At 38.8% G+C, this 72089-nt stretch overlaps 1 long non-coding RNA gene across 5 annotated transcripts; it reads left to right on the top strand.

Moving 5' to 3' along the window:
- The first annotated feature begins 6628 nt into the window (after positions 1 to 6628).
- LOC114275981 (uncharacterized) lies at positions 6629 to 25083 on the top strand. 5 transcript variants are annotated; one of them, XR_014335365.1, is made up of 5 exons: positions 6629 to 6855; positions 7091 to 7278; positions 8877 to 9125; positions 9221 to 9267; positions 24650 to 25083. It is a non-coding gene; the product is annotated as an uncharacterized LOC114275981 (long non-coding RNA). The 5 variants fall into 5 exon arrangements; XR_003634019.2 differs by lacking the exon at positions 24650 to 25083 and adding an exon at positions 7591 to 7665 and having other exon boundaries at positions 9221 to 9478; XR_003634025.2 differs by lacking the exon at positions 24650 to 25083 and adding an exon at positions 7591 to 7665 and having other exon boundaries at positions 7091 to 7246; positions 9221 to 9478.
- The last annotated feature ends 47006 nt before the right edge of the window (positions 25084 to 72089 follow it).

Raw genomic sequence — 72089 nt, forward strand, 5'->3', positions numbered from 1 at the left:
TAGGCTTTAACAATTATTTGCAGATTCAAAAGAGGCGCGTGAGGTCTAACGCATTTGGAGGCGTGTCTCAACGCCTTCTATTACAAAACGGCACCGTTTTATTTACTGAAATATGCGACGTTTTTAAAACGCCGCTAAATATTACGAAAAGCGACGTTTTAAAAAGTGTCGTTAAAAAAACGCCGCCAAAACCTATATTTCTTGTAGTGAAGGTTGAATTGGAGTTTAAAGGGTGATAAAAACACTAAATTTTTTCACATCACTGCTACAAAAAGACAGAATATTAATGCAATTGACTCTATGAGAGTGAATGGGGCAGTAGTGAAGCATCCTATGGAGGTGAAACAAGCTGTGTATAACCACTTCAGGTTTAGCTTTAATGAACAATGGAAGTACAGACCCAAACTACGGGGGCCATTTAAACTGATTTAATAGAGCTAGCATTTCAGTAGTTTGGAAGTGGTATTCTCTAAAGATGAAATTTGGGCTGCAATCTCAGATTGTGATGGCAACGAGGCACCTGGTCCTGATGGGTTCAATATGACCTGTTACCAAAAAGAGTGGAAATTCATGAAAGGTGATATTCTTTCTTTCCTGCAGGAATTCTTTATCAACAGCAGTTTGGTTAGGGGTTTAAATAGTTTCTTCATTACTTTGGTCCCAAAAAAAGATAACCCTTCAGGCATCTAAGACTATAGGCCTATTAGTCTTATAAACTCCACATATAAAATTCTTTACAAGGCTCTTTCTAATAGATTGAAACAAGTTCTTCCTGTTGTTATAGATACTGCCCAATCTGCATTTCTAGGGTGAAGGAATATTTTGGATGGTGTATTGATAGCTAATGAGGTGGTGGTCTGGTGGAAGAAATCTAGAAGAAAGGTTCTGATATTGAAATTGGATTTCTGAAAAGCATATGATACAGTCAATTGGAACTTTCTTGTCCAAATGTTATCCAATTTTGGGTTTAGTGCTCAGTGGGTGAATTGGATCCATACTTACATTTCTTCAGCTAAAGTTTCTGCATTGGTAAATGGCTCACCCACATCCGAATTTTGCCCAAAAAAAGGACTAAGGCAAGGCGACCCATTATCACCTTTCCTATTTAATGTGGTGGCTGAAGGTCTAAACTTACTAGTTACAAGAGCAAAAGAGTTGGGCTTGGTTAAAGGGATAACCATTGGGTTCAATGGCACTAATATTTCCCATCTCCAGTTTGCAGATGACACAATTATTTTCGGTGAAGCCAAGTGGTTTGAAGTGTTAATTGTGAAGAGATTACTCAGATGCTTTGAGATTATTTCTGGGCTGAAGACCAACTTTTACAAGAGTGTTGTATGTGGTGTAGGCATTCCTGATAATACTGTGTAAACCTTTGCTTCAAGATTAAATTGTACCTACCAGAAGCTTCCTTTGAAGTATCTTGGATTGCCATTGGAGGCCAACCTATCAATGAGAGCAACATGGAAGCCTGTGGTGGAGAAATTTAAGAAGAAACTAACAGGTTGGAAAATGATGTTGTTGTCCTTTGCAGGTAGAGTAACACTAATCAAATCTGTACTATCCTCATTTCCTATTTATTACATGTCTCTGTTTAGGTTGCCTAGAAGTGTGGGAAAAGAGATTAATAAGATTCAAGCAACTTTCCTTTAGGGAGATTCTAAGGTTAAGAAGAAAGTCCACTTGGTGAAATGGAAGGATTTAACTAAGGATAAAAAAACAAGGAGGGTTGGGGATTCGAAACTTAAGAGTTGTGAACAATAGCTTGCTTGCTAAGTGGTGATGGAGATTTGAGATGGAAGACAACTCTTTATGAAAACAGCTCATCTGCAGTAAGTACAAGTCAGAGGGGGGTAGATGGTTTCTTTTTATGTAGAGGCAAACAATATTTCAAGATTGTGGAGTGACATTCTCCTTGTTAATGAATCTAACAACAGTTTGTTCAACCATTATTTGCACAATACTGAAATCAAGATTGGCAATGGTGCAAGACTCAGTTTCTGGGTTGATAATTGGATGGAGACCAGTTGTTTGAAGTCCCAATTTCCTAGATTATACTACTTATCAGTGGACAGAGACATTTCCTTGCATATGCAGTGGTCTAGGTCCAGAAATCAGAACAACTGGGCATTCCATTTCAAACGACCCTTATTGGCATAGGAGGAAGATGAACTACGGAGACTTCATGATGTTCTAGGTAAGGGCCTTGACTTGAGATTGGATTCTAATGATAGGTTTTTTTTTTTTTTTTTGGTGGAAAGCTGATCTTGCAGGTATTTTTAGTGTTAAAGGCATTGTTAACTGGTGTGAATCATCTAATGGTCATGCTCTACAAATTCCTGATTTGATCTGGCACAATCCCTTTCCACCTAAAGCCCAATTTCTCTCTTGGTTAGTTTGGAAAGGGAGGTTAAAGACCTCATATTATTTACATAGAATTGGTGTCCTCAGTAATGAAGTCAGTAATGAGTGTGTGTTTTGTCATGCGGATATTGAATCACTCAATCATGTTCTATTGATCTGCCATTTTGCTTGGAAAGTATCGTCCACCATAATCAAGTGGTGAGGGTTGCAATGGGCCTCTCCTAGCTCCGTGGACATGCTTATGCATTGGTGGTTAGGTTGGACTTATAGAAAAAATGAGAAACAACTATGGAGATCAGTTTTGATTGTTGGTTTATGGCTCCTTTGGAAATACAGAAATGATTGCTTGTTCAATGCTTTGTAGCCCATTTGTGATGACCTCCGTGAGTTAAATAAACTAGAGTGGCCCTTTGAATGAAAGCACATTCATTTAGGCAAGGGTATGCGGTGGATGAGTTTGTCTACAATATTCAGCAACTTAGAAGCTGCTTATAGTTCCTCTACTGAGTCTGTGTGCTGGGCCTGTGTGGGGGAAGCGACTTATAGTTCCTCTGCTGAGTCTGATTTGCTGTTATAATCTATTTGCTGTCAGCAGAGGTGATCTGTTTGCTACTACCTGTTCAACTAATTTGCTGTTTTGATCTGTCTGTTGCTGTGATCTGTATTGTTGCTGTGTAGCAGAGTATTACATTGAATTAAGGTGAAAGTTACAATGTGGATCAAGTCTATCCTGCTTTGTGATATGCTCAGCTGCTAGTATGCTCTGCTGTTGTTCTTGTCTTTGTGGTTTGCTCTGCTGCTCAACTGTGGTCTGCTGGTTTGCTCTGCTGAACTAATATGGTTTGTTGATCTGTGTTGGTTTGCTATGCTCAGCTGTGGACTGTTTTGTTGAGGTGTTTTTGTTCAGTTTATTTGGTTGGTTGCTCACCAACTCTGGCGATACTAGCAAATGATAGGATGATCTTTTTTGTGCCAACCTAGTTGAAATGATTTAGCTCATCATGATACTTTTGCACTTGCCTTTCTTTATTGATGTATCTTGTCTGTACCTTGTACTTTGCTCCTACATAAAAAAAAAGGTTTTTTTTTTTTTCTGCGGATAAAAAAAAAAAAAAAACTTTTCAATAAAATTCATCAAAAAATTAAAAAATTAAAAATAAAAATTTATATGCTAAAAGGTATTTGAATAATTTAAATTATTTATCTAGATTTGTTTGATACCTTATGAAAATTGTTATTTATTTCATAATTTTCATTTGAGATAATAACGGAGGTGAAATTTAAATTATTTTTATAAGTTTTTATTCTTTGACAAGTAATTTTTTTCTTTCTTTAAAAACAAATTGAAAGTAGTTTTATACTTCAATTGCATGACTATTTAGTATATAAATTTATATTTAATATTATTTGTATTTATAAATATAAAAATAATTTGTTTAATTATTAATTTTAAATTAAAAACCGTTGAATAGAAACTATGCACGGGTTGAAAACTAGCATATATATATATATATATATATATTAATGATTGTCATACGTGATGCGTACATAATTTAAATAAATAAAAATAAAATGTATATTATATATTGTGGATTCGTTAAGTGATAAAAGTTTTTTTTATTTAATATATATAAATCTAAGGTTCAAGTTCTCTCCTCTTATCTATCTAATTTTTTTAATTTTAAATAAAAAAAATAGACACATAACATCATAAAAAACCAAGGTTTAAAACACCGCATATAAAATATAGAAGATAGATATATATTAGTGGGAAATGGCCTGGTTGATAAGTGTCAAGTTTGACAACTGCAAATATTTATGTTGTAAACAGAAATTTAATATTTAAATTTTTAATTCAAATATTTATGTTGTATTTACATTTAATATTATTTGTATTTATAAATATAAAAATAATATATTTAATTATTAATTTTAAATTAAAAACCGTGAATAGAAACTGTGCACGGGGTTGGAAACTAGCATATATATACATGGAAAAAGCTTCGGACCGCCAGTGGCATACTGGGATCGCGTGTGATTGGTCAAATTTTTTTTTTTTTTTTTTTTTTCCACCAACCCTATGCTACCACGTCACTGGGGTGCAACCCCCACTGGGGTCCGAAGCACGGCTCTCTATATATATATATACTAGTTTACACACGTTTCTGCTAGGCATGAGTTATTATTAGTAGTATATTTAAGTTTTGTATTTTAATAATTTTTTTAAAATTTAAATATTATTTTTATGAAATTGAATAGAATAAATTATTAGATATATGATAAATTTATGTGGCATGATATGTATCATTTTTTGATTTGTTATACACCTTATATCAACTCTAATTCTATTACCATATCATTTTGGGTGAATTTATAATTCTTTAACATATCTTCCAAATTTATAAAAAAAAATAAAAAATAAAAAAAAATAAAAATTATAGTGTGTAACTTTTCTCAACAGATAAATATAAAACAAATATTAAGATAATTCTCTCATATGATTCTTTAACATATCTTCCAAATTTTTTTTAAAAAAAAAATAAAAAATAAAAAATAAAAAATTATAGTGTGTAGCTTTTCTCAACAAACAAATATAAAACAAATATTAAGATAATTCCCTCGTCTAAAAGAAACTACTAAGATAAGTCACTGAGAAGTAGAATGAAAGACACATATATATATATATATATATATATATACAAATGACAAATTTTAGGGCTGGGCGCGGGCTGGTTGCGGTCACGGAACCTCCAATCCGCCATCCGTCCGCTAGATTGGCAAATTGGAGAAAATCAATCCGCATCCGTCTGCCAATCCGGCGGATGTGGATTGAGCGGATTGGCGGTTTGGCAGATAGATGCGAATCGGTTTGGCAATTTAAAATTTTATAAATTTTCAACATAATTCAACTTGTGCACTTCCTCAAAAATATATATATATATATATATATATTACAGTCAATGACTTAAAAAATATTATAATCACTGTATGCCTTATCTAAAGAAAGAAAATTTAAAACTTTAGAATATTACGATCACTGAATGCCTTATCCACATATTACAATCACAGTATGATTCATCCACATAAAGTATTACAATTTGTGGTTCTTAAAATATAATAACAATTCAAACTATCAAAACCATAAACAGAACAATAGTAGAGATTGTATGTCTCTGTATTGTTACATCTATATATGTTTTTAAAAACAAAAACTAACCAGCATATATCATATTTTCTATTTATTATTTTTAGAGTTAGATTTAAAAACCAAAAAATATAGATAAATAATACGTTTATTTTTTTCAATTCAAAAAATATATTCAAGTTGAAAACTTTTTTTCAACAAAATATTTAAACTCTTTTTCAATTGAAAACAAAAATGTAATATTTAAACAAATTGAAAACACAAAGTCTTATAAATTGCTAGGGGTGCTCGCGGTTTGGCGGTTTGGCGGTTCGGTTGCGGCCAAAGAAATCTTAAATCCGCTATCCGTCCGCCAAATTGGCGGATTGGAGAAAATCAATCCGCAATCGTCCACTCATCATCACGCATCCGTTCAAAATGCGGTGGATCGGTTCGGTTCGATCGGTTTTGGCAGATCGGTATATCCGCTGCTCACCCCTAACAAATTTTATTAATACATAAATCATACTCGGATAACAAATGATCAATTTTATTCATAAGTAAATCATTAAGTAAATTAATAATTTTAATGATATGAAAAATATTTTTCAGCTAACCATTTTGTTAATTAATAAATCATTAAGTCCATTAACAATTTTTCATGCTATGAGAAATATTTTTTAATAAATAATTTTAATAATTTATGATTGCATAGGAAAATAATTTTTTTTCCCCCTTGGGTATCACTACAAGAAATTAAGATTTTAAAGAAAAATTTTTAAAGACAAAAATAATTTGTTTGCAAAAATTATACTTATAAAGATAAAATAAAAGAATTTTAAAAAAAATATATATTTAATTATATTATTATATTTTCTAAACAAATTTATTTAATTGTAAAAAGATCAATTACTTTTACCTACAATTTTAATAGATCCCTGATAAACCCAAAGAGCAATGGTAGAGGGCCCAATTTCTGTGGCTCAAATGTGGCTCAAATGGTCAAAACGACGTCGTTTTGAGTACAAAACAACATCAAAATGGCCAAAACGACGTCGTTTTGACCATTTGAGCCACATTTGAGCCACAGAATTAGGGCCCAAACATTTTTCAAACCCAAATCATATATTATTTTATTTTATATATTAATTTCTGAACTCAATAGTCGGGACTATCAAAAACAAAGACAAAAGCATCCAGGTTCCATCATTCTCTCTCTGTCTCTCTCTCTCTCTCTCAAATCCTTAACTTCTTTTTCTCTCGCAAATTGCCTCTGAGACCTGAGAAATTCATTCACCTCATTCCTCTTCTCACCGTCCTTTGCTTCCTCATCCTCTACCTTTCCTCTCACGATCCATCTCAAGAAGGTAAGTGGATTAGGCACTACTATTACTACTGTTCCTCCTCATTACGATATGCTTTTAATCTAGTGATTCTATGTTTTTTTTATTCAAATTTGGCTCAATTTAGTGGATTTACTTGATTGTCAAAGTTTATAGGTATAATGCAGATTGCAATGCGTACTGCTTTTGTGTTTTTTGGAAATGCTTTTTTGGTGTTTTGTCGTTGATTATTGAGTTTTCTTTGCTTTGTGCTATGTAGATTCGATAGAGATTGATGATATCGGACGATTTTTGAATATCAAAAAAGGAGATGTTTTAGCTATTCGGAGCCTCAGAAACTTGTAGGAGATCGGAAAACATGCTCCGTTTGCTGCCCCATCTCTCCTCGATTCTCGGATTTCCCGGCGACTCTCCGGTAGCGATTTCGATCAAGTACCACATATAAATGTATATATATATACATGCATATATCTATATAATCAATTTGATATTTTAGCCCTCGGTTTCATACATGGTTTTGTATACATGTATAGATTCATGTGTTTGTTCAATCAATCTGTTTCAGTGAGGTGTTTATAGTAATTGTCAATAATTAAGCGTTTTTTATTTTTAGGGTTCATAGTATAAGAAAATCTCTAAATCGTGCATTTTTTGATCTTATCACATCATTATCAGCATTTTGTTATACAGTGAATGTTGTTGTTATTAGAAGCAATCCCAATATGTATTAGTTGATTAGTTTTCGCAATTTCTTGACAGGGTGATGAACATATATGGCTTCAACACTGCAAGTAAATGATAATTAAGCAATGACGAGATCAATGAAAGATTGATGTGTGGTTTCAATTCTCTTCATTAATTTCAATTTCGAATAATCAATATAAGTGCGTACAAGTATATATAAATATAAATATAAGAACATGTATGTGCATATAGATACATACCTGCGGCCAAATTTGTGAGGAGAGAGCAATATAAGATAAGTATTAACAATTACTATTAACCACTTTGAATTGGGAAAATTCAAGTTAAGAAAAGTAGAACAATTATTGTAAAGCACTTTGGATTTTGAAAATTCAACATTTGTCAAATTTACACCAAGCCAAAACTCAAAGGTGACTATTTTAACTACTTGTCAAAATAATCATTAATATAATTGAATTAATTTATAGTAATCATAACTTTTCAGTACATTTTAAAATTTTTATTTTTGTAATATATACACTCACAGTGGTGACCGCTTTAAATATTAGTAAGGATAAATTACAAATATATAGGATAGCAATTATGAATTTATTTTTTTAGTTAATTATTTTAAATAAAAAATTCTAACAATAGAGTATTCGTAATTTTTCAAATCATAAGGGGCAATCTGTACTTTAAGCAAACTTCAGGAGGTGCATTTGTAATTTACCCTATTGCTTTATATATACATATGGAATTAGATGCTCCCCAATTGGAATATGTAATTAGACGGTTTAGTCTAGTTAGCTGTAAGCTCATTTCAAGTCCGTCTTAAAATGGTCTGATCTAATCTTGATTTGTTTGATTTGATTATATTTGTGTTATTTGGAAATGTAGATGCCAATTCAATTGATTGCATTGTTACATTTATTTTGATTCGCTTGCTTTATTAGAGTCGAAAATTCTAGTATCATATTTCCTATTTTTAGCATCATATATATATTTTTTTTAAGTTCGAATCCAGATCCTGTTCACTGCTCTCTGCCATACCGATGCTTATACTTGGAGCGAAAAGGTATATATATTTACTATAGCTCAGAAGAACTATGTGAATTGTCGTAGTTTAACTTACTATGCCTTGGATTTATACATAAAACAATTGTATACTCTTCTCTGTTTGTTGAGTGTGATCTAACTGGTGGTTTTGGTATATATTTAGGGCATTATTTGATTATGAAATTTGGAATTTGAAGTTTTTAAATAAATAAATAAAAATGTTATTGGATTGTAATTTGTTGTAATTTTGGGACATTTTCTTGAGGGGATTACGATTTCCTTTGTTTTTGCCATTGGCTTTGTAGGTAGAGTTTGTTTTGTAACAAGTGTCCCGGTAGGACTTGCACGAAGTTAGGCTGAAGGAATGCTGTGGGCTTAACTAGATTTTAGTGGTTGATGCATATCTTCTTGGCTTTTTGAATGGGATAATGGGAAGGAAGGGAGTGGGATAAGGAATTGATAGTTTAACACCTGGATTTTATTTCATCACTAGCATTACTTCTTTGGTTTCGTCAATTGTATCTTGGAAGCTTCAGGCATTTTATGGCTTTCAGGTTGTGGTTTTTATGTTTATTATTTCTAGTGTGGTTCAGATTTCTATAATATTCATTATTGCCTTGTGATTTGAGTTGGAAAATAAATATTGCAGGATCCTGAAGGCCTTTTTCCATGTATTCTTGGTCATGAAGCTGTTGGGTACGTACTTTGTGTATTTCTTGTCAGTTTATTAAAAATTGTGGTGTCTTCGATGCTGGAAGATGAGAGTATGGTTGTGAAGAATTATTGAAAGCTTCTTCATTAATCTCAATATGTGATTACATGTATGTATTTATACAATACATCTAACAAACTGATAATATCTGTAACTAACTAACTAATCTAGCAAACTCATCTATCTTCTAGCTAACTATGACATCAGTTGTAGCTTTAGTTTTGGCTTTAGTTGGTTAGCTGTTAATGGCAGCTCCTGTTGTGGCTTGAGCTGCTGATGTAACTCCTTTAAATGTTGTGGCTCTGTAGTTGTAATATTATGTGTGTTTGGAAAGTGGGTTTTTATGTAGATTTTTTTAGTTGTAGGATATTATTGGAGAAAATTTTTTTAGTGTTTGGAAAGATAGTTGGGTTTTTTTGTGATTGGATGTGATGTTTATGAGAGAAAAAGTGAAATGATTATGGGGTTGGATGTGATATTTTGTTTTTTTTTTTTTTTTTTGATTTTGCAAAAAGTTTGTCTTTTAGTGAAAAAAATATAAAAAAACCCAACTATCAAACTTTCCAAACACCACCTATATGTCCCCTGCAAGCTGATGGGAGAGGAAGTGACCAACAGCCTGGTCTTGAGAAATTGGAATCTGGAACTGGATAAAGGCTTTGAAAAAATGTCAGTGATTTGATGAACAGAAGGAACATACTTGAGAACAACTTTCTTGTCTGCAACCTTCTCACAAATAAAGTGACAATCAACTTCAATATGTTTAGAGCGAGTATGAAACACAAGATTTGAAGCAAGGACAATAGTTGAGAGGTTATCACACCAAAGAATAGGAGAGGATGTAGTGGAAAGATGAAGATCATGCAGTAGCATCTGCAACCAACTCAACTCTGCGGTAGCATGAGACAAAGCTCTATACTCAGCCTCAGTGCTGGATCGAGAGACTGTCGGTTGTTTCTTAGCAGACTAGGAAATGAGATTAGAGCCACGATAAATGCAATAGCCGGAGGTAGATCGTTTATCCAAATGATCCTCAACCCAATTAGAATTAGAGAAAGCTTGAAGCTTAAAAGAACTGGGAGAAAAGGTGAGGCCATGAGAGAGGGAACCTTTAACAAATTGGAGAATACGTTCAACAAAAGCAAAATGGCCGTTAGTGGGATCATGTATATGTTGGCAGGCTTGGTTAACTGCTAAAGACAGATCAAGGCGTGTAATGGTTAGATACTGCAAAGTACCAATAAGACTTTTGTATAACTAGGGCTGGGCAAAAGGCAGAGAAGAAGCAGGAGTGACAGAAGGCTTGACTGAAATAGGTGAAGTGCGGGGTTTACAAGAGGTCATGCCAGCCTTGAGGAGAATGCCAGAAGCATATTTTTGCTAGGACAAGAAGTAATTAGCTCCCACAGTTTGAATAGAAACACCAAGAAAGTAAGAAATGTTGCCCAATTCTTTCATGGCAAAGGCAGTATGCATTTGACTAATGAGTTCTTAAAGAAGAAAAGAACTACTGCCAGTAAGGAGAATGTCATCGACATAGACCAAGAGAATGATAATGTCATTGGAGGTCTTCTTAATGAACAAAGAGTTGTCACAGTAACTGTTAACAAAGCTATGAGCTAATAAAAACTTGGAGAAGGTTGAATACCAAGCTCTAGGTGCTTGTTTCAGGCCATAAAGTGCTTTCTGGAGTCGACAAACATGATTAAGATTGGTGGCACTAGAAAACCCAATTGGCTGGAGCATATAAACCTTTTCATCCAAGGTACCATGAAGAAAGGCATTGCTAATGCCAAGTTGTTTAAAGGGTCACTAATAATGCAAGGCAATGCAAAGTAAAATTCTGATAGTAGGTTGTTTAGCCACTGGACTAAAAGTCTCATTATAGTCCACACATTCGTGTTGTAAAAAACCTTTGGCCACCAACTTGGCTTTATATCGGGCATATAGCGATCCCGGTCTTTTACCCGACTCTTGTGATGTTCCGGGCTCGGGTTTAATGTTTTCATATCGTCGTCTACCTCTTTCTTCCCATGTATACCTTTGAAATTGGTCTTTGGGTTGCGTGGTTGTGTTTGGAACAAGTTGGTTACTTAGTTTTCAAACTTTGTGTTGCCAGATTTTCGGTCTTATGCATCGAGCGGCAATTGTTGCGCTCGAGCGGGCTATGTACATTTTGGTCCTCTGCTCGAGCGAACCTTCTTGCACTCGAGCGGGAGTTGCAAACCTTCAGTACATTACACGTCTGCAAAAGTGCTGGAGGAGTGTCTTTCACGCTCGAACGACGTTTCCTACGCTCGAGCGGGTGGGCGCTCAAGTGTCCTTTCTTGAGCTCGAGTGGTTAGTCTATCGTCTGCAAAAGTTCTAGAAGTGTGTATTCTACGCTCGAGCGAGTCGTGCCCTTGTTGTTGTGTCTTGGTGTTTGAGCGGCCTTTCTTGCGCTCAAGCGGAACAAAAGTTTGTGTCTGGCGCTCAAGCATCAAACTCTCCGCTTGAGCAGATTGCGCGTATATCAGATCGCAAAAGTGGCATTTGAAATCACTTTTTCATCATTTTCTTTCTCTAAAACTTTCCAAAAACTCATACTGAGATTTTCTCTCTAAAATCCCCTCTCTACATTTTGGCCTAGATCAAGTGATCTCTACACCCTTGTGCCTTTATGAAAAAGTTGGAGCATCTCAAGATCTATCTTTTGAACTGAATAGAGTGGGATTTTGACATTTTTGGAGTTTCTCTCTTGCTTGGCTCATCTTCTCTTCTTGAGATAGGGATATTCTACACTTTAATATGATTTTTAACCTAGGTATTTGTTGTTTTGTGTAAATGGTGGGGTTTGAAAGAATTTTATTAAAGTTAAGGTTTGAATTCAAAATTGAAAGAGGGGTTTTCCATTTTTTTTTTTCACAAAATGACTATGGGATTTGTATATGAGATTCTCTAGTGTTAAAATGGTGAAATTTTAGTCGTTGGGTTGATATTTGAAAAAAATGGGAGGGGGGAAATTTGTCCTAATTTGAGTTGGATAACCAAATTGTATAAATAATGAAATTGGTATGGGAAATGTGAAATTGGAAGGGTATGTGAATGAATAGTGTAGTTGGATTTGTAAAATCACTCACCTATAAAAATTTAATAAATTATCTGTTTAAAAGATTATGTATCTGTTTGGAAATATGTGTTTTGGGCTATCGGTAGAGGATAGCTATGATTGTTGTAGAAATTGCATGAGGATTAGGTAAAATTGAAACCTCTTATTGAAATTGTGTCATTGAATATGACGGTATGATTGAGACATTGAACATGTATTGTGGATGGTCATTGAACATGGTGACACTTTAATACATTGTATATGTATAGTTGTTTGGGAGAAGAAAGGGGATGAACTCCACTGTTTGAGAGGAGATAGATGGTGGACTCCATTTAAAACTAAGTTGGTGGGAGTGTCTAGGGTGAAAGTCTCGAAATCTCGTGAATACAAGGGTGCCTATCCCGCGGACAAAATTTTCGTAAAATGGCAAGGTTGAAGTGTTTGTATGATGGTTATGTCGATAGAGAACCACTGAGTTGCAGTCTCAGTTGGATCATTTGGAAAATTTTGTATATTTGTCATATAACTTGGAATGAAATGAATTAACTCGAAATGAATAAATGAGAATGGGTTGGAGTATGATTATTAGTATTGAATGGTTATGAGAAGAAAGTAAGTTGACCGTGAGTATTGAATATTTATCTGACACTTATATCTTAGTTAAACCCCATATACTGTGTTAGTTTATCTCTTCTGGGCTTTAGCTCACCTTACTAGGGAAAACATTTTCAGGTACTGGTGGCATGCCACCTCCAAAGACATAGCTTGGGAAGATGGAGGGTTGAAGGCTCCATTTTTGTTATAGTTGTGCTTATATGTTTATTCAAGCCAAGGGCTTAACTTGTATAGAGCTTGAGACTCTTTCTTTTGTTATAACCAAGTGATATCTTGGAAAGATGTACGCACGTAGGGCGTTTATTTTGTTATCGTTAATCTACACTACATACTGTAGATTCAGAATGAATGTTCATCAATATAATGCATGCGATTCCTTTTTGTAATAGAAATCTAATGAATGAAGTGGATCATTTTATGATGTTCATAGATATTATGGAGTGGATTATTGTATTACATTTTGGGGGCATTACAACTTGGTATCAGAGCGTACCGAGTTTGAATACTTTAGGTACGTGGGAAAGTGGTTAGTATCATAACGGGTTTGCCTAGCTTGTTAGAGGCTAAGGTATGGATGATATGTACTTGTATGATAACATGCTTATGTAATTATATGTGTATGAGATTTAATTTCTAAGATGTTGATCGGGTCCATGGGTTTCTTCTGGGAGTCCTGTTGGAAAGGCACTTGATCACTGTCGTTTTTAACTAGAACTCTAGCAACGCCACGGGACGGTCATTATCCAAAAATGAAATTCATGTGTTTATGTGAGTATATGCTTATATGGAGTGAATTACAGTTGTCTATCGTATTAGGATGCGAGTGAATTAGCTTCGCCACATTTGTAAATGTGCTAATGTTTATTGTTACCTTTACTACGATGTCAGGAAGTGGTCATGGTGGTAGGCGTGGTAGGCCTAGGAGGCATGAGATGCCTATACCGGATGAAATTCCAGGGCAGGAGGAAGGAGTTGGTTAGGCCAATTTGTCCGAGCCAGTTGGTCAACAGGCCATGGGCGTCTTAGCCCGTGAAATGGCTGGAGCATTGAGGGAATCCATGGACATTCTCAGGGCTGAGAATCAAGTCCAAGCCCAAGTAGTTGAAGCTGGGCCGTCCTTTCTGAAGAGGGAGTTCTTCTGGTCGAATCCAGATAAGTTTTTAGGTGATCCTAAGGAGCCACTGAAGACTGATGAGTGGTTGGAACAGATGGTGAAGATGTTTGAAATGCTCGGCATCAAAGACGGAGGTTTGAGAGTGACCTTGATGTCCTTCCAACTAAAGGGAGACGCGGGTCAGTGGTGGAAGTATGCGCGGGGGCGCATTGGAGTGACTTGGGAAGCCTTTGTGGAAGCTTTCTAGGACAAAGTACTTACTTGCTACAGTAAGGGAGAAGCTAAGAGATCAATTCTCCAAGTTGGTGAAGTTGAATACACCAGTGGCTGAGTTTGAAGCCACCTTCACTAGTTTGTCGAGGTTTGCACCAGAGTTAGTGGGGACTGAGGAGCGTCGATGTTTGGAATTTGAGAAGAGGTTGCGGACCAGACTCATGTTCAGAGTGGCCAGGTCCATCATTAGAGACTATAGGCGCCTTGTGGAGGCTGCAGCCCATCTTGAGACTATCATACACGCGGAGGAGGAAAGGATGAGGGGCTCTAGGAGGAGTCAGGATGGTCAGGGGGATAGTAAGAGGTAGAGGGGTTCTAACCCTTAGTAGTTCCAGGGAGCGTATTTGAGATCTACCTTTCCAGTGTCGAGTTCGGGTTCTGGGAGAGGTGGTCAGGGAGACATCACTTGTTTAAAATGTGGTTAGTTGGGCCACAAGTCTCCAGCTTGCCCACAGAGGAGAAGAGGACAGCGAGCAGCTTCATCTTCGGCTCGTTCTCAGGGCCAGAGTCAGGGCAGGTGCCAGCCGCTCACTTGTTATCAGTGTGGGCAGGCGGGGCACTGGAAGACGTTTTGCCCACAGTTGGGTGGCACACCTGGTGCGTCTGGTTCGAGGCAGACACAGAGTCACCAACCAGCGTAGTCAGTACAGGCCTCGAGGGCCAATTAGAGAGCCTCTTCGGCTCAGTTAGTGCAGCAGTCTTATGCTTTGAGAGGTGAGCAGGTAGATCAAAGACCTATGGGGTACGTGTATGTTGTTACCATGCCTGATCTTATATCGGCTCCATCTGTTGTGAGAGGTACATTTTTGTTTTGTAACTCGGTTGCTAATGTGTTGATTGATACGGGTGCATCACATTCATTTATTTCGTCTGCATTTGCATCTGTTTTGGGGTTGGAGTTGGCACAATTAGAGTCTCCTATATGTGTCATGTCACCTGTTGGGGGTGAGATGATTTTGAAACAGGGGTGTCGGGGCTGTGATATAGAGGTTGCCGATCGCCAACTTCCTTTTGCTTTTGTATTGATGGACATGTCTAGTTTTGACGTTATTTTGGGTATGGACTGGTTATCGTCATACCGGGCTATTATAGATTGCTACCGTCAGAGGGTTACTGTATGTACCTTGAGTAGTGATTGTTGTTATTTCTTGGGAGACCGGGTGGATAAAGTCTTATCACTGGTGTATGGTTCGCGTGGACAAAGTGAACTTAATTGTCTTCTTGCTAGCCTTTTGAATAGTGAGTGTGATGAAGTTCGAGTTGAGTTACCAATAGTGGTTTGTGAGTACTGGAATGTCTTTCCCGAGAATCTTATTAGTTTACCACCTCACCGAGAGATCAAGTTCTCTATTGATTTAGTGTCTGGCATAGCACCAATTTCTATGGCATCGTATCGGTTTGCGCCAGCTGAGTGGAGTGAGCTGAAGATTCAGCTCTAGGAATTACTAGATAAGGGCCTTATTCGTCCTAGTACTTTGCCTTGAGAAGCACCAGCCCTCTTTGCTAAAAAGAAAAATGGAGCCTTGCGACTTTGTATTGACTATCGAAAGTTGAACCGGGTTACGGTTAAGAACAAGTATCCAATGCCTCGTATAGATGACCTATTTGATCAGTTGAAAGGGTCTCGTTGTTTCTCCAAGATAGACCTAAGATCACGTTTCCACCAGTTGAGGGTTAGGGAGGAGGATATCATGAAAACGATATTCCGTACGCGGTATGGCCACTATGAGTTTCTTGTGATGCCTTTTGGGCTAACCAATGCCCTAGTTGTGTTTATGGATTTGATTAATCGAATCTTCTGAGAATTTTTAGACCGTTTTGTGGTCGTCTTTGTGGACGACATCTTAATTTACTCACCCTCTGAGGAGGAGCATGAGGAACACTTGCGAGTGGTGCTTGAGTTGCTTAGGGCTCATAAGTTGTATGCTAAGTTCAGGAAGTGTGAGTTCTGGCTAAAAGAGGTTAATTTCTTAGGCCATGTAGTATCCGGAGAGGGGGTGACTGTGGATTCATCCAAGATAGATGCAGTGCAAGATTGGGCCCAACTAAAGAATACTTTCGAGATTCGTAGTTTCTTGGGGTTGGCTGGATATTACCGTCGGTTTATGAAAGATTTCTTCAAATTAGCCTCGCCTTTGACTAGATTGACGAGAAAAAGGATCAAATTTGTGTGGAGTGAAACTTGTGAAAAGTCGTTCCAAGAGCTTAAGATTAGACTTACCACCGCTCCGGTCTTGATTATTCCAGAGAGCAGTTTGGGCTATTCAGTGTATTGTGATGCTTCACGGAAATGTTTGGGTTATGTATTGATGCAAGAAGGGAAAGTAGTAGCTTATAGCTCATGGCAATTGAAAACCCACAAGAGAAACTACCTTACTCACGACTTAGAATTGGCAGCAGTGATATTCGCCTTAAAGATTTGGAGGCAATATCTGTACAGTAAGACATTTGAGGTATTTTCTGATCACAAGAGTCTGAAGTATCTGTTTACACAGAAGGACTTGAATTTGAGGCAGAGAATATGGATGGAGTTCATAGAAGATTATGATTTTAAGTTACATTACCATCCGGGGAAGGCCAATGTTGTGGCCGATGCCCTAAGTAGAAAATCTGTCAGTAATGTAGCGTGTATTGCTATCCGGGAATGGGAGATGTTGGGTGCCCTTAGTGAATTTGACTTGTATCTAGGCAAGTCTGTTAAGTCTGCGGCCTTATTTTCTATAGTTGTACAGCCTACACTTGTGAACCGAGTGTTAGAAGCACAGAAGGGTGACTTTGAAGTAGAATTCCTCTGGGAGAAGATCTCTAGTGAGAAAGCAGAGAAGGGCTTGACTGTGTATCCCGATCAGAGTGTGAGATACCGTGACCGTTTGTTTGTGCCGGAGTCTTGCCGAGAGAAATTAATCCGAGAGTTTCACCATTCACACCTTGCAGTGCATCCGGGAGGCACAAAAATGTATCACGACCTTAGTCACCAGTTTTGGTAGAGGGGTATCAAAAAGAATGTAGCAGTGTTTGTATCTAGGTGCCTTACTTGTCAACAAGTGAAGGCTAAGCATCAGAGGCTAGCAGGTTTGTTACAGCCCTGGCCTATAGCTGAGTGGAAATGGGAGTACGTCACGATAGATTTTGTTGTATGCCTTCCGAGGGCTCAACAGGATAGTGATGCCATTTGGGTGGTAGTTGACCGGTTGACCAAGTCGGCGCATTTTATTCTTATACGCGTAAGTGATTCGATAGACTATGTTGCCGACTTGTATATTAGGGACATAGTGAAATTGCACGGAGTTCCTGTGACTATTGTTTCGGATAGAGATTCGCGTTTTACAACTCGGTTATGGCAGAGCCTGCAGAGTGCCTTGGGCACTAAGTTGACTTTTAGTACTGCGTATCATCCTCAGACTGACGGGTAGTCCAAGCGTACTATTCAGGTCCTTGAGGATATGCTTCAAGGCTGTATCCTTGACTTTAAGGGGTTGTGGCAGAGACACTTACCCTTAGTGGAGTTTGCCTACAATAACAGCTTCTAATTAAGTATTGGCATGACACCGTTTAAGGCCTTGTATGGTCAACCGTGTAGATCTCTACTGTGTTGGGCCGAGGTGGATGATGCACCTTTTTTAGGTCCAGAGTTAGTTCGGGAGACTACGGAAAAAGTGACACTTATTTGTAAGAGGTTGGTTATAGCCCAGAGTCGCCAAAAGAGTTATGCCGACTGTGGGAGGAGACCCTTGTCATTTAGGGTGGGTGATCATGTCTTTTTAAAGATATCACCTAGACAGGGTTTGATGAGATTTGGGAAGAGTAGGAAAATGTCCCCTCGATTTATCGGGCCTTTTGAGATCCTTGAGCGAGTTGGAGAGGTTGTTTATCGGTTGGCGTTACCGCCACAACTTTCCGAAGTGCATGACGTGTTTCATATTAGTATGCTTTGGAAGTATGAACCGGATCCATCGCACGTGTTGAATTTGACCGACTTAGAAGTAGAGGAGGATGCCTCGTATGAGGAGAGACCGGCGAGAGTCTTGGACAGACGGGACCGAGTCTTGCGAGGCAAGACAATTTCCTTGGTCAAAGTATTGTGGAAATATCACGGGGTTGAAGAAGCGACTTTTGAGCGTAAATTAGAAGTCCGAGAGAAATATCTGGACTCGTTCGTTAGTGCGTGAATATGTATTGAGATTTTAATTATGATGATGAAGAGTATGTAAACATTGTATATGTTTAAATTTTGAGAACATTGTATATGTTGTTTACACTTTGGAAACATGTATTTATTATAAACATTGCATATGTTTAAGAATATGGAATATCACATGTATTATATCACCATGGAAGCATTGTATATGCTATGTGAAACTTCGTGAAAACTCGGACTTTGATTAAGCATTGTAAATGTTTTGAGAAATTATCAATTTCATTTTGACTGGGACTTGTGTATCAAGTCGATGAGAATGGATGACTGGAGCATGGGTCATGGTGTTGAGTATTAAATTCTAATAATTTTGGAAGTTGGCTAAACTTGATTTTGAAACTTAATTTGTAAATTTCGGGGACGAAATTCTTTAAAGGTGGAAGGTTATAGTGATCCCGGTCTTTTCCCCGACTCTTGAGATGTTCCGGGCTCGGGTTTAATGTTTTCATATTGTTGTCTACCTCTTTCTTCCATTGTATGCCTTTGAAATTGGTCTTTGGGTTGTGTGGTTGTGTTTGGAACAGGTTGGTTACTTAGTTTTCAAACTTTGTGTTGCCCATATTTTTGGTCTTACGCTCGAGCGGCCATTATTGCGCTTGAGCGGGCTACGTACATTTTGGTCCTCCGCTAGAGCGGACATTCTTGCACTCGAGCAGGAGTTGCAAACCTTCAGTACTTTGCACGTCTGCAAAAGTGCTGGGGGAATGTCTTTCACGCTTGAGCAGCGTTGCCACGCTCCAGCAGGTAGGCGCTCGAGCATCCTTTCTTGAGCTCCAGCTGTTGCTCTGTCATCTGCAAAAGTTCTAGAAATATGTATTCTATGCTCGAGCGGGTCTTATTGCGTTCGAGCGGGTGGTGCCTTGTTATTGTGTCTTGGTGCTCGAGCGGCCTTTCTTGCGCTCAAGCGGAGCACAAGTCTGTGTCTGGCGTTCGAGCGTCAAACTCTCCGCTCGAACGGACTGCGCGTATATCAGATTGCAAAAGTGACATTTTAAACCACTTTTTCATCATTTTCTCTCTAAAACTTTCCAAAAACTTATACTGAGACTTTCTCTCTCTAAATTACTCTCTCTCTCTCTCTCTCTATATATATATATATATATATATTTTGGCTTAGATCAAGTGATCTCTACACCCTTATGCCTTCATTAAAAAGTTGGAGCATCTCAAGATCTATCTTGTGAGCCGAATAGAGTGGAATTTTGACATCTTTGGGGTTTCTCTTGTGCTTGGCTCATCTTTTCTTCTTGAGGTAGGGATATTCTACATTTTAATATGGTTTTTAACCTAAGTATTTGTTGTTTTGTGCAAATGGTGGGATTTGGAAGGATTTGATTAAAGTTAAGGTTTGAATTCAAAATTGAAAGAAGGGTTTTCCATGTTTTTTTTACAAAATGACTTTGGGTTTTGTATATGAGATTCTCTAGTGTTAAAATGGTGAAATTTTAGCCGTTGGGTTGATATTTGAAAAAAAAAAAATAGGGGGAAATTTGCCCTAATTTGAGTTGGATAACCAAAATGTATAAATAATGAAATTGGTATGGGAAATGTGAAATTGGAAGGGTATGTGAATGAATGGTGTAGTTGGATTTGTAAAATCACTCACTTTTGAAAATTTGATAAATTATCTGTTTAAAAGATTGTGTATCTGTCTAGATATATCTGTTTTGGGCTATCGGTGGAGAATATCTATGATTGTTGTAGAAATTGCATGAGGATTTGGTAAAATTGAAACCTATAATTGAAATTGTGTCATTGAATATGACGGTATGATTGAGACATTGAACATCTGTTATGGATGGTCATTGAATATGGCGACACTTTAATACATTGTATATGTATAATTGTTTGGGAGAAGAAATGGGATGAACTCCACTGTTTGAGAGGAGATAGGGGATGGACTTCATTTAACACTAAGTTGGCGGGAGTGTCCATGGTGAAAGTCTCGAAATCTCGTGAATACATGGGTGCCGATCCCGCAGACGAAATTTTCGTAAAATAGCAAGGTTGAAATGTTTGTATGATGGTTATGTGGATAAAGAACAATTGAGTTGTAGTCTCAGTTGGATCATTTGGAAAATTATGTATATTTGTCATATGACTTGGGATGAAATGAATTAACTTGAAATGAATAAATGAGAATGAGTTGAAGTATGATTATCAGTATTGAATAGTTATGGGAAGAATGTAAGTTGACCATGAGTATTGAATATTTATCTGACACTTATATCTTAGTTAAACCCCATATACTGTGTTAGTTTATCTTTTCTGGGTTTTGGCTCACCCTACTCGGGAAAACATTTTCAGGTACTGGTGGCATGCCACCTCCAAGGACATAGCTTGGAGGGATGGAGGCCTGAAGGCTCCATTTTTGTTATATTTGTGCTTATATGTTTATTCAAGCCAAGGGCTTAACTTGCATAGAGATTGGGACTCATTCTTTTGTTGTAACCAAGTGATATCTTGGAAAGATGTGAGCCCGTAGGGCATTTATTTTGTTATCATTAATCCAAACAACATGCTGTAGATTCAGAATGAATGTTCATGAATATAATGCATGTAATTCTCTTTTGCAATAGAAACTCTGATGAATGAAGTGGATCATTTTATTATGTTCATAGATCTTATAGAGTGGATTATTGTATTATATTTTGGGGGCGTTATAGGGCAATAGTCCCATTAGAATTTCTTTTAATTCTCAAAACCCATTTGCAGCCAATGGCTGTTTTGGCAGAAGGAAGAGGCACAAGGGACCAAATACCTTGACCAAGAAGAGCATGATACTCATCAAGCATTGTAGCATGCCAGACTGGAGAAGAAAGAGCTTGTTGACAAGTGGAAGGTTCTATATCAGTGAATGAAGAAGAAGAAGTGGCCACAAGAGAACTAGTTTTGGTTCTAGTAATCATAGGATGAATATTGGCAGAAGAACTGGGAGGAAAGGATAAAGGAGGCACAGATGGTAAATCGATAAAAATAGAGTGAATAGGAATAAGAGAAGAAGGATTGGAATCAGAAGGCTGAATAGACTGATCAATAGAACGATAAGGATGAGAAGACTGAACTACCAGAGGCTCAGATAGAGGAGTAGGAGCAGCAGGACTAGCAGGCAGAGAAAGAGGTATAGCAGAAGACACAGAAATAGGGGGTGGCAGAGATGTAGGCCAAGGAGCATGTGCAGTAGTATTAACAGACTTAGAATGAGAGCCAGAGGACCAAAAAAAGGATTATAAGTTAGAGAAAGAAGATGACTGAGAAGGAGGCTGAGCAGTAGCAAAAGGATAAAGCCATGTAAACTTGCTAAAGTCATCAACAAAAAACACATAGTACTTATATGTAGACGAAGAAGAAAAAGGACCCCACACATCACTATGGATGAGGGATATAATGGTTTGTTTACAGTAGAATTAGAAAGCATAAATGGGAGTCTATGGCTCTTGGCCACACAACAATGAACACGAGGAGCTAAGGTTTTATTAGCAATATCAGGCAAATGACTCCACTTATGTACAAATTTCAACTGATGGATGGCCCAATCTCTTATGCCAAACTTTAGCAGAAACAGCTCCAGTGGTGGAGGTAAGAAAAGCATAAGAGTAAGAATGAATAGAAGAAGTGGTAGGGAAGTGATATAAACCATGAGCACTAAAGCCCTGGTACAAGACTGGCTTCGAAGACTTGTCCTGAACCACAAATGAAGAATCATCAAAAGTGACAGTACAATTATTGTCTTTGGTGAGTTTATGTGCAGAAACAGGATTTGAGGAAATAGGAGCATGTAAAACCTTGGTAAGCTTACAGGAATAATGAGGAGTAGGCAAAATACCTTTCCCTGTGTGTTGGATAGGCAGAGAAGTACCATTTCCAACTGTAACTTGATTAGTACCTTGATATGGCTGGTACATGCTGCGATTAGAGAGATGATGTGTGATATGATCAGAAGCACCTGAATCAAGATACCAAAGAGAAGATTCAGGTGAAGTAGAAACAACATATGCTTGTGGGGAAGAAGAAAACTGTTAGTGAGGAGAAGAAGACTGGTGGTAAGTAGTATTCAATCTATGCCAGCAATCAGAGGCAATTTGATTTTCCCTTTCCACAAATTTGACAGATCAGTTCAGAATTTGGGAAATTGGATTGTCTGCCTTGTTTGCCTCTGCCTCTGAAAGATCTGCCCCCTTGGAAAGTACCACGAGAGGAACCCCAGTAATTGTGACTTGATCTATCACGAGAATATGATGAAGAAGAACCAGAATGAGAACCTCTTGTAGCAGCATAAGCAACAGATGATTCTAGACTCTGACTCTTTCTTTGTTTTGCTTTAATGTGAATAGATTCAGAACAAAGCAGAGAGGTCAATTCAGCCATGGAAATAGCAGCAACTCATGCATGAATGGTAGTTTTAAGAGCATCAAATGCATTAGGTAATCCATTTAAAGTAAGCAACACAAGATCTTCCTCATCAACAGGTGATGAAGCTAGAGCGAGTTGATCAGCAAGGTCTTTAATTTGACTCAAATAATCTTCAATGGATTTAGAATCCTTAGTTAGATTGTTCAATCTATTCTTCATTTGATGAATATAAGATCGAGAAAGCAGAGTAAATCTCTTGCACAGTGTGTCCCATAACTCTGCACTGTGTTGCAAATGAAGAACAGATGTGAAAATTGCAAGTGTAAGAGTTACTGTAATACAGTTAAGTAAATGCGCATCAATTTTGTTCCATTGTGTTCGATCTGGATTCAATACTTCATCACCATTTGAATTCTTGATTATCAAATGGTGGACAAGAAATAGATCCAGTTACAAAATCTAAAATATCAGTTGCATTAAGAATATTCTGAAACTGACTTCGCCAGATGATAAAGTTTGTAGAATCAAGCTTCACTGTAATGAATGAGTGCAGATTTGAGATCAAAAGATTTATATTAGCAGGTAAGGATGAAGAAGATGAGGAAGCCATGGATGGATCAACCTTAAGCTCGTGAGAGCTTTGGAGAACTCTGATACCATGAAGAATTATTGAAAGCTTCTTCAATAATCTCAATATGTGATTACATGTATGTATTTATACAATACATCTAGCAAACTGATAATATTTGTGACTAACTAACTAATCTAACAAACTCATCTATCTTCTAGATAAATATGACATCAACTGTAGCTTCAGTTTTGGCTTTAGCTAGTTAGCTGTTAATGGCACCTCCTGTTATGTCTTGAGCTACTGATGAAATGATCTGATAACAGGATTGTAGAGAGTGTTGGCGAAGGTGTAACTGAAGTTAAGCCTAGAGACCATGTCATACCTTGTTACTAGGCAGAATGTAGGGAATACAAGTTTTGCAAATCAGGGAAGACAATTTTATGTGGCAAAGTTAGGGCTGCCACTGGAGTTAGAGTCATGATGACTAACCATAAGAGTTGTTTCTCTGTCAATGGAACTCCCATTTATCATTTCATGGGAACTTTGACATTTAGTCAGTACACTGTTGTCCATGATGTTAGTGTTGCAAAGATTGATCTAAATGCCCCCTTGGAGAAAGTGTGCCTTTTTGGTTGTGGTGTTCCCACTGGTAAGCAACTCTTTTGCTTCCAGATATAAGTGTTTTACATTCTAGTGCTTAATCTTTCTACTTGCTGATAAAGTGTATTCATAATATGTTTTACCTTCCCACAAATCCTTTGTGCTTGGTTTCAGTTCTACCTACTTACTGAGATATGAATCCAATGGTATAATGCATTTTTTGCGCATGCTACTAAAATATGTGTGTTACTGAGGTGTCTTGTGAGAGAGTCTATGGTGTTCTGTTGTTATACTGTATAACTTCAAATTGCTCGGAGATCATTGTACCATTTCCTTTTTTAGAATGAAATCATGGGATTGTTGCTAAGATATCCAATATTTTGCACTCTTTTGAAAATTTAGGATAATTTTGTTATGGTGTCCTATCAAATATCATATGCCGCAACTACTGTTAATGACATGGTAGCGGTTTATGGCTTCTTAATTTCAATTACTATCATTTGTAATCTAATATTCAGTTATCTAATTGAATGTATTATATATTTGTTGTCTCTTAGGTCTTGGAGCAGTTTGGAACACAGCAAAAGTAGAACTAGGTTCCATTATTGCAGTTTTTGGCCTTGGGACTGTTGGCCTTGTAGTTTTTGAAACAGTAGGCCATATTTTCTCGTGCTTGTATGACGTAAATAATTAGAGTATTACTTGATAGGTGGCAGAGGGTGCAAAAGCACCTAGTGCTTCACGAATTGTTGGTGTCGATATTGACAGCAAAAAGTTTGATATAGGTATAGCTTTACATCGATCCCCCCATGTTCTGGGGTAGAAACACTGGATTGGATCCATCTTACACTTCCTACTTCCAGATTTACATCTTTCAAGCTCCTGATACCACTTTGTGATTCATTTTGCGAGATTTTAAATGTAGACTTTAAAGGCTTAGGAGCTCTCTGCGAGATTTTGAATGACATTTCAATAAAAACTTTGAGAATAAGATGTGATGGATGAGTTATTCTATTTTGTAGGTAGATATAATTATAATTTACAATCTATTCATTGAATAGTTGAATTCTACAAACAATGCTTATAGTACTAGCCTTATAAATTGGAAATGATATTTTTGAAATCTCTATCAGTTTATGATATACAATCAAATATTACGCATTAATGAATTAGAACATGGTATTTGTTTCTCATTGAAATTTCTTTTGATTAAGCCTTTTTGAATGTGATGAGCATGGTATTTGTTTGTATTTTATTTTATTTTATTTTTTGGTGTTGTTGAATTTTAATTTGGAGTTAAACAGATAGTCTGGTGATATGTTTGATATTTTCTATTTGGTTGTTGATAAATCAAGTTAGGAATATGAGTTTATGTTCAAACTAGTATTTTTAGAGTAATTATTACAAAATCAAAAAGCGAAAAAAGAGAGAGTATATTATCAAACTTTTAAAGACCAATTTTAATTGTTTGAAAAAAATTATAACTTTTGCAAACCACTTTTAGTTGTCTCGAAAACTAAAACTTTTAGACACAACTTTCACTTGTCTCAAAAACTGAAACTTTTAGAGACCAATTTGGGCTGTTTCAAAAACTAAATTTTTTGTCTCCATAAACATTGTGACGGTTGGAGGTTGTAATAGACTTTCAAAGGCAAATTTTGATTGTCTCAAAATAAAAACTTTTTGCAACCACATATTTTTGTCTCTAAACATCAATTTTGGACTTTTCTGGACGGACCATTTGGGACAAACTTCGCGATGGACAAAATTAGTTGGCTAAAGTTTTTCTCAACAAATATTACATTTTTAGGGACAATATAAACTTGACAATATAAACTTGTCCCTAAAAAGCTAATTTTTTGTGGTATGGTATTAAATTAAAATTTATAACAAATGATAGTTATAATTTTTAGTAATATAGTACCGATTCATATTTTAAACAAACTTTATGAATGTATTTGTCATTTTTTAAAGAATAAAAGATTTATGTTTCATAATTAATCAAGAATATTTGCGTAATTACGAAACCTGTTGCATAATTGACCAAGACTGTTTACATAATTACAAAAAAAACTTTTACTTAACATATAAACTACCATTAGTAAATTATTCAAAATGAAAGAGCAAAATAAGCGAAAAAATGACAAGCCATAGCAAGAAAGAGCTTCTTATATATATATATATATTAGCAATTGATATACGCGATGAGTTTGCAATTCAAATAAATAAAAATAAAATACATATTTTATATTGTGAGCTAGTTAAGTGGTAAAAGTCTTTTTTATTTGATAAGTTCACGGTTCAAAATCCCTTCTCTCATTTATTTTTTTTTTAATTTCAAATAAAAAAATATAGAAATCAAGGCTTCAAAACATCATGTATGAAGTATAGAAGATATATATATATATATATATATTAGTGGGAAATGGACTGGTTGATAAGTGTCAAGTTTGACAGCTGCAAATATTTATGTTGTAAACCTTTTATAAATTGTGGAATTTTGTATTTTTAAAGTATAAAATATTTTAATGAAAGATATTCATATTTTATTTGATTAAAGATAATAGTTTAGTGATGAAATTTTTATATGAGAACATATCACTTTTTATTGAATTTTTTTTTCTCCTTCTACACTCCGGTTTTTTTTTTTTTTTTTTTTTTTTTTTTTTTTTTTTTTTTTTTTTTTTAGAGAAATTGGCTATTTTAGTTGATTTTTTAATTTTTTTAATTATTTTAGCCTAATTAAAAAAGTTGTGTTTGAAAAGATAATTGACTTTTTTTTTTTTTTAATGACTAGAAGATAAAAAGTGAAATAATTGTAGTTTGTATGTGATATTTTGTATTGTTAACATTTTGAATTATTTTATCTTTATTGATTATTTTAGTTCAATATCTTCTTTCTAAACAGGGCCTAAAAAATATACTATCTATATAATAATAATAATAAATGAAAATGTAGAAAGGGTGGCCAGCCATTCCCTTCCTCGTAACCCTTAAAGCATACTTGGTACGATAGAATGGGCTAGAAAGGAATGTCCATTCTAACTTTGCATTTTCTTTTCCTTGTTTGGTATGCCTTATTTAAGAGGGAATAGTCATTCCAGTGGAATGGCTATTCCAACAAATGTAGTCATTCCATTAGAATAGGCACTGCTACTGCCACAGTCAACCACCACCTTATTACCATCACAACCACCACTACCACTACCACGGTTGCTGCCACAACCACCACACCACCATACTACTATCATTATACTACCGATGTCACCACTACTACGTACCGCCACCACTATTGTTGGCCACCACAACTGCAGCCACCACAACACCACCACAACCACAAACACCACCTTACCACCACCACTAAGGCCACAACAATCTACTACCACCATCCTACTATCATTGCTATCACTACCACCAATGCCACCGATGTCACCACTGTCACTGTCACCACCACCACAACTACCGTCACCACTACTATGACTCGTACCATTACTTTCACAACTATTAATATTATCGATCTACACAAATTTTTAATTTATTTGTTATGAGTTAAAAAAAATAATAATAAAAATTTATTTCATGTTATGAGTTTAATATGTATAATCAAACATAAGAATAAGAATTATCTTCTTATTCCTATGTCATTCTATGTTGTCAACCAAACAATGGGAATGAATATTCCTTTCCATGCAATCTTATATTCTATTCTTACTCTCATTTCATTTCCATTTCATTTCATTCTATCCTACCAAATGTACTCCTAAGTTTTTTGAATGATTAAGATTTGTTGTCATGCCATGCCATCTTTTCCTTTGATTACATTCTTTTCTTTACTTTATGTTTTTTCTTTCTTTTGTTTGTTGCCAGCCCATTCCCTGCAACCTTATTATTATTATTATTATTATTATTATTATTTCTTTGTTTCTCCATAATATATATTGACAGGTTGGGTGGGACAACGTCAGTGGCTTTTTCTTCTTATTTCATAATTTTCTCTCCCTCAGCTTGCGCTTACCTTTCTGCTCCATCTGTCTAGTAGGAAATTTGTGATAAAAACTTTTAAGTTTAGGTTAGCAATGTTTAGAGTGAGAGTTAATAATTTTATCAAAGATGAGATTTGTTCATCTTGTCAAATTGTAATGCTCTCAAAATATAAAATCCCACCTGGGATAAATAAATTCGAATGGTGATAACAAGCAATAATAAAAACAATAGAATGGACTCTCTCTCTCGAATAAATATATATATATATATATATATATAACTTTTTTGAATAAGTAATATATATATATATATATGATGACCATTCAATACATGAGACTCATGGAATACAATAAAAATTAAAACTGTCATCAAGCTTTACATCAACAAAAGAGAAAGGGTGTAATCCTTTATACACATGACATTTTGCTTGCAATTAAAGACACCGTGGTCACAAATAAAAGATTCTCCTATCTCGTACTCATTTTTCACGCCAACTCATGGTTGTGATTCATAAATAAAAGTATTTTTTCATTACAATTTTGACTTGTATTTATTTATTTTAAAATTTAGTAATTGTTTGTGCAAAAAAATATAAAAATTATATCTTTTGACTAAAACATAAGTTTTGGCTAAAACAAAGAATGATTTGCAGGGGTGTCAAGGCAACAATACCTAAGTTGTGAAATGGGGTTTGAAAAATATTTGATTTTTGAAAATATGAGGCATTAGGAGGTTTAAAGGAATAAAAGACCTCCTCATTCTTGTTTTGCCTCAATTAAGAAGACTTAAAATTTTTACAAAATTTTTAACGTCAAAAAAAGAGGTAAATAAGGAGAAATAAACACCATAATACATACTTTTATAAATTCACTGGATTTAATGTATAAAAATATAAAAACAAGTTTGAAAACATAAAATTGAGTTAAAATGAAATGTAAGCATAATCTAAGTTCCAAAACAATGCCTATGAAGGTCAAAAATAACTAGTTTGACACAGATGTTATGATCTAAGGTTAAAACTTTGAGAAGAATGTTTTACATTGCTAATTGAAGTGATAAACTAGAACTAAGACTAGAGATAAATAGTACTGAACTATGTACTAAATTGTATCGAATGATTGATTGATTAGAGTTTGTTTCATCTTCAAATGAGGTATTTGTAGTAGCTCAGTCCTCTTGAAAATCATGGCTGACCTCTTGAAAATCAGCAACCACCTCCAAAATGATTTCCATGATTTGTAGATAGTGGGGTGCTAGACTACCTCTTGAGTTGACACTTGTTTCATTAGCTTCCTCCTTCCATGCAAGTTATTAATTATTCCCCAGGGCTATTATAACCTCCTTTCAATCTCAGTTGTTGGGTGTAGGGTAGGGCTATTGGATGAATGATAAGTGGCCCATGCTTGGTCAATGAGAAGCCTTCATTTTAGGAGTTATTAAGACCTTCAAATTCTAGCTGTTGGATGATATAAATATTGAAAACCTTCTGCTTTAGATGATGAGCATGTATCCCATGACCAAAAAATAAAAATAAAAATAAAAATGCATTTCAATTGATTTCAAAAAATAATAAACCAAATAAGTAAAAATGCTTGTTCAAACAAAAATAAATAAAAATACTTTATTTAGAATTACATAAGCACTAGTTGCAAATTTTTTTTAAAAAAAATTATAATTATAATAAAAAAAATAATACAAGGGAAATTAATTAATTGGTGAAATTGACAAAAATACAAAGATAGTATTTTAAGATGGTATTTTGGTCCTTTAGTTTTAATAGCTTTACATGTTTTTAGAGCAAATTATGATGGGAGTCCTTATATTTTGGTTTTTGTGTCATTTTAATCCCTATAATCTTAAGAGTTAATTACATAAAAGTTTTATTTACAAATGTTATGGTAGTTCAAATCCTATTTAAGATATTTTAAATTAATAAGTCCTATTTAGTAAAATTGAGAATATTATCAGTTATTTTATTTTATTTTTAAAATTAAGAACATTATTAATTTTGCATAGTAATGTTTTAGATAACTGTTTCACTAACTGATAAAAAAAATAGAGCATGGGATTGAATGTTTTTATCCTTCTACTTATTGATTTGATTAAACTATCCAATAAAACCGAGAATATTAACAGGTTTTTTCAAGTTTTAAAATTGAAAACATTATTAATTTTTTCATTTTTAAAGTTTTTTTTGTTTTTGCACATCAATGTTCCATGATCATGCTCCTTTATAGATACGAAATTTTCATTCTTGCACAAAAAAATAATTCGGGTTTTTCAATTTATTCAGAAAATGATTCTTTTTTTTTTTTGCACACACACACACACACATATATATATATATATATATTTTTTAATTTTTTTCAATTTGAAAGTTGATGTTTTAAAATTTTCAAAATCAAAATAAATATCAAATTATCATGTTCCTTTAGAGATAATCATAAATAATGAACAATCATTGTTTGAAGGGCAATTCCAACTATTAAAAATTTAATAGTACTTGAAGGTCCAAAAAATTTTAGTTAGAACTTAATGGAGTATTGTAGCTCGACTTTTCGTGCTCCCTTTCGGAAGACGAATAAGCCTTACAGTATCGGACTCCTACGGTTCTGAGTCTGATCTCACAAGTGTAATGTGAAATAGATAAATATCAAAGAGTCCAAATTTGGCAAATATTTAGAAAATCGATTTTGAATCAAATTACCAAAAATAGGCTGCTTTGCCAGATACGGAGTCGCCACCTAAATATTTTTTGAAAAATTTAGGAAACTCATGACTCGTACCAAAGGCCACGTGTCCATCATCACCAAGATTGTCTTGGCTTAGGAACTTAAATTGAGCACCCCCGACCTCTACTAATCAACATATGAATCTTATTTATATTAATTTATTAGGCTAACATTACTATGTGATACGCACGCACACAAGTATAGACTAATTTGTAAGAATTGGAACACTTAATTCATATTTGTTTTAAAAATTGTTTCGAATATGTACCACTTGAAAAAGTGATCGCATATAAACATTACTTAAATTATTTCAATTCAAGCAACTAGCCTTCATCCACAAGCATTCAAGCAGTTTATCAGATAAGCACTTAGCCTCATGGTAAGCATTCTAAACATGGCAACATCAATATACAAATGCAATATGCTAAAGCAAAAATGCTCACCTAGTACTCCAAGGCAAGCCAAAAGAAAAGAGTTAGAAAAATGTATGCTCTAACTAGTGCAACATGACTAATGCAACACATGCGAGATGCAATTACTGGGCTTGGCTTACTAATATGGCATATGAATCAATTCAATAGCATGCGGTCTAAGCACGTATTCAAAGAAGTATTTAAATGACAATGCAAGTTAGAAGGATGAACCGAGCCTCGATGCATCTAAGACAATGGATGCAAGCCACGGAAGATGCTAAACAAAACATGATGCCCTAATCTAACTATAGCGATCCCGGTTTTCCCCCGTCATATAATGTGTTCCAAACATAGGTTCCGTGGTTGGTTGTTGTATATCTTGTTTCCATCCTTTAATTCCTTGTATTTGAGTTTTGGGATGTGTTGGGTAAGATTGGAACAGGTTGGTTGGGTGTTGGAACAAATGGTTGCTGTCCAGATTTAGGTTACTTCACTCGAGCGAGGCTTTTGTCACTCGAGCGAGCATTGGGTTTTAGTTCCTTCGCTCGAGCTAGGGTTCATTCGTTCGAGCGAGATTTGTGTGGTGTGTCTCTTCGCTCGAGCGTACGTCTGCTTCTTGGAAAAACCTGAAGGTTGGTATTCTTCGCTCGAGCGAGGCTTTTGTCACTCGAGCGAGCACTCTTGCGCTCGAGCATGCGTCTGGGTTGCAGACCTGAAGCTTCTCATTTTTTGCTCAAGCAACCACTCCTTCGCTCGAGCGAGCCCTGTTTATACCAGTTCATAGCAGCGGGTTTATACATCACTTTTTCATCTCCATTTCTCTCCAAACCCTAGATCCAACACACACACACTCTCTCTATACACTTCTTCTCTCTACAAATACACTTAATGTAGAGGGTTTCTACCCTATTTCCTTTGTAAAAATGGTGGAGTATTGCGTGGGCTACACTTTGATCCGAAAAATATTGGATTTGGAGCATCTTGGGTTCCTCTCTCCATCTCCTTCGAGTCTCTTCATTTGAGGTAGGGATAATCTACTCCTTTCTATGAGTTTTAACATAAATGTTGGGCATTTGTATAAATGTAGAGATTTTGGAAGTTTTGGGAAGTTAGGGTTGATTTGAAATCATAAAAGAAGGGTTTCTTGGTTTTGGACTCTATTGTGAATGTGAGGTTTTGAAATGGGGTTATGTGTATATAATTGATGAAATTGAGCCTTAGAAGTGTTATTTGAGAAAGAAGGAAAAATGTCCTAATTGGGATGAAATCAACTATTTGTCAAAATAATGGAATTAATTATGGGAATATATAATTGAGTTGGAAATGATAAAATCGGGGGATAATGTAATCAATTGGTATAATTGGATTGAAAATCGGTTACCTATGGAAAATGTGTTAATTTATCTGTTTGATAAATTTAAATTATCGATTTAGAAATAACTGTTTGGGCTGTCGGTGGAGGACAACCATGATTGTTGTAGAGTTGCATGATGATTAGGTAAACTGAAACTAATCAATTGGAATATGTCATTGAATATGACAGTTGGAATACCGCATTGAATATGTGCATTAAATGATCATGGCGTATGATAAAGTGTTTAAATTCATTGCATATGTATCTTTGTTTAGGAGGAGATAGGGGATGTACTCTACAGTTTGGGAGGAGATAGGAGATGGACTCCATTGATAATTAAGTTAGCCGGAGTGTCTAGGGTGAAAGTCCCGAAACCTTATATACATCTGAATGATATTGATGATTGAAGTATTGATAACGTGAGTTGTAGTCTTATTTTGAATTGTTGATGAATTGAAGTGTTGTCTTTATGAGTTGTAGTCTTATTTGAATTACTTGGATAAATGAACCATGTCAATAAAGTGAATTGGAAATAGAAATGAAACCGGCTTGAAAGATGAATAACAATGTTGATGGGTTATAAAAATGGTGTAAATCGATGTACATGTGTTGAACATTTATCAGATGCTAATGTTTTAGTTGTTTATTATATTTGGTTTTGCATATCTCTACTGGGCTTTGGCTCACCCTATATGGGACATCATTTTCAGGTACAGGAGACATGCCACCCCCAAGGACCTAGCTTGGGTGGTTTAGAGGCAATAGGCTTCTTTTGTTGATATTTCTTTTGTGTTACATGTTTTTATTTCCAAGCCAAAGGCTTTAATTGTAAAGGGCTTTTGACCCTCTTTTGTTGTAACTAAGTGTTGACTTGGAAAGTTATAAGCCCGTAGGGCATTTACTTTTGTTGTAAGCATGTAACACCTTTTTGTAGAAAATACTCTGATGAATGAATATATTTTATTTTCCCATGTATATGGTTATTATGAATGATTGATTTATGCATTTATTTTGAGGGCATGATAGCTTGGTATCAGAGCGTACCCGGGTTTGAATACTTTGGGTACGTGGGAAGTGGTTTGTACCACAATGGGTTTGTCTTGCTTGTTAGAGACTTATATATGATGTTATGTGCTTATGTGATAACATGTTTAGTGACTATATGTGCGTGGAATTTAGTTTCTAAGATGTTGATCGGGTCTATGGGTTTCTGGAAGTCCTCTTAAATAGGCACTTGATCACTGCCGTTTCTAACTGGAACTCTAGCAACGCCACAGGATGGTCATTATCCGGAAATGAAATTCGTAAGTGTTTATGTGATTATGTGCTTAAGTGGAGTGACTTACAGTTGTCCAATGTATTAGGACGCGAGTGAAATAGCTTCGGCACATTGTGAATGTGCTAATCCTTTTGTTACCTTTATTAAGATGTCAGGACGAGAATGTGGTGGTAGGCGTGGTAGGCCTAGGAGGTAGGAGATGCCTATACTGGATGAAATTCTGGTGTAAGAAGAGGGTGTTGGTCAGGCCAATGTGGCCGAGCCAGTAGGACAACAGGCCATGGACGCCTTAGCCTGCGAGATGGCAGGAGCATTGACGGAATCCATGGACATTCTTAAGGCTGAGAATCAAGTCCAGGCCTACGTAGCTGAGGCAGGGCCGTCTTTTCTGAAGAGGGAGTTTTTCTGGTCAAATCCGGACGAGTTTTTGAGTGATCCAAAAGAGCCACTGAAGGCTGATGAGTGGCTTGAACAGATGACGAAGACGTTTGAGATGCTTGGCATCAAATATGGAGGTTTACGAGTGACCTTGGCGTCCATCCAATTGAAGGGAGATGCAGGTCAGTGGTGGAAGTTTGTTCGGGGGCGCATTGGAGGGACTTGTGAGGCTTTTGCCGACGCCTTTCTGGAGAAGTTTTTGCCTCCCACTGTTAGAGAGAAGTTGAGAGACCAGTTCTGTCAGCTCAAGTAGCTGAATACACCAGTGACGGAGTTTGAGGCCACTTTTACCAGCTTATCGAGGTTTGCACCAGAGTTGGTGGTGACCGAAGAGCGTAGGTGCTTGGAGTTTGAGAAAAAATTGAGGACCAGACTCATGTTTCGAGTGGCCGGGTCCATGATTAAGGAATATAGGCGCCTTGTGCAGGCTGCAGCCTATCTTGAGACCATTATGCATGCGGAGGAGGAGATGATGAGGGGCTTCAAGAGGAGTCAGGAACGTTAAGGGGACGGTAAGAGGCAAAGGGGTTCTAACCCTCAGCAGTTCCAGGGAGCACATTCTAGATCTACCTTTCCAGTACCAAGTTTAGGTTCTGGGAGAGGCGGTCAGGGAGACATCACTTGTTACAAATGTGGTCAGCTGGGCCACAAGTCTCCAGCTTGCTCGCAGAGGGGAGGAGGGCAGAGAGCCATTTCTTCTTCGGCTCGTTCTCAGAGCCAGAGTCAGGGTAGAGGCCAGCCGCTCACTTGTTATCAGTGTGGACAAGCGGGGCACCTGAAGAGGTTTTGTCCGCAGTTGAGTGGCATATCTGGTGTATCTGGTTTGAGGTAGACGCAGAGTTATCAGCCAGCCTAATCAGTTCAGGCCTCGAGGGCCAATCAGGGAGCCTCTTTGGCTCAGTCTGTGCAGCAGTCTTATGCTCCGAGAGCTGAGCAGGTTGATCAGAGACCTACAGGGTGCGTGTATGCTGTTACGGCGCCAGATCTTGTACCGGCTCCATCTGTAGTGAGAGCTACCTTTTTGTTTTGCAACTCGGTTGCCAATGTATTGATTGATACGGGTTCATCCCATTCAGTTATATCTTCTACTTTTGCATCTATTTTGGGATTGGAGTTGGCATAGTTAGCATCTCCTATTTGTGTTGTGTCACCTGTTGGGGGTGAGTTGGTTCTGAAATAGGGGTGTCGGGGCTGTGATATAGAGGTCGCTGATCGTCGGCTTCCCTTTTCTTTTGTATTGATGGATATGTCAAGTTTTGATGTGATTTTGGGTATGGACTGGCTATCGTTATACCGGGCTATTATAGACTATTACCGCCAAAGGGTTACTATATGTACCTTGAGTAGGGATTGTTTTCATTTCTTGGGAAATCGGGTTGGTGGGGTTTTACCGCCGGTGTATGATCCGCGAGGGCGGAGTGAGCTTAGTTGTCTTCTTGCTAGCTGTATGAGCAGTGAGTGTGATAAGACTTAGACTGAGTTACCCTGAGTGGTTTGTGAGTACTTAGACGTCTTTCCTAAGGATCTTGTTAGTTTACCACCCCATCGAGAGATTGAGTTCTCTATTGATCTAGTGCCCGGCGCGGCACCGATTTCTATGGCACCGTATTGTTTTGTCCCAGCCGAGTTGAGTGAGTTAAAGATTCAATTCCAGGAGTTGCTGATTCAACTCCAGGAGTTGCTAGATAAGGGCTTTATCTGCCCTAGTACTTCACCTTAGGGAGTACTAACCTTCTTTGCTAAAAAGAAAGATGGGGCTTTGAGACTTTGTATTGATTACCGAAAACTGAACTGGGCTACGGTTAAGAGCAAGTACCCTATGCCTCATATAGATGACTTGTTTGATTAGTTGAAAGGATCCTGCTGTTTCTCTAAGATAAACTTGAGATCGGGTTACCATCAGTTGAGGGTCAGGGAGGAGGATATCCCGAAGACGGTATTCCGTACGCGGTATGGCCATTATGAGTTTCTGGTGATGCCTTTTGGGCTCACTAATGCACCGACTATGTTTATGGACTTGATGAATCGGATCTTCCGGGAGTTCTTAGATTGCTTTGTGGTCATTTTTGTAGACGACATTCTGATTTATTCACCTTCTGAGGAGGAGCACGAGGAACACTTAAGAGTGGTGCTTGAGTTAGTTAGAGCCCATAAGCTGTATGCTAAGCTTGGGAAGTGTGAGTTCTGGCTAACAGAGGTTAAGTTCTTAGGCCATGTGGTATTTGGAGAAGGGGTGACTGTAGATTCATCCAAGATAGAGCCAGTGCAAGATTGGGCACAACCTAAGAGTGTCTTTGAGATCCGTAGTTTTCTAAGATTGACCGGGTATTACCGTCGGTTTGTGAAGGATTTCTCCAGTCTAGCTTCGCCTTTGACTAGATTGACGAGGAAATGGGTCAAATTTGTATGGAGTGAGACTTGCGAAAAGTCGTTCCAAGAGCTTAAGGTTAGACTTACCACCGCTCTAGTCTTGATTATTCCAGAGAGGGGTTTGGGCTATGCAGTATATTATGATGCCTCACGAGAGGGTTTGGGTTGTGTATTGATGCAAGAGGGGAAAGTGGTGGCCTATGGCTCGCGGCAGTTAAAAACACACGAGAGAAATTACCGTGCTCATGATTTAGAATTGGCAGCTGTGATATTTGCCTTGAAGATTTGGAGGCACTATCTTTATGGTGAGAGATTTGAGATGTTCTCGGATCATAAGAGTCTGAAGTATCTGTTTATACAGAAAGACTTGAATTTGAGGCAAATGAGGTGGATGGAGTTTATAGAGGATTACGACTTCGAGTTGCATTATCATCCGGGAAAGGCAAATGTTGTGGCCGATGCCCTAAGTAGGAAGTCCATTAGTGATGTAGCTTAGATTGCCATCCGGGAATAGGAGATGTTAGGGGCACTTGCTAAGTTTGACTTGCATCTGGGCGAGTCCGTTGAGTCTGCAACATTGTTTTTTGTAGTTGCACAACCTACGCTTGTGAATCGAGTGTTAGAGGCGTAGAGGGGTGACTTTGAGGTAGAGGCCCTTCGGGAGAAGATCTCCAGTAGGAAGGTAGAGAAGGGTTTGACTGTGTATCCTGACCTGAGTGTGAGGTACCGAGACCGTTTGTTTGTGCCGGAGTCTTGCCAAGAGGAAGTACTCCGAAAATTTCACCATTCACGCCTTGCAGTGCATCCGAGAGGCACGAAGATGTATCATGATCTAAGCCACCAGTTTTGGTGGAGGAGGATGAAGAAGGATGTGGCAGTTTTTTTATCTAAGTGCCTTACTTGTTAGCAAGTGAAGACCGAGCATCAGAAGCCAGCGGGTTTATTGCAACCTTTGCCTATAGCAGAGCGGAAATGGGAGCATGTCACGATGGATTTTGTTGTGGGCCTTCCGAGGACTCAACGGGGTAGTGATGCCGTTTGGGTGTTAGTAGATCGGTTGACTAAGTCAGCGCATTTTATTCCTATGCGCGTGAGAGATTCGGTAGATCACTTTGCCGACTTATATATTCGGGACATAGTGAAGTTGCACGGGGTCCCAGTGTCGATCGTCTCAGATAGAGATTCGTGTTTTATTGCTAGGTTGCAGCAGAGTTTGCAGAGTGCCTTGGGCACTTAGTTGACCTTTAGCATGGCTTACCATCCTCAGACTAACGAGCAGTCCGAGCATACTATTCAGATCCTTGAGGATATGCTTCGAGGCTGTGTCCTTAACTTTAAGGGCTCGTGGGAGAGACACTTACCCTTAGTGGAGTTTGCCTATAACAACAGCTTCCAATCGAGTATTAGTATGGCACTATTTGAGGCCTTGTATGGCCGACCGTGTGGATCTCCTGTATGTTGGGCCGAGGTGAGTGATGCACATTTGTTGGGCCCGGAGTTGGTGCGAGAAACGACGGAGAAAGTAGCACTTATCCGTAAGGGGTTGGTTACGGCCTAGAGTCGCCAAAAAAGTTATGCTGACCGTCGGAGGAGACCTTTGTCATTTGAGGCGGGTGATCACATCTTTCTGAAGACATCACCTAGGCATGGTTTGATGAGGTTTGGGAAGAGTGAAAAGTTGTCCCCTCGATTTATTGGACCTATCGAGATCCTTGAGCGGATTGGAGACGTTTCATATCGTTTGGCTTTGCCCCCGCAGTTGTCCAGAGTACATGACGTATTTCATGTTAGTATGCTTCGAAAATATGAGCCAGATCCGTCGCATGTGTTGGATTGGACCGACTTAGAGGTAAATGAAGATGCCTCGTATGAAGAGAGACCAGTGAGGGTCTTTGGATAGACGGGACCAAGTCTTGCGAGGCAAGACAATTCCCTTAGTCAAGGTCTTGTGGAAACATCACGGGGTTGAGGAAGCAACTTGGGAACGTGAATTGGAGGTCTAAGAGAAATATCCAGACTTGTTTGTTAATGTTTGACCATGTATTGAGAATTTTGTTTTGATTGATAAACTCTAAGAACATTATATGTGTTTTGGAAATTTTGGTTAAATTTAACATTGTATGTTGAATGTGTTGTAGAAATACAAATATGATATTAACATTGAATATGTTATGGAATTATGGAATATGTGCATTGAAATTTGTTGAATTTCAAAACGATGCATATTGATTATGTTTATTGAGCTATATATTGCTAAGGTGTTCTCGTGAGAAGAGATGGTATGATCGGTATTGGATCATGTGGATAAAGGCTTTTTGTAATCATGTTGAGAATTGAAAAGATTGCAATTTTTGAAACTTATATATCTAATTTTGGGGACGAAATTCTTTAAGGGGGGAAGGTTATAGCGATCCTGGTTTTCCCCCGTCATATAATGTGTTCCGGACTGAGGTTCTGTGGTTGGTTGTTATTGTCTATATCTTGTTTCCATCCTTTAATTCCTCGTATTTGAGTTTTGGGATGTGTTGGGTAAGATTGGAACAGGTTGGTTGGGTGTTGGAACAAATGGTTGCTGTCCAGATTTAGGTTCCTTCGCTCGAGCGAGCATTAGGTTTTAGTTCCTTCGCTCGAGCGAGGGTTCCTTCGTTTGAGTGAGATTTGTGTGATGTATCTCTTCGCTCGAGCGAGCATTCTTGCGCTCAAGGTGCGTCTACGTCTTGGAAAAACCTGAAGGTTGGTATTTTTCACTCAAGCGAGGTTATTGTTCCTTCGCTCGAGCGAGCACTCTTGCGCTCGAGCATGCGTCTGCGTTGCAGACCTGAAGCTTCTCACTTTTCGCTTGAGCGATGCTTTTTGTGCTCGAGCGAGGTCCATTTGTGTCTGGTCGCTTGAGCGACCATTCCTTTGCTCGAGTGAGCCCTGTTTATACCGGTTCGTAGCAGCGAGTTTATACATCACTTTTTCATCTCCATTTCTCTCCAAACCCTAGATCCAACACTCTCTCTCTCTCTCTGCACACTTCTTCTCTCTACAAATACACTTAATGTAGAGGGTTTCTACCCTACTTCCTTTGTAAAAATGGTGGAGTATTGCGTGGGCTACACGTTGATCCAAAAAATATTGGATTTGGAGCATCTTAGGTTCCTCTCTTCATCTCCTTCAAGTCTCTTCGTTTGAGGTATGGATAATCTACTCCTTTCTATGAGTTTTAACATAAATGTTGGGCATTTGTATAAATGTAAAGATTTTGGAAGTTTTGGGAAGTTAGGGTTTATTTGAAATCATAAAAGAAAGGTTTCTTGGTTTTGGACTCTATTGTGAATGTGAGGTTTTGAAATGGGGTTATGTGTATATAATTGATGAAATTGAGCCTTAGAAGTGTTATTTGAGAAAGAAGGGAAAATGACCTAATTGGGATGAAATGAACTATTTGTCAAACTAATGGAATTAATTATGGGAATATATAATTGAGTTAGAAATGATAAATTCAGGGGATAATGTAATCAATTGGTATAGTTGGATTGAAAATCGCTTACCTATGGAAAGTATGTTAATTTATCTGTTTGATAAATTTAAATTATCGGTTTAGAAATAACTGTTTGGCCTATCAGTGGAGGATAGCCATGATTGTTGTAGAGTTGCATGATGATTAGGTAAACTGAAACTAATCAATTGGAATATGTCATTGAATATGACAGTTAGAATACCACATTGAATATGTGCATTAAATGATCATGGTATATGATAAAGTATTTAAATACATTGCATATGTATCTTTGTTTAGGAGGAGATAGGTGTAGCACGTCCGCGAGGGACCGCGCTACAGTTCGGACTCGATTTGTGTCACGGTTCTTAATCTGAACCAAAGAGTCCAAATCCGGCTAATCGTTTTGAGAAACAGATTTTTGAAAAGAAGTGCCAAACATAGACTGCTTTGCCAGATACAGAGTCGCCACCTAAATATTTTTTATGGGGGAATTTAGGAAACCCTGACTCGGTGCCAAAGGCCACGTGTTCGTCATCACCAAAGTTGCCTCGGCTCGGGAACTTGGGTACGATTGGGGAAGGTCAGCTATGAGCACCCCCTCTCGCCCGATCCGAAGATCGGCCTCTACTAACCGTGATATCTTGTTTTGAAAGCATTATGTGTTCTTATTCCATTTATTAGCCTAGAATTACTATGTTATGCGCACAGCAAACAAGTATAGACCAAATCGCCTAAATTGGAACAAAACATTTCATGTTTGTTTTGAAAAATGGTTTGCTACTCGCAAGTAGGCTAAAATGCGGGTTTTGCCACCTTCGAGCGGGCTTTTAGAAAAACATGATTTTGCCACTATCTAGTGGGCTTAAAACTCACAGTTTTAATACATTTTTCCAATTTAGGTAATTCAACCTCCATCCACAGGCATTCTAACAGTTATATCACATAAGCAGCTAGCCTCATGGTAATCATGCTGTTATGGCAACACTCACACGCATGCGGTATGCTAAAGCATAAATGCTTAACGAGTACTCCGAGCCAAAACAAAAACTAGTTAATAATCATATGTATGATCCTAGTTCATGTTAAGATGGCTAATGCAGCACATGCAAGATGCAACTAAGATAGGCTCGGCTAATCTACAATGACATGTGAAATGCTATAACTAACACGTATTCAATTTAGAATTGAAATACAAATGCAGTTAGAATGATGCGCCGAGCCCGGTGCATGCAAGACAAATGAATGAATGCACGCATGCATAGCATAAGGTATGCTAATTTAAATATGCCCTAATCTACCATCATAAGCGGGTAAATAAAAAGGAAGAAAGACGTGGGGTTGGAAGACATACATACACTCACGCACACTTATTACACAATTGCCCTCACTCGGGGGGTCCAAAAGAATAATACAATTAATTAACTACGAGCTAACTAATTATTACAGTCCGTTAACTAGTTAAGCAAATTAACTAATCTAGGAAAACAGTAAATAGCCTTGGGAGGAGGGCCCAATGCAATGTATGCGCGGTTTCACAGCCATGCACAAGTTGCCTCCACTTTGACTGTTATCCTCCTCTGAAGACTGCACAAGTCCCAGGGTTGCTTCTCTGAATGCTTCGGAACATCACCGGCTAAGGGGATTTGCCACCGGCCCTGGAAAATGACCACCGGCCTCTGATTGAGATATCGGCCACGGATGGATGACCGGTCGGCACTGCATATGGCCGGTCGGCCAAATCCTCCTGCAGAATCTGTTTTGACAGCAGCAGAGGGCAAAACATGGCATGGCAATGCATTTCAAGCAATGTTTGCACCAACCACACTCCTTATCATGTTTATGGCTCAAAGGAGCATGGTACTTGATTCTCGAACCACCAATCGCGCATTTCAATGCGTGATGGCCCAAAGAACCAAAGTGTGCAATTTCAATGTGGAATGAAATGCACATAAACAAACAATGAACTCAACCTCTATCATACTCAATTCAAGAGGCGAAGTATGCATGCCAATGTAATGCAACCTAGGCATGTGAGCTAAGTATGCAACATGATTATGCAAACAACAAAACCATGTGCAATGGGCCATGAACTAAACAAGTAAGCATGCAAGGCATATAACATCAATGTTAATGACACACATGCAACAGCATGAAAAGGCATAACACATGTAAATATGCAAAGCAACTCAACACAAGAAGCATGCCAAATGCAATGGCACTTAAACATACAACATGTTAATAGACTAAGTACCTAAACATACAAACATGTATAGCATGCAACAACATTCCAAAGGGATGGTCTTAAACTAATTTGGATAGCTCTCTACTAGGTCCAAAACAGTGGCCACAATGATGCAAGTGAGGCAACAAAATACATGGAATGCATGCACAATGCATTAACCAAGCTTAAGACACAAAAATGCAACTCTACCAAAGCATGGCAAGGAGGAAATATGGCATACAATGGTGCATGTTCCAAATCTGAAATGGCACACCAAATGACTCCAAAATGACCCCAAAACATGAAAACACTACCATTTAAGCATGCAAGAAGCTTCAAAACTCAAAGCTAGGCATGGGCATTGCACTACAAGCATGCATAACAAGCGTTATTCGACCATGAGGCATGAAAACAGTGCTAAGGCAGTCCAAAACATGCATGAAATCAGTTCAAAGCATGGCCAAAAGATGTTAGCAAGATGGACTAAAATAGCATGCAACTTTGACTAGCAAACATGGGTTGTATGGCAAGTATATGATGCACATGGAATCTCACCAAACCATCAAAAATCAGTGAATAAAACATGTGAAAATAGGCCCAAATAACCACTGATATGCAACCATGGCATGCAAAAATGATGAGTTACTTTAGAGGGCCATGCAAGGAGTTATTAAGCACATGCAAGGTAGACATTTAACAAGACCAAATCAACTCTGAAAATGAGTTCTGAGGGTCCTAAAACCCACTGAAAAATTCCTGAACCGAGCTCAAGAAGTGTGCAAACATAGGCCCCTTTGTAAGGCCAAAAATGCAAGTAATGAAGACAATAAGGAGAGGGGATGGCCCTCTCCTTCTTAGGACCTTAAGACACCCTCCGCACCACTGAAATCCCTTAAGATTTCAGTGGTGAGGAGGCCTAAACAATGGTGGTCCCGGAGCTCACAAAAAATGCATAAAAAAGTGGCCAAACAAGGCCTAAGAGGGGGTAGACAACCCCAAACACAAAAGTGTTCTTAAACAAACTTGAAAAGGAGCTAAAAACAAGACTTTTTTCAGTTATACACTAAGCTTAAATCAGCATGCAAGGCAGGTCAAAAACTAATGCAAGATTGGGGAAAATAAAGCAAAAGTCTTACCCTTGAAGAACACTTCAAGAACAGCTGGTCCAGCCACTCTCTTCTGACCAAAATCAGTCCAAAACTTCAAAAACAAACCCTCAAAGCCCCTCAAGGTCGAAGCAAGGTGTAATGGTGTGTGTCTTAGTGCAACAATAAGGCCAAAACACACTTTCTAGGCCTTCAAACACACACTAAGGATGAGAGAGAGGGAAATATAGAGAGAGAGAGTATATGACAGATGTATATATGTATAATCTCTGGTTTTTTGTTCAAAATCTGTAACCCTTAACAATGGAGGAGGAGAGGCCCTTAAATAGGCAATGGAAATGGCTCTAAGCTTCTCAAAGAAGCTAAGTGAAAGGGGCAAAGGAGTCAAGGCTTCTTGAGGAAGCTAGGACAGCTGGTAAGCTTCGTGAGGAAGCCAAGACAAGGGGTCAAAGCTTCCTCAAGAAGCCTTGAGCAAAGGGTGCAAAAAGAGGGGTCAAAGGTGGTCAAAGGTGCAAAATAGCCACACCCGTGCATGAGGGGACGGGTCTGTGCACTCCAGCTGGCACAGCTGGCATGCACCATGCTTGAGGGATACAAAAGGGTCATATCAGCCATGAAAGGAGGTCATCGGCCAAATAAATGGCCGGTCGGCACAAAAAATGGCCGACCTGCTATTTGTTTTGGCCGGTCGTCTAAATGGATGGCCAATAGGTGACTGCCAAGGTCAAATAGTGGCCAGTTGTTGTCCAGATTGAAGCCCCGGAAGTTAGCTTTCCAATGGCACAAACCTTACATTAAAATTCCTCCTGTACAAAAAGTTATGCCCTTTTCGGTGAAGCCGCGCAGATTCGATCCAACCGAGATGATGCCCAACTTAAACTGATCATATCTCCCCCACCCGGACTTGGCTTTAAGAGATTCTTGAGTGAAAAATGAAGCCCAGGAAGTGAGATTTCCGACGGTGGTGGCCCCATAGCTAAAATCCAAGTGTGCAGATTAATAAGCCCGATTCAGTGAGGACTGCTCGACTGCCTTCTACCCAGATTCATGCCTGTCTTCTCCTCCAACTTGGTTTCTTCTCTCTTCCCCTCCTTTCTTCAAGTTCAAACCCCTAAGCAAGGTGTTTTGAAATAGTTTTCAAAGATTTCATCTCTCTTTCATTCATTTCCACGTCGTCCCTGCTCGGTTTACCGAAAAGCGCAACGTTTGACAAAATGCGAGCCTCGGAACATCGCAGAAACTTTATTTCAAAAAAGTTTTGAAAGAGAGGGTTTTAAGGTCTAAAAACCATCCAAAATAGCTTTGGTCCAAAACGGGGTGCGAATTTGAGACTTGTCTCTCTCCTTGCCGAAGAAACTGGATCTTTGCCCTGCACACCTTTTATCACCAAGTAAACCATCAGTAACGCCCAAGTCTTATGGGCTGTCAAAAATGGGGTGTCTACAATAGGGGATGTACTCCATGGTTTGGGAGGAGATAGAGGATGGACTCCATTGATAATTAAGTTGGCTGGAGTGTCTAGGGTGAAAGTCCTGAAACTTTATATACATCTGAATGATGTTGATAATTGAAGTGTTGATAACGTGAGTTGTAGTCTCATTTGAATTACTTGGATAAATGAACCATGTCAATAAAGTGAATTGGAAATATAAATGAAACATGCTTGAAAGATGAATAACACTGTTGATGGGTTATAGAAATGGTGTAAATCGATGTACATGTGTTGAACATTTATCAGATGCTAATGTTTTAGTTATTTCTTATATTTGGTTTTGCATATCTCTACTGGGCTTTGGCTCACCCTATATGGGACATCATTTTCAGGTACAGGAGACATGCCGCCTCCAAGGACCTAGCTTGGGTGGTTTAGAGGCAACAAGCTTCTTTTGTTGATATTTCTTTTGTGTTACATGTTTTTATTTCCAAGCCAAGGGCTTTAATTGTAAAAGGCTTTTGACCCTCTTTTGTTGACACCAAGTGTTGACTTGGAAAGTTGTAAACCCGTAGGGCATTTACTTTTGTTGTCAACATGTAACATCTTTTGTAGAAAACACTCTGATCAATGAATATATATTATTTTCCCATGTCTATGGTTATTATGAATGAATGATTTATGCATTTATTTTGGGGGCGTGACACTAACCATCATAAGCAGATAAATAAAAGGGATAAAGACGTGGGGTTGGAACACATGCACATTATTACAACATTTGCACCCTTACTCAGAAAGGTCAGAATAAACTAACTAGCTAAGCTAATTACTACAAATTAACTAACTATTACAAACCCAAATGAATAAATTAACTAAGCTACTTAACTAATTATTACAACAAATTAATTAACTATTCTAGCTAACTAATTGTTACAATACGAAACGAATTAGCTATCACAAAGCCATTACTACAAGCACAACATTAATATTAACATCACTTCGCGGATCCTGAGAATCGAGGGAGGGTTCATGCATGAATGCGTTTCTACCTGAAGAAGGCCACTATTCTGCTGCCAGATATCTCTATTGCACAGTAGAACACTTACACTGTTTTCCACCTTAAGACCAATTCTGTTTTGCTTCAAAAGTACACTGTTGGATTTTGTACAGGTGGTCGGCAGGCTAGACGTGATGGTCTGCCATCCACAAATGGTGGCCTGCCGGCCATTGTTGCCCAGTTCTTTCTGCTGCAACAAAGAGCAAACTGAGCAAGAGCAGGGTATTCTCAAGGGTTGTTTACATAACTTACCCCTTCTTATCATCAAACAACTCAAAGGAGTGGTAAACTTGATTTACAAACCATCAATCAATGCAATTTCATTGCATGATGGCCTATGAACCAAAGTGTGCAAGTTCAATAAATACAACAAAACAAGACTCTCAAAACCACCTCCCTATCATAAATGATCAAGAGAAGTAGTTGACAATAAATCTTGAGCCATTTGCATCACTCATGAGTATGAAACGACTCAATACTCAAGGGTTCAATTGACGTCCAATTGAACCCAAACCAAGTTATTATCTTGCCTTTTTTTAGTCACCAATTTTATTACTCCATTTTAGTTACCTTTCAATTCTTTAATCAATTAAGTCCAAAAGTGAGTTTAAGTTCTGTAAAGGAGGGAAGTGTCAAACCAAGAGTTGGCTTAAGGAATGAGAGAGATGTCATGCCGTTGATAATGAACCCCTAAAAGGGATTAAATCATTAAGCATGACAACATCAATCTCAAGCTTAAAAGAACAATAGGTTTGAAATAACTCTCAAAGCAAAGCAGAAGCCAAGAAAGGAGGGAGGTTGCAGAGGTGATTAAAGGTGATCACAAGTAAAGAAAGCATAAAATAAATGCTACCAACTCAAATAGGATGGTGGCTAAGGCCTAAACCACAAAACCTATGAGAACAATTGCACTACAAGCATGCAATACAAGTTTCAAATGCAATGAACACTTAAAAATAGTCCTAAAACAATGCTAAGTAAGTCCTAAAACATGCTGGAATTTAGACAAAAATAGCTAGAACAATAAGCTAAAAGATAGAACATGCTTAACTAGTAAGCAAGACACAAGGAGGGGAGGCTAACCCCTCCAATTTTGGACTTCAAAACAATATTTTAGCTACTGGAATAACTCTAAAAATCAGTGTTTAAAAGCTCAAAAAAAGATAGTGTAACGGTGGGAAACACAAGGGTGAAGGCTTTAAAAGTAAGGTGCAAAGAAAGGTGAACCACCCCTCAACCCTTATTGGCCTTAAACCACAAGTTTTAGCCAAAAAATACAGAGTTTATACAGCCCAAAAAATTATGGGAAAACAGTAAGAAAAAGAGTGATTAAAGCAAGTAGAGAAGCAAAGCTTTATACCTCTTGAAAAAGAGATCACTTTCAAATAACAAAACCACACCTATACACCCTCAAGAGCTTAAGATATGCTCAAAGGTACCTCAGCTCAAAGATAAAGAGGTTTGGCTAAGAGTGTATAGGCAAAGATGTAAGAAATTTGCAAGAGAGAGAGAATTATAGAGAGAGAAAATATTTTGCTCCAAAATTTTCTAACCTTGAAAGCAAGAGGGGAGGTCTTCTATTTATAGAAAAACATCACTCGCCCTTAGAAATATCAATACATACACGTGTAAGAAGGTGCATGCATCTGTGCCAACAGCTGGCACTGTTGGCAGAAAAATATCTGTAAAACACACTTGTGGCCGGCAACCAAAAGCAGTGGCCGGCAGCCAATAGAAGGGGCCGACAAGCTACAAGAGGTTACAGGCTTGAAAAACTCTGGTTTTGGTCCAAAAAATAAAGCAACAGGTGTGTCAGGTTTGAAGGCTCAGAGCTATGGCATTCTGCTGAGGACTCTGAGCACTTAACAAGCATATACACTCATCATTGGGTGTGCAAATAGTGACATCCAAGTCGTAGGAGCAGCAAAAAATAGGGTGTCTACAGTTGCCCCTCTTTGACAGAACTCAGAGTCATGAAATGACATGAGCAAATGTCAAAGCCTGAAGACAACCCATTTTGACAAGGCCGTAAAACTTGGACAAACAATCAAAACAAAAATAAATGGTTGCGCTCGCAAATTGCCTACGTATCCCTTTGCAAGGAATCAAACTAGCATAGTTCTGGGGCAAGATGCAAATGATATGCACAAAGAAAACTTTGAAAGCTGGACTCACACACTTCGCAAAGCCGATTATTTTAAAAACTCATGATCATACAAGATGATGCAATAAGCAATAAAAAGTACGATAAGTAACAACAAGATAACAACATATGAATGAGTAGCTTCAAGCTTAAAACCAACACAGGTTCCACACAAAAAGATCTAAAACACACTCTAACCTTGCCAAAACGTGAGACGAGAAAAGAAAACACCGCTTAGGGTTGCATTTCAAGCATCCTGAGAAACTGAGAAACAAGAAAAAAAAAAAATCACTTGGGGTTGTGTTTCACGTGTCCCGAGATAAAAGGAAAACCACTCAAGGTTGCGTTTCACGTGTCCCAAGATAAAAGCAAAACTGCTTAGGGTCGCGTTTCACACATTCTGAGATACAAGAGAAACCGCTAGGGGTCGCATTTTACGCATCCTGAGATAAAAGAAGACCATTCGGAGTCGCGTTTCACACGTCCCAAATAAAACACACCGAGGGTCGTGCTTCACGCATCCTGAGATAAAAGAGAAAAACTGCACGGGCTCGCGTTTCATGCGTCCTGAGATACAAGAGAAATTGTTCGGGCTCGCATTTCACACATCTCAAGATAAAAGAAGACCACTCGAGGTCGCATTTCATATGTCCCGAGATGAAACACACCCAGGGCAGCGCTTCACGCATCCTGAGATAAGAGAAAATTGCTCGGGGTTGCGTTTCACATGTCCCGAGATAAAACACACCCAGAGCCGTGCTTTATGCGTCTTGATATAAAAGAGAAAAACCGCTCAAGCTCACGTTTCACGTGTCCCGAGATACAACACACCTAAGGTTGCGCTTCATGCATCCTGAGATAAAAGAGAAAAATCGCTTGGGCTCGCATTTCATGCTTCCCGAGATAAAACACGCCCAAGGCCGTGCTTCACGCCTCCTAAGATACAAGAGAAATCGCTTGGGTTTGCATTTTATGCATCCCAAGACAAAACACGTCCAGGGCCACACTTCACGCATCCTGAGATACAAGAGAAACTGCTCAGGCTCGTGCTTCACGCTTCTCGAGATAAAACACGCCCAGGGTTGAATGTGCGCGATAGATGCACAAAATGAACAAGTGCGATAGATGCACAAAGTGAAGAAGATTACAAATCACCATTGTGTTAGAAAACCAACGGATGCGGCTACTGAAAGCATATTTTATGCAAGACCAGAAAGCATATGAGTACACATCCTATGCATGAATCATGAGCGATGCAAGGCACAGATGTGATATAAGTGTATATGAAAATGCATGTTCTATGAAACAGAAGAGAACAAAGATGTGATTTAACAAAAAAAATAAAAACGATATTCAGTGGTAACCTCCGATTTACCTCTTTGAGGCATTGCAACATGCTCAAAAAAGATACACCTCGTTCATAGTGGCAAGTGGCATGCGTTAACACACCGGAACACAGCTGCAAGCTCCCAAAACAGAACCTTCCATACATTACTCGAGAAGCAGAAGCACACAACAGCACTAGGACCTAACTAAAAGCCACTGGCCACCTACCGGCCACCAAGAGAAACCACCGGCCACCTGTCAGCCACCAGAAAACCTTGCCGGCCATAAATGTGGCTTGCCAACCACCCGTAGCAGTTCGGGCAGTTTGGACTTTTTGCTCATGGGTCTTTAAATATACATACAGACACTTAATTTTCTTACACCCAAACATTTGAAATAGCTCTCTCTCTCTCTCTAGGTGCTTCTTCTCTCTAGATTTGTGCTTTACACGCGCTTTCCAACGCCCCACGCAAACTTTTTTCCTAAAAACCTCTTAATTCTCCATATTTTGAACCGATCACATTTTCATTTCATCGCTTTTTCTTGGATTTTCACCACTTTAGGCTTGTTCTCCTCGAGTTTCTCTCGGGGTTCGTGAACTTTCCTGAGTTTTGACTTTTTCTCTCATTTTCTCTCTCTTAAGGTTGACGTTTTCCAAGTTTTCCCTCATTTCTCTATTTTTCTTCGCTTTTCACCCATTTTCTAGATGGCGGACGATATGCCTCACGACAGAGCTCCTTCCGAGGTTCCACCTGTTTTTCCACCTATAGTCGAGGTAAAGGAGCCAGCAGTTGCTGAGGCTGGCGGGGCGGCAGAGGACATTGAGGATGACCTTGAGGTGGAGTTCGTGCCAAAGTTTGAGCCAGAGCTGTTACCGCTGAGAGTGAGGCCCTTCGATCCGATGACATATCATCCCCGCACACACATATTACCACCTAGAGGCATTAGGCGTTTCGGTGACTTCGCTCACGGCGTAACAGAAGACCTTCTACTGAGGGAGCCAGATTCCCACTTTTCTTCTAGCGCTACTGAGGTATGAACTCTGTTTTCATGCATTCCTGCCTTTCCTTTAACTGTATTTCTTGCACTGCCTTTCATCTGATTGCTCTTTCATCACTGCCTGATTCACTTTTTCTCTGCCACAGGGAGACTCCTGTGCCTACAAGGGATACGGAGCGATGATGGCGAGGGATTGGTACGATGAACTCCCTGTCGGGGTCTGAGATATTATTGATGAGGCAGGCTTCAGCCTTTTTTGCTCGAGACTGTCATGCCTCATAGCGAGCTAGCCACTTCTCAGAGCGCTGGTGGAGAGGTGGTGGGACACCACCAACTCCTTCCACCTCTCTACTGTTGGGGAGATAACGATGACTCCCTACGACTTTTCCATGATCATAGGCTTTGGAGTAAGGGGTGATCTGATCCTTTTCGACATGAATATGGACAAGTGGGAGGCTGCTTGGATCTACCTGCTGGGAGCATGCCCACTCTTATACCGACTGGCCATGGTGAGATACAGTTGGTTTGCCAAGCAGTTCCATGGGAACGAACCTAAGACAATGGAGGATGTGGAGTAGTACGCCCGGGGTTTCCTGATGTTCCTCCTCGGTACCACCTTGTTTTCGAACAGGTGGAACACCATAGGTTTATACTTGCTGAATGCCCTAGTGACACTGCCTCGGGTTCGGTTCTATAACTAGAGCGGAGCTAGCCTCGCTACCCTTTACGGTTACATGAGCTCTACTTCCTGCATGAAGGGAAAACAGGTCGGAGGCTACTAGCGAGCTTGGGAGGTATGCAATTCACTTCTCTCTTTGCACTTATACTTTCTACTTCATATTTCTGTTTTATATCTGTTCAACACCTGTGCTTTTTGCTTTGCACTTTCTATATCTGTTCATGTTCTGTGCTTTCTGCTTTGCACTTTCTGTATCTGTTCACATTGTTGATAACATCGCTGTCCTTTCCTTGTAGTTATGGGTTTATGCATATTTTTCAGCCTTCGCTCCAAAGCCTATGTAGGAGTTCCCCCTTGTTATCCCTTACTCGCGATAGTGTGACGGTCGGTGCCGGCATCAGAGTCGTGAGACCTTCGTCTTCTTCCGCCTTTACTTCAATACAGTGGTCGCCGACGAGGTAACTCGAAACTCACAGTCATTTTTGCTTTAATACTGCTCTGATTCATACTTTGGCAACTGACAGCAACTAACAATCTGTACATTTTCTGTTTGTAGATCACGTGGTAGCCTTAGGAATGATGTGGCTGGGGTGAGAGACCAGTATGCGGGAGCGTGGGGCATATCTCGTTCTGAATTCTGCTGGAGGGCCCAGTCTGCCAGGTTTGGTTTCTGAGCAAGCAGTTCGTACACCAAATTATAGGCTCACCTGATCTAGTTGTTCTGATACCACCCCCAATGTCTATGAGAATAGCGGATAGCCTGCTGGTTGATGCAATCATACAGTTCATGGTAGGCCTAGACGCTGACTTCTTCAAAGGAGAGGGCGATTACACAACATTCATTCAGACCCACCTTATGCCTCCTTTGATAGGCGTTCACACAGGCAAGGGAGAAAGAGCTTCTGTAGTGAATGAGGTGACTCGGGGCGACCAGGGCCCATACTAGATGAGCTCCCCTCGTTGAGCAAACCGTTAGCAAAAGGCTCCCACTGTGCTCATATGTTGGCGACTGACTAAGACTGCTTACCAAATTTCGATCGAGCCAACAGAGGCTAGGCACGAGTATGTTGGAGTTCGAGGCACGTCTCAGGTATGGACCACACTTTACAATTTATATCCCACATTTCCATTTCTGATATGTTCATTCCAGACATTGATAATCCAAATGCACTTGCAGGCACCTATAGAGTGTATAGGGAGCCTCCTCAAGCTGGTCGCTTCTCTGATGGACATGGTGCAGAGGAGGGAGATGATGCTTGGTCTCCACGGTATCCAGGTAATTTCTTTCAGTTCAACATGCATTTTATTACTAACTCTGTTTGTGCATCACACTATCATATTTCCACTGATACATCAGCATTTCAACTGTAGTCTTTTCCAAATTGTACTGATACACTGCATTGGTACACTGTACTCATACTGTATCTGATTTTCGCATGACACTTATTCTATAGCGATTTTGGTTTTGACCCATTACTTGTTGTATTCTAGACTCGGGTTAGTATGGTTTAGAATGGTTATTCCTATCTTGTTTCCCTTGTCTTCCCCTTATTTTGGTTATTGGGTTGTAATTGTGCGTTTAGAACAGGTTGGTTGGTTATATTTCAAAACTTGTGTTGCCTAGATTTTGGCTCTTCCGCTCGAGCAGGCATTCTTGTGCTTGAGCAGGCTTCACAAATTTGCTCCTTCGCTCGAGCAGCCATTCTTGAGCTCGAGCAAGAATTATCAACTGTCAATATTTTTGCAGGTCTACAAATACTGGGAGAGTGCATTGGACGCTCGAGCGTCCACTCTCATGCTCAAGCGGGGACCTTCATCTGCAGAACTTCTGGAAGTGTGTATTCCACACTTGAGCATAACTTCTCACGCTCGAGCAGAACTTTGTGTCTGACATTAAAGCATCACTTTCCACGCTCGAGCGAACTGCGTGTATAACAGTCCATGAAGATGATATTTTGAATCACTTTTTCATATCTCCCTTTCTCTAAAACTTTCCAAAAGCTTGTTCTTGAGTCTCTCTCTCTACAATTCGCCTTCTCTCTTAGATTTCATCTAGATCCATTGGGATTTCCACCCTAGTACCTTTGAGAAAAAGGTAGAGCTCGTCAAGATCTACATTTTGATTCGAATAGAAGTGGGTTTCGATGTTCTTGGAGTTTCTCTCTTGTTTGGGTCATCTTCTTTCTTTGAGGTAGGGATTCTTTCTACACCTTCATATGATATTTAGCGTAGTTATTGTCTCTTGTGTAACAATGGTGTAATTTGGGGATGCTTTAAACAAACCTAGGGTTTGAGCACAAAAATGGAAAGAGGGGTTTTGGGTGTAGATGAAATAAATGCTTGTGGGGTTGAAAATGATGTTGTATTACGTTTAATTTGATGATTTTGGCACTTGGCTAATATTTGGAAAAAAAAATGGGAAAATTGCCCTAATTTGATCAAATTATCACTTTGCACAAATAATTGAAATTTGTATTGGAAATGTGAAATTGAGGGGGTATTGATATGAATGGTGGGACTAGTTATGTATTAACTCATTCTTTAGAGGTTTTGAATAAACTATCTATTTGAGATTGAATATCTATCTAGAGATAACTGTATTAGGCTATCGGTGGAGGATAGCTTTGATTGTTACAGAAATTGCATGTGCGTTAGACGAATTGAAACTAATCTTTGATGGTTGTCATTGAATATGGCCGTGTTTATATACATTGTACATGTATGTTCATTTGGGAGTGGAAAGAGGATGTGCTTCATATTTGATTATGTGTTTTTAAGACATTGTATATGCATGAATGATTGTTTGGGAGGAGAAATAGATTTGGACTTTATAGACACCCCATTTTGATGGCCTTTCAAGACTTGGATGTTTTTGCAGGTACATCTGATGATGAGTCTAGTTGCTCGTCGAGCGCTCAAAGTCCTCAGCGGAACGCCACAAGTTTGAACCTTCCAAACCCAGCATCCTTTTTGTCTCCTTTTTGGACCATGTCTTGGCCTCTCCCCTTTGCAGGCTTTGGTGGCCTACCAGCCATCTATGAGGGCTGCTAGCTAGGGCTTTGGCCTGCCGGCCACCAGTGTTTTCTGCAGATATTTTGTGCCAGCTGTGCCAACTAGTTGCACAGAGGCTTCCATCTATCCACAGTGGAGGGCTGGATCTCCTTGTATAGAATTCATGTTTTCTATATATAGGGAGGCCTCTCTCATGTTTAGGGGTTGGAAGATTTAAGACTCAAAATTTTCTATCTCTCTCTCTAGATTTCTCTCTCTCTCTCTCTCTCTCTCTCTCTCTCTCTTGTATTTCTCTACACCTTTGCCTACTTACACTACACTTTTGCATATCAACCCTTAACCAAAAGTGATCATCTTTGAGATGAGGTTGTTTAAGGCCCTCTTGGAGCTCTACAAGTTGTTTTTGGCTTGAATTGTTGCTTGGAATCACTCATCTCTTCAAGATGTATAATACTAGCCTTTTAAGCTTGCTTTGCTTACTTTTTTTTCCATCTTTTTCCTACTGTTATGGACTGATTTTGAGCTATAAAAAAATTTGTTTTCATGGGCCGAAATCAGTGTTTTGGCCCATTAAAGGTTAGGGGGTGGTCCATCCCTCTTTATTCCTTGTTGTTGAGGCCTTTGCACTTTTGTTTCCCATTTTAAAACTACCTTTTTTGGGCCTTTAACCACTGAATTTTAGAGGTTTTTCAATAGCAAAAAACTCACTTTGAAGTCCAAAATTGGAGGGGTTAGCCTCTCCTCCTTGTGTCTCGTTTGCCAGTCTAGTTAACTTCGCATGTTAGCATGTTTTTCTAGCTTAACTTAGCTCAAGTCCAACATATTTTAGCCTCTGAAATAGCCTGCTTTAGCTTTGTCTTATGCTGGTTGGTTCATTTGAGTCTTGCTTTGCATGGTTATAGTGTAATAGTCCTCACAAGTTAGTGTTTTAGGGTCTTAGACACCTTTTGTTTGAGTTGATTACTCCATTTCAGCACTATAAACTCTGCAACCTCCCTCTTTGCTTCACTCCTTCATTTGCTTTTGAGGGTTTTTTCACGCTTGGGATCCTTTAAGCTTGAGATTGAGGTCATGCTTAATGGTTTAATCCTCTTTGAGGGTTCATTATCAACGGCATGATCTCTCTCTTACCTTACATTATCCCTTGGTTGACACGTCTTTTATCTTAGAAGACACTCACCAATGGACAAATTGATTAAAGAATGATTTGGTAACTAAAATGTATAAACAAAATTGGCAAGTAAAAGTGGCAAGATAAGCATTTCTTTATGTTACATGGCATGTGTTCAAATTGGACGTTAATTTGAACACAAGGAAAATGGGGCATTTCATACTCAAAAGTGATGAATTGTGCCACTTTCCCAGGTCTCTGTTGCCATTACTCATGCATGATAGGGTGATGGTCCTTAAGTGTCTTGTTTTTGCATTCATTGAGCTTGCACACCTTGAATCACAAGCCATCATGCAATGAAATTACTTGAGTTAGTGGTTTGTGGTTTAAGTTCACAACTCCTTGGATCTGTCCATGAAAATGAGGGGTGAATTGTGCAGATAATTCTTGAAAAAACCCTATTTTTGCTTTGTTTGTGCTCTATTACAACATGGTAATCCAGTGCATCAGTGGCCAGCAGGCCACCATCCATGGCCGGCAGTGCACCATAGATGGCTGGCAGACCACCTTTTTGGCCGGCAAATGGCTGGCAGCATTCATCTATGGTCGGCTGGCCGCTGATGTTAACTTCAGCAGAATGTTAGTAAGATGGAGCAGAATGGTTCTGGAAATGTTCAACTGTGCAAATAGAGGCTTTCAAGAGCAAAATGGAGGTCTTTTCGGGTGGTATCTGAGCATGTGCATTTTCCATTTCCTGAGGCAGAGTAATGGCAGTGTAATTAGATGTCTTAATTACTTAGGTTGCTTACATTTGTGTTGTAATATTTAATTAGCTTAGTCTAGTTAAATTATTTAGTTGTAATATTTTAATTAGCTTAGAATAGTTAGTTAATTTATTTTATTCAAGTTTTTTAATAAATAGTTAAGTAGCTTACTTAGCTTAATTAGCTTAGTCCTAATTAGTTGCTAGTTAGTTTTTCTTTATTCATTCGGACTCTCCTTCGTGATAGCGTAATGTAATAATGTGCATGTCTTCCAACCCCACGTCTTTCTCCCTTTTACTTAATCGCTTTTGATGGTTAGATTAGGGTCATATTTCAATTAGCATACTTTATCCTTGCATACATTCATCTTGTCTTGCATGCACCAAGGCTTGGTGCATCATTCAAACTGTATTGTCATTTCAATACCTTTCTTTGAATACATGTTTAACCACATGTTATCAAATCAACCCATATGCCATTTTAGTAGCCGAGCCTATTAATTGCATTATTTGCATGTGTTGCATTAGACATCTTGTATTGTTAGGAATCATGCATTTTTTCTAACTTTGTCTTTTCTTAGCTTGAAGTACTAGATGAGTTTTATGCTTTAGCATACTTGCATGAGTGTAAGTGATTACCATGACTAGCATGCTTACCATGAGGCTAAATGCTTACTTGATAAATTGTTTGAATGCCTGTGGATAAAGGCTTGTTACTTGAATTGGAACGATTCAACGAATGTATGTTTTTAAGCCCACTTTGTTGAGTGGCAAATCTGTTTTAAGCCCACTATGTTTGGTGGCAAATCCGCAAACTTTAAACCCACTTGAGGTGGCAAATTAAAACCATTTTCACAAATAAACATGTGTTCAATTGTTCCAAATTGAGCAAACTAGTCTATACTTGCTTGTGCGCATCACATAGTAAAGCTAGCCTAATAACCGGAACAAGAGCACATAGTGTATATAAAAATCATATCATAATTAGTAGAGGTCGATCTTTGATCGGGCGAACGGGGGTGCTCTATTCATGACCTTCCCCTCTCGTATCCAAGTTCTTGAGCCGAGACAACTTTGGTGATGACGGACACGTGGCCTTTGGCACGAGTCATGGGTTTCCTACATTTTCCCAAAATAAAATATTTAGGTGACGACTCTATATCTGGCAAAGCAGTCCAATTTTGGCATTTTTGATCCTAAAATCAATTTTCCAAATGATTTTCCGGATTTGAACTCTTTAGTAATTATCAGTTTCACATTGCACTTGTGAGATTAGATTCAGAACCGCAAGAGTCCGAACTGTAGGGCTCTTTTATAGTTTTCGAAAGAGGGCGCGAAAAAGTCGAGCTACAAACTCCATGATAATTAAGTTGGCCGAGTGCCTGCATAGCCTACATTTACCTGGGTCCCATTTTGACGGCTGTCCGCGGAGGAAATATCCGTAAAATTGAAGTTTGAAGTGTTTGTGCATATGTGGTGTAAATTGAATGTAATTGAGTTGTAGCCTCAGTTCGGTTGTTAGGAAATAATGAAATTGACTCATGGATTGAGAAAGATAAGTAATTGAAATGTGAATTGAAGGTAAAAGGATTAGGACTTGAAATTGATATCTTATGAGAATATAAAGTTGTGAAAAGTTTTATCGCAAGCATTGTTTATGCACTTGTACTTATACCTTTCCTAAGTTTTATATACTGTGTTAGATGATTTCTACTGGGTTGTGGTCCACCCCATTTTGGAATAACATTTTCAAGTAATGATGGTATGCCTCCACCAAGACAATAGCGTTGGAAGGACTTTTCGGAAGCAAGAGCCTCATGTTTTGTTTATTTTGTATAGTTTGGGGCTAAATTTGAAATTGAGCGAAGCTCATTTTGTGGTAACCATGTCAAGGCTTGGAAAGAAGTAAGCCCTAAGGGCAATTATTTCTGTTAAACGCTTTGTACTACCAATGTTATGAATTGGAAGGACTTGTACTCTGATTTATACAACTATGATGTATGCTTTGGATTATATTTATGGCACGATATTTTGGGGGCGTGACATATTCTACTTACTATGTCTGTATCTGATACACACACTGTAGTTGATATGTTGACAACTGTTTTTTCCAGATTCCATCTACACCAAGGGCACTAGCGGCAACAGTAGTACCAGTACCGGCAGTACCTTCTCCAGTCGCAGGGAGGAGAGAGAGACAAGCTCCAGCTCGTGGTCGAGATATGAGCCGCGGTCAAGGTAGGGATAGAGGCACCTGAGGCCAGAGCCTCAAAGCCCATTTTGAGCAACGATGATGCTGAGACTAGTGACTCTGAGGAGGTAGTGAGTCGACATTCTGAGTCATCCGAGAGTGGAGATGATGATGCTGGCTCGGGGTCCGAGAGCGGAGATGACACCAAGGCGGGCTCTGAGGCAGGAAGCGGAGATGATACCGGCTCTGGTTCAGAGTCTGATTCTGACAGTGATGCCGATAGAGATAGTGCTCCTGAGTCCCCTCCGAGAAAGAGGACGAAGAGGGCCTCTCGAGCTTGAGATGACCAGCGCTGATGTTTTTGTATTTTTTGCTTAGTTTCTTTTTGTTTGGTAGTATTAGCACATGTATAGCTTCAGATAGGTTTTATTTTTGCTTTTGAAACTTGTACTCCTCTTTTGTAAAAACCATGATCAGAATAAAACCTTGTAGTTTTTATGAAATATGTTGTTATTTTTGCATCATGAGCACCATATTTGCATGGAATGGAAATGGAATTGGATTTTCCAAGAGAGCATTTGATTGAAACAATGTTTTTAATCGGGTAATGAGTTGACCAACAACCAAAATACAAAATACAAAATGCAACTCGATAAATAAAGCAAAAACAACTCTAATACAAATATAAACACTTGCTAAAACCAAAAGACTCAAAACAAGACCTCAAAACACAAATATCGAGACAAAATACATGCTGCCAACATTGCCCAGCACACAGGTGGGCCAGAAAGAAGAGCTGTCGGCCATAAAGGGAAGTTGCCGGCCAGAGGAGATGGCCCGCCAGCCAGAAGATGTGGCATGTTGGCCACCATTAGTGGCCTACTAGCCACAAGTGTGAGGAACCTCCAGATTGTTGACAATTGGCTTCCACTTACAATCTTATCTTCTACAAAAGGTTCTCCTTCGTGATTTCTTCTCTAGCATGATTTCTTCTCCAGTACCTCATTTCAGCTGCTATTTCTTCCATAAATGGAGATATTCCTTGCCGAGAAGCTCACGGATTGGATAGCTACTTTAGAGGGCATAGAAAAGGCAAATTTCTGGGGTTTCAGCATAAATGCACTTTTTCCGTTGAGCCATACTCCACTTTGCTTTCCGTTCCTCCATGTCGCGACCCGATGTTAAGACCCGATTACTCATGTATTTCACTTTGGAACACAAGAAATGTGCCCGACTCTTGAAGAATTTTGGGCATTGGTAGAAACCCGACACAATGAGGAAATTATGCCTCAGCCTGTTTTGGCCACGCCCAAGCTTTAGGACGGGTGTGTGGGCTCATTTTGCACGAGGCTCGATCTTTGGCCTATAACGGAGAGCTAGACATACCCAGCTTGATTCATCAATTTTCTAACATCGATGACAGAGGAAACCTTCTCTGGTGAGGTTTTGGCTACTTATGTATGCTTGCTCATTTCCTTCTTGCCCCTAGTTTTGGTGGATCTAGCATTCCATTGATCGAAGTGGCCCAAGGTCTGAAAGAAGGTAAGAGTTGCATTGGTTTGGGACTGGTCGAGACCCTGATGGGCTTAGATGTTTTTCATCAGCGAGAGACTACCAAATTTGCGGGGAGTCCACTACTTCTTCAGGTATTGTTTCCCATCCTTCCTCGTATGTGTTTCTCACATCACTTGGCACTCATGCTCTATTTTTCTCTCAAAGCCCTTTTCTTACTTTTCTCTCAACATATATCTCTCTATTCTTTAATCTCTCTTATTTTTCATCCCTTCCCAGGTATGGCTTATGGATAAGATGAAGGTAGTGGACTTTTGCCCTAAGTACTCAGCTTGAGCTTATTTCTTCCGCCGCCGGCTAGTGGATTTTCCCAATGAGGGATCGTGGTGCAATTGGATGTGCAGCAGGTTTGCAACCGACATAGCTTGGCATTGCCCCTGGCGTAATCTGACCGAGATGAGTTACAGTATGGCTCGATAGCCTAGCATACAGTTGATCGGCCTCACACACTGCGTGTTCTACTTCCTTTTCCAATTCAAACGCCAGTTCGAGCATGATCAAACCTGCTCGGAAAAGGGGGTAGAGTACCCCGCTTCATTCCCAATTCATCTTTTACACTTGGCTAGGTACCTCACTGTCTGGAAGACGAGAGAGTTTCTGGTTCCTGCCCCTAGTTTCAGTTATGCCCTTTTTAGCAAGTGCTTGGCTTAGCTCGAGGATGAGCCATAAACCGGGCCCACTTTGGCTTCAGAAGCTTCTGCAAGCACGAGCAGAGGATGCAAGAGCACCTGACTCACCTTTGCCCCTACTTTATTGCTTTGACCTTTCTTTTCAAGTTTTATGATGTAATGAAAACAACTTTGAATTATATTGGAGAGTTGGAGAGCTTTATGTTGAAATCAATAGAATTAAAGTTGTGAGCACTAAAAATTTTCCTTTTGGTCCAAAAATGATCTAAGTTGTAAAAGGTAAAATTTTGAACAAAATCAACTTTTATTAAAACTTTCCAAGAATTTTCAAAAAGGATCACCACTTGACACGCACAGAATCAATCCTCAAGATGTTCAACCTCGAATCAAAAGATCATAAATGCCCCTGATTGAATACCACTACTGCTCTGCATTACAACCAACTCTTCTTCCCAAAATGAAGATCACAACCGAACTAACAGATTATAGACAAAGATGACCTAATTAGAAAAATGGACAGGACAGTTGAGTTGGAGATGGTTATGGCCAAACTTCAAGATGAAGTTGCCCACGTATCCCAAAGATGGGAATCAGGCCTTACGCAGTTCGGTTCATGCTCGCTCGAGTATTAACTCTCTCATTTTGCGCTCTAACTTTTGCCAAAGTCGCCCTTTTAGGGTTTTCAACCTTGCGAGCTCAGTTGTTCTTTATTTCTAATTTTTCATGCTCTAACTCTTGCCTAGGTCGCCCTTTCGGGTTTTCAACCCAGCGAGCCTCTCAGGGATAGTATTTCTTCAACTTGTCCATGTTGATCGGTGGTGAAAATTCCACGCCATCTAAGTCTATGAGAATAACCGCTCCACTTGACCAGATAGCTTTGATGATGTAAGGACCAGTCTAATTGGGTTTGAACTTGCCCCTAGGGCCATGAATGGAAGCACGATTGTCTTTCAGTACCATGTCTCCTTCTTTAAGATTCCGGGACTTATCTTTCTTGTTAAAAGCCCTGGCAATTCTGTGCTGGTAGCCCTGAACGTGATATAATCCTTCAGCATTCTCTCATCAAATAGCATTAACTCCTCAAATTTGCTCTGTTACCAGTCCGCCTCTACTATCTGACACTCAGTCATAACTCACAGTGACGAGACTTCTATTTTAATTGGCAAAACGGCTTCCATCCCATAGATGAGAGAATAAGGAGTTGCCCCTGTAGACGTATAGTTTGAAGTTCTGTAGCCCTAGAGTGCGAATGGCAATTTATCTGGCTAGTCTCTGTAGGTCTCAACCGTCTTTTGCAAGATGTTCTTGATGTTCTTGTTGGCGGCTTCAACAGCTCCATTAGTTTGTGGCCTGTATGTAGATGACTTATGAAAAGCCACATTGTATTTCTCTAACAAGTCTATCACCTCTTTCTTTAAGTGGGAGCCATTATCTGATATGATCTTGTTTTGGACTCCGTACCGATAAATGATATTGTTTCTGATAAACTTAGCCATGTGCGATGCATTCAACACTGCATAGGACTGAGCTTCCACCCACTTTGTAAAATAATCGATCGCCCCCAAGATATATTCATGCCCATTCGATCATTTTCGCATGACTGCACCGATAACGCCTATTCTCCAGACTGAGAAAAGCCATAGTGAAGTCATGTTGTACAGTTTTGATGGTGGTATATTCATGTGATTGGCATGAATTTGGAATTTGTGGCATCGCTGAACAAAACCAATACAATCCTCCTCCATGGTGGACCAGTAGTAACCTTGTCTGAGAATCTTTCAGGCTAATAACACTCCATTCATGTGCACCCCGCACTCTCCTCCATGGATGGCCTCCATCAGGCGCTTTGATTCTTCTTCTTCAACATACAACTTGTGTATTCCCAGATGACCTCTTTTATACAATTTACCTCCGTAGATGATAAATTGGACAGCCATTCGCCGTATTCCCCTTTTGTCCTGGCATTTGCCCCTGGTGGATATGTCTCATTTTCCAAGAAATTCCAAATATCGTAGTACCAGGGGGTTTTGTCTTGCACTTCATCTATCATAGCATTAGTTTCATAAGCCGGCACGTATTTCTGCTCGATGATAATCGGATGCATCTGGACTCCAAGTGGGATGTCTACCATAGAGGATAGAGTTGTTAAAGCATCAGCGAACCTGATGTTCTCTCTCAGTAGATACGTGAAAGTCAACTTTTCAAACTTAGGAATCAAAACGTCCAGGGTCTGGTAGTAAACCTTCATCTTTTCTTCTTTGACTTTCCAGTCTCCATTCGCTTGAGAAATAACTAAGTTCGAGTCCCCGATAACATCCAATCTTATTGCCCCTAGTTCCAGGGTGGCTTCTAAACCAGCAAATATATGCTTTATATTTTTCTTCATTATTAGACACCTTGAACCAGAGTTTGAAGGCTAAAGGTATATGGGAGTCGTCGGGTGCTATCAGCAACACACCTATCCCATAACCATACTGATTGGACGCTCCATCAAAGTACATCATCCAAGTTTCCTCCTCAACTTGTAAAATGGCTTCATCTGGGAATAAGTATTCCACTGCTTCATCTCCTTCTACCAAGTGGTCTGCCAGGAGCTCCGCTACAGCTCTTCCCTTGACTAACTTACGGGTGACATTTGTGAGATCAAATTCGAATAAGAGAAACAACCAATGGGCTAGCCTACCCGTAAGCGCTGGTTTCTCAAAGAGATATTTGATGGGGTCTAATCTCAAAACCAAGATTACAGAGTGAGTTAACAAGTAGTGCCTCGACTTCCTGGTAGCTCATACAAAGGCTAGGCAAGCTTTCTCCAACGGAGAATTGCAGGTCTCATAATCTAGCATTTTCTTGCTTAAATAGTAGATGGCTTTTTCCACCATATCTTTAGATTCCTGAGCGAGCATGTATCCCATGGTCGTGTCTGTTACTGACAAGTACAGAATCAAAGGCTTCCCTAACTCTGGTAGTGAAAATCTTCTCTCTCTCGAACAAAGCGGCCATTCAATGTCCCTCAGATTGGCCTGTAAATAAGCTCATAGTGCTTCCCGGCTTGTTTGACCTTGGCTTTTCCTTTCATCTCTTCTTTCTTCCTGATCCAGGCCTCTTTGGTGGGCACATAGCCTAGTCCAAAGGCATGTGGGTTGTGGGGTGCATCTATGAATACTGTCACGCCTTTCCATCCACTTCTTCTGAATCTCATTCCTAGAACTTGCTACAGTTTGTTCATGAAATAAATGGACTGGGCACTGACGTACATGCCTTCATTTGTGGCCATAATGGTCTGCACTACCCAGGCTTCAGCCAAAGTGAAGCCTCAGAGGAATACATCCTCCTCGCCATAGGTGATCTCCAGCTTTGGCGTAGTTACCTCCGGCGGTGGGTGAATGGATGAATTCCCAAAAACAATTGCCACTCCTCCCCTATGAGGGTATTTCAACATTTGATGGAGAGTAGAGGAGATAACTTTCACATGATGCAACCAGGGCCTCCCTAACAGCAAATTGATGGTAGCCGGCACATCTAAGACATGAAACCCAACCTCCTGCTAAGCTAGGCCCACCTAAACTCTAACTTGCACTATGTCCATGACCTCTCTGCTTGTATTATCATATGCCCGAATTACTAGGGCTGCAGGAACAAAGTCCGCTGGTTTAAGGCCAATTGCATAGGTTGTGCGAGAAGGACAGACATTGATGGCCGAACTAGTATCTATCAACACCACCGGTACCCATTTCTCCCTACACTCCATAGATATGTACGAGGGTTTGTTATAAGCCGAGTCTTCCGGCGATAGTTCTTTATCGGATAAGGTAAGGGTTGACCTGACACCACTTAGGAAGACCAATCCCATAAACTATTCAGGGGTAGTGTCAATGGATAATTTAGCCTTGCCCATTGCCAATAGTACTACCGGTCGATGTACCTGGAAGGCCATGAGAAAACCCCAAATTGAGATATCAGCTTGGATTTTCTTAAGCTGTTTCAACACTACCTCTTCTTTCAACTATTTCTCTTTTTATTTCTCAACCTCTCTGTCTTTTCCAGATGCCTTAGCTTGATCTAAGTGCGGTGGCTTAAAATACTGCCCACTTCTTATCATGTAATCTATTTCTTCAGCAAACCACGTGTTGTCTGGAAGGCACTCACCCCAGTCTTTGTCAGTGTGGGCCAGATGCAGATTGTCGTCGTCCTACCATACACTTTTAGTAGCCGACAAACAGTTGTCCGGCTCTATTTGTATTACCTTCACATCACAGATATCCCCCACAGGATGATGGGCCATTGCTGCTTTCTAGTTATCTTCAATCCTCTCTAGTTCAAACTACTTCAGTGCAGCTTCCTGTTCTGTGTCCACAGTACTCACAGTGCCCAGTTCCCAAGCTAAGTTATCTATGCCAGTGTTCTCCGGCAGCTTTCCCTTCTCATCGACCTTTCCAACCACTACAGTAATCCCTGCTTCATATTCCTTTAGTTTCATTTCAATTCATTCCTCCTTATCCGACTCATCACTCAGCCACCCAGAGTTATCAGTTGATCCATTCAAGTTGAACTAGCCAATCTACAAATCCTATTGATCCTGCTCGTCAAAGAACTGCAAGTTGTCTAAATCCTCCTTGAGTTCCACCAAATCATCCAACCCCTGGCTCGGGCCATCTCCCCTAACCACATTAACCTCTACCACAGTTGGCAACACTAATTCAGGCTTGATTTGACCAGTTGGCACAATATAGCAGCTTGGATCGTACACCCCATTAGGAAAGTCCTCAGAACTCTCTAGCAACAAACTCATACCTTTCTCCAACGCCGACCTCCTTTCTGCTGCAACTGTCACCACCACAGGATTAGGTTGACGTGCAGACGTGTCCATCATGCACAGATTGTGCTTTCAGGAATGAACAACATCGGTCTTAGTAGGTGGGAAGGGGTAATTTATACGCTGGGGTCGTAGAGGATGGTAGTGTATAGATCAGGTTTAGATTTTGAGGTGGAGGAACTTGATTGTGGGCCGGGAGTGGGTTTGTAGTTATATTTCGTTTCTGGGGTGGTGCGATCACCTTGTTGTCAATGAGGTCTTGAATCTCATGACGCAGTCGGAAGCATTGGTCGGTTTTGGTGAAACGCACATTATTTTGCAGGGTTGTGTTTGGGTGAAAAAGGATCAGGTAATGGGCGGGGTTCTAATGGCTTGAGGTGCGCTTTTTTGACTAGCACCTTCATGGCTTAAGACAGGATATTGTATAGTTGGGTAAAAGTCCTCTGGGATCAGGTAGGGTTGGCTGAAGTTTGTGGAGATGTGTTGGCAAAGAGATTGGCAGTCTTGGTTGTGGTGGTAACAATGCTTACATCTGACGGCCTTGCAGCTGTGCTACCACTGGTGGTAGCATTGGAACTGCGCACAAAAGGCCTTTTTGCCAGCTCCTTCTCATCTGTAATCAGCCCCTATTTCATGGCATCTTCGATTGCACTCCCATCTCATGGAGCTCGGTGAATATGAACAGAGGTAGGACAATCATGTTTTGTAATAACTTATCGTGCCGATGAATACCATCCTTATCTGATCTTTCTCGGAAGGCCTTGTGGTCATCATTGAAGTTTTAGCCCTCCATCGTGTTACAAATTCAGAGAAGCTCTCCTTCGACTCTTGATGCGTTGTCTCAAGATCACGAGTTGTGACCTCGATTTGTGTATTGTACGAATACTGTGCGATGAAGGCCTCGGCCATCTCCTTCCAATTCTGCTTAACAGAATCTTCTAACTTTGCATACCATATGGTCACTATACCCGACATGGTTCGGCCAAAGAAAGATAACTTTTGTAGTCTAGTCAGATCCCTCGACTACAAGATGTCCGAAAATAGCTGTAGATGAACCATGAGATCTATGGAGTCGTCGAATCGATCGATGTGCATCATTTTGAACCGATCTGGAAATGTTACTATAGAATCGGTATACCCGTCCTCTATGTCCGGAACGGAGTTAGCCCCTTATGCTCTTTTGAACAACTTCTCCAGCTTATTGACCCTGAGTACAGTTGGGTCAACCTCAAACTCAAATGGAGCTTCAGTTTGATACACAAGTGCTTTGGAGGTCTGTGCTGGGATTGGCTCTGCTGGATTGCCCTAATTTTCTTGGACACTGGCAGTATGAGCGGTGACTCCAAGTGTTGGGATACCTGTGGGAGGTGCATGGGATGCAGAGGCCGCTGCCGACTGTGGCTACTGTTGTTGTAGCCTATTTATTACCTCAGCCTGACGGGCAGTATCTTGCTGTAGGGTTTCAACTGTTTGCTCTAGATGATGTATCAATTCCTCCATACTAACTGGAGGATACTATGTCATCGGAATAGGGGAGTGATCTCATGTTGGACTAGAAGTAGAAGACTGTCCTTGAACCTGACCGAACACAGGTGAATTGAGGGGTGACTGCTATAAAAACTGAATCTATGAATTCTGCTTGATTCTCCTTTGTCTTGTAACCGGTGGGAGTAAGGTAAACACGGGTTGTCCCCGAACAAGATCCCCGGCTTTGCCAAGCCTTCTGACTCGGGTCCAGAGTACTTGGGGGATATCTAAACTTTCTAAAGCCATGGTGTTATACTACCTAGCAAAAAGAAATAAAGAAAAAAGAAAGCAATAATAAAAAACCACACAGCATCTCAACTAAGATGTTACCAACACAGATGTAATCAAAGCTGTAGGACTGCACTCAACACTAAATTTTGCCCCCAAAACAGATACCAAACTCGCAACTGATATGCATATTCCTGTACAGTTTCACGGTTAGCACATACTAGTTAAGTGAGAGCCAAAACAACCCTATGAGGTAGTAGGGTTACCCTGTCCTAGTTTCGTTAGGAACTAGGATTCACTATTCAAACAAAGCGGTTTCACGTAATCCTGCATTCGGGTAAGCATTCTGTCCTAGTTTGGAACAGTCTCTATGACTATTTGATATGCAACTAGGCCGAATGGTCAAAAGGGTACCTCAGTAAGACTACCTAATATACCTCTCACACCTAATACCGAGAAGTGAAAGGAGGATCAAACGGTACAACAGTAGTCTAGATCCAAGGGTTGTGTTCCCATCATAGCAGAGCCCACAACCAGCCAACCTTTTGGCAAGCTTTTAGGCAAGCCACTGGCAAACCATCTAGGAATAGCAGATGGCAAACACAGTGACTTAAGTGCACCAATGCAAATGCAATGCAAAAAAATATTTAAGTGTATATAAAATTTCATATCATGAAGTTCAAGTCAAGTTCTCTAAATCCCCAGCAGAGTCGCCAGAAACTATAGCTCAATTTTTGTGCTCCCTTTCAGAAGACGAATATGCCCTACAGTATCGGACTCCCGCGGTTTTGAGTCTGATCTCACAAGTGCAATGTGAAATAGATAAACACCAAAGAGTCCAAATCCAACAAATCTTTTGAAAAATCGATTTTGAATCAAATTACCAAAAATGGATTGCTTTACCAGATACAGAGTCGCCACCTAAATATTTTTTGAAAAATTTAGGAAACCCATGACTCGTGCCAAAGGCCACGTGTCCGTCACCAAGATTGTCTCTGCTCGGGAACTTAGGTAAGAGAGGGGAAGGTCATGAATTGAGCACCCCCGCTCGCTCGATCAAAGATTGGCCTCTAATAATCATGATATGAATCTTATTTACATTATAAGCTCTTGTTCTAATTTATTAGGCTAGCATTACTATGTGATGGGCACATACACAAGTATAGACTAATTTGCAAGAATTGGAACACTTAATTCATGTTTGTTTTGAAAATTGTTGCGAATATGTACCACTTGAAAAAGTGATCGCATATAAATATTACTCAAATTATTCCAATTCAAGCAACTAGCCTTCATCCACAGGCATTCAAGCAATTTATCAGATAAACACTAAGCCTCATGGTAAGCATGCTAAACATGGCAACATCATCGTACAATGCAATATGCTAAAGTGAAAACGCTCAACTAGTACTCCGAGGCAAGCAAAAAGAAAAGAGTTAGAAAAATGTATGCTGTAACTAGTGCAACATGACTAATACAATACATGCGATATGCAATTACTAGGCTCGGCTTACTAATATGGCATATGAATCAATTCGATAGCATGCGGTCTAAGCACGTATTCAAAGAAGCATTTAAACGACAATGCAAGTTAAAATGATGAATCGAGCCTTGGTGCATATAAGACAATGGATGCAAGGCATGAGAGATCCTAAACAAAATGTGATGCCCTAATCTAACCATCATAAGAGATAAATAAAATGGAGAAAAACGTGGGGTTGGAAGATATGCACATTATTACAACATTTGCGCCCTCACTCAGGAGGGTCCGAATAAACTAACTAGCTAAGCTAATTACTACGAATTAACTAACTATTACAAACCCAAATGAATAAATTAACTAAGCTACTTAACTAATTATTACAACAAATTAATTAACTATTCTAGCTAACTAATTATTACAATACGAAAGGAATTAGCTATTACAAAGCCACTACTATAAGCACAATATTAATATTAACATCACTTCACGGATACCGAGGATCGAGGGAGGGTTCATGCATGAATTCGTTTCTACCCGAAGATGGCCACTGTTCTGCTGTTAGATACCTCTGTTGTACAATAAAACACTTACACTGTTTTCCACCTCAAGACCAATTCTGTTCTGCTTCAAAAGTACAGTATTGGATTTTGCACAGGTGGTCGACAGGCTAGAAGTGATTGCCTGTCGTCCACAAATGGTGGCCTACCGGCCATTGTTGCTTGGTTCTTCCTACTGTAACAAAGAGTAAACAGAGCCAGAGCAGGGTATTCTCAATGGTTGTTTGCACAACTTATCCCTCCTTATTATCAAACAACTCAAACGAGTGGTAAACTTGATTCACAAACCATCAATCGATGCAATTTCATTGCATGATGGCCTATGAACCAAAGTATGCAAGTTCAACAAATGCAACAAAACAAGACTCTCAAAGCCACCTCCCTATCATGAATGATCAAGGGAAGTAGTTGACAGTAAATCTTGAGCCGTTTGCATCACTCATGAGCATGAAACGACTCAAGACTCAATGGTTCAATTAACGTCCGATTGAACCCAAACCAAATTATTATCTTGCCCTTTTTTAGTCACCTATTTTATTACTCCATTTTAGTTACCTTTCAATTCTTTAATCAATTAAGTCCAAAAGTGAGTTTAAGTTCTCTAAAGGAGAGAAGTGTCAAACCAAGAGTTGGTTTAAGATATGAGAGAGATGTCATGACATTGATAATGAACCCCTAAAAGGGATTAAACCATTAAGCATGACAACCTCAATATCAAGCGTAAAAGAGCAATAAGTTTGAAACAACTCTTAAAGCAAAGCAAAAGCCAATAAAGGATGAAGGTTGCAGAGGTGATTAAAGGTGATCACAAGTAAGGAAAGCATAAAATAAATGCTATCAACTCAAATATGATGGTAGCTAAGGCCTCAACCACCAAACCTATAAGGACAATTGCACTACAAGCATGCAATACAAGGCTCAAATGCAATGAACACTTAAAAATAGTCCTAAAACAGTACTAAATAAGTCCTAATACATGCTAGAATTAAGACAGAAATAGCTAGAATAATAAGCAAAAAAATAGAACACGCTAGGTCAGTAAGCACGACACAAGAAGGGGAGGCTAACCCCTCCAATTTTGGACTTCAAAACAACATTTTTGCCACCGAAATAACTTTAAAAATTAGTGTTTAAAAGCTCAAAAAAAAGATAGTGTAACGATGGGAAACACAAGGGTAAAGACCTTGAAAGCAAGGTGTAAACAAGGGTGAGCTACCCTTTAACCCTTATTGGCCTTAAACCACAAGTTTCAGCACAAAAATACAGAGTTTATACAGCCTAAAAATAGTGGGAAAACTGTAAGAAAAAGAGTGATTAAAGTAAGTAGAAAAGCAAAGCTTTATATCTCTTGAAGAGGAGATCACTTTCAAACAACAAAACCACACTTGCACACGCTCAAGAGCTTAAGATGGGCTCAAAGATGAAGAGGTTTGGTTAAGAGTTTATAAGCAAATGTGTAAGAAATTTCCAAGAGAGAGAGAGAGATAATTGTAGAGAGAGAGAAAATATTTTGCCCAAAATTTTCTAACCTTAAAAGCAAGAGTGGAGGTCCTCTATTTATAGAAAAACACCACTCTCCCTTAGAAATATCAATACATAGACGTGTAAGAAGGTGCATGCATCTGTGCCAAAAGCTAGCATAGCTGGCAAAAAATACCTACAAAACACACTTGTGGCCGGCAGGCCACATCAGTGGCCGACAGCCAATAAAAGGGGCCGACCAGCTACAAGAGGTTGCAGGCTTGAAAAACTCTAGTTTTGGTCCAAAAAATAAGGCACGAGGTGTGTATGGTTTGAAGGCTCAAAGTTGTGGCATTCCGTTAAGGACTACAAGCACTTAATAAGCATATGCAAATAGTGACGTCCAAGTCGTAAGAGTGGTAAAAAATGGGGTGTTTACAAGTATAAGTTCATAAATTAGGACTTATATGTAAATGCCCCTAATTTTAATTGTCTCGATTTTGACTATGAATTTATAATTTTATCTCAATTTGGCCCATTGATTATAACTAGTAGCATTTTTTTTAATGAAAAATATGCACATAAATGTCATGTATGATATTTTTAAGAGCAAAATTATAAACTTACCAAATTCAGTGAGTTAATCTCAATCAATTAAATAATAATTTTTCGTAAAAAAACACTAATGATATTATCAATTGGATCAAATTCACACAAAATTTTAAATTAATGGTAAAAAATTAAACTAATGAAAGTATAGAGAACAAAATTGCACGAGGTAAAATCTAAGGACCACTGGTGTAATTTGCCAAGCTTTTACTGCTTTCTATACAAATGGGAGTAATTGTGTTGATTTAATGCATTTCTTAACCTATGCCCTTAGAACACATGTTAATAAAAAAAATATATTATTTATTATTATCTTACATTATTAAAACTCATTTCCTATTAAAAAAATTCATAAAATATTAATTTTTTAAATCTTGAATTAAAAATAAATTGATAATACAAGTGTATATTTTCAAAATTTTAATTGCTATATTTTGTTTGTACACAATTATTAATATATTTATAATATAGTTATGATATCATCATTTGATTTGGATTGATCTCAAATTAAATTGTAATATTAATCCTAAAATTAAATTGTCCTTACTACATGACTATTTTTAAGAGCGGGTTTGGATTTTCTCAAGTTAGTCATCTAATTAAGAGAACAATTTGGGCTTGGTGGGCCTAATTTGGACCATATTTCGATAATTCAAATTGATCACTTTTTAAGACTTATTGAGTAGAATATTCATTCAAAAAATTAAAATAATTGGACATTGATAGCTATATATTTGAATCATATTTGCAATGAAAAAAATGAATAGTTATTTTTCAAATTATATTTGTCGTCTATTTTTATAAAACAAATATGGTTCAAACATATATTTATCGATATCTAATCATCTTCATTGTTGTATGAATAGTTTACTCAATGGATCCTAAAAGGTTAACAATTCAGATCATACAAATCAGTCCCAAAACAGACTCATTAAACCCAATTACTTTCTCAAATTAGATGCCAACTTGAGTAAATCCAAATCAGCTGAGAGCATACAAAGACCGCTCCTTACTTCAAAAG

The sequence above is a fragment of the Camellia sinensis genome, chromosome 7 (genome assembly GCF_055761805.1).
Source record: "Camellia sinensis isolate YWXY chromosome 7, ASM5576180v1, whole genome shotgun sequence".
Classification (NCBI taxonomy): Eukaryota; Viridiplantae; Streptophyta; class Magnoliopsida; order Ericales; family Theaceae; genus Camellia; species Camellia sinensis.